This window comes from Mus caroli, unplaced genomic scaffold (genome assembly GCF_978045245.1).
Source record: "Mus caroli unplaced genomic scaffold, Mus_caroli_1 scaffold_2, whole genome shotgun sequence".
Lineage (NCBI taxonomy): Eukaryota > Metazoa > Chordata > Mammalia > Rodentia > Muridae > Mus > Mus caroli.
The window spans coordinates 95232154-95304242 of NW_028227257.1; the positions used below are offsets into that span (position 1 = coordinate 95232154).

The 72089-nt window shown below is 43.7% G+C and overlaps 2 protein-coding genes and 1 pseudogene across 2 annotated transcripts in view; 2 read left to right on the plus strand and 1 right to left on the minus strand.

The window, feature by feature from the left end:
* Lrrc55 (leucine rich repeat containing 55) overlaps positions 1-7233 on the plus strand; it is a 10617-nt gene extending 3384 nt beyond the window's left edge. The window contains exon 3 of the mRNA XM_021156848.3: positions 3146-7233. Coding sequence (XP_021012507.1) covers positions 3146-3381 — 236 coding nt within the window. The 3' untranslated portion in view covers positions 3382-7233. The remainder of the gene's footprint in view (positions 1-3145) is intronic.
* A 28432-nt stretch (positions 7234-35665) lies between these two features.
* Positions 35666-37691, plus strand: LOC110306324 (melanoma inhibitory activity protein 2-like; annotated as a pseudogene).
* A 17870-nt stretch (positions 37692-55561) lies between these two features.
* On the minus strand, positions 55562-59104 carry Aplnr (apelin receptor). Its single transcript, XM_021156736.2, has one exon. The coding sequence runs from the start codon at positions 58871-58873 to the stop codon at positions 57740-57742; it is 1134 nt and encodes a 377-aa protein (XP_021012395.1). The 5' UTR covers positions 58874-59104; the 3' UTR covers positions 55562-57739.
* Positions 59105-72089: the final 12985 nt, after the last annotated feature.

The window sequence follows — 72089 nt, forward strand, 5'->3', positions numbered from 1 at the left end:
GGTCAAAATTACACAGCTACAGGGTGTTGGAGTGAGGATTCAAATCCTGGCAGTCTGGCTGTTCTCTACTCATCCTATCAAGAATCAGATCCTGAACTACGTAAGCCAAACTCTGAGCTGGCCATGCAGCCTTAGCAGAGTCTTCAAGGTTTATGCATGGGTTTGGCATCTGGGGAGAGGGCCTGAAATGAGACAGTTAGACTGGAGAGTCCCAACCAAAGTGGACTGAGTCCTGAAAGAGCCAGTGTAACAGAGGTTTGATGGACCCTGCTCTCACCCAGTGTCACTGAAGCCGATAGGCAAGACAGTTTAGCCATGGCCCCAGCCACCAATTCACTTATGGTTTAGCACCAAGCCTTGGCCCCTGGTGTCAGAACAGTAGGAGTAGCTGGCGTCCCATCCCAGGGATTCCCTAGAACCTAAAGTTCAGCATATTTAGGGGGAGAAAAAGAAATAGTGCTGAATGAGGCAAGAGGGAAAGGACTGAGTGGGGAGTCCAGGACCAAAATAACTTAGGGGGGCTGTGGGTCACGATTTCAGTGTTTCTGCAGAGCTGTGGGAGGAAATTCTCCAGTACCAAAATAGCTGGAGGCTGAGATGGGGTGATGGTGGGGGCTAGGATGGGGAAGCTGCCTAGAGCCATCTCCCTACCAACCCAATGTCTCTGAAAGCTGTGCCTCCCTCCTTCTTGTCACTATCAACACAAAGAGCCTTCTGGGACACTCAACCCTCACTACTGTAGAGATAGATACCTCTTCTGCTGTGATCTGTGATTCCCTGGCTGCCCCCCACAGAAGGCCTGGCTGCCTCAGAGAAGACATTTCCTATAATTGTAGACTTATACATCAGTTCAGGCAAAGGATCTGAGCTCTTTAGCAGAAGAGAGAGAGGCCCCAGTTCCCATACGTGAAGGCTTATCCATCGGTGCAGGCAAGGGACTCAACCCTCCAGGAGACAGGGGAACTGCAAGTCCCATTAGCACAGCCTGAGACATCACTGCAGGTGAGGTACTTAAGCTCCAGAGAACCATGGTGGTCCTCAAGCCCCCATCCTTCTCCACACAGGAATGGTTATGGTTCATTTTAAAAGCCAAAGCTTGCCACAGTAGGTAGAACTGGATGATGTCACCCCTCTAGACAATTTTGTATCACTTCCTTTCTTTGCTCTATGTGAGAGTCTCCTATTATCTATGCTAGGAGGCAGGATTCAAACATAGACTAGAGAGAGCTACTGGGATACAATCTGATTTCAAGATTGGTCTCTGGACTCACCAGAGAACTTTGTCAGCCCATAGCTTCCCATCCTGTGGGGTATCTGTGTGCCCTCAGCCTCCTCTAGCTGGCCTGCATTGTCCCACTGAAACTTTAAAGTATAAACAATCAACTCTGGAAGTTAATTATCTTCTAGTTTCCAGCAGAGAGGTTCCTGTAAGTCAACTCTGGACATGACCAGAACCTAGTCAGAGTCTAGGGTCCCATGCAAACAGACTACTGGGATTGGAAAAGATTGCATCTTTATCCCCAACATAAATGAACACACATACACACATACACACCTACACATACACACATACTTACACACACATACACACAAACACCTTTTAGAATGATAATATTTATGCATATCCATCTGTCAAAAGGATTAAGCCTATCACTTTGTTCTTTGCCCTAAAAAAAATTGCATAATGAAAAGATAGCATTGTATACTCTGTACCCTGTAATTTTAAAGCCTCACATTGACTTGCTTGGAAAATTTGGATTGGATTATTCTCTTCTTATAAAGGTGACACGTGAGAGACAGAAAGGAAAAAGATAAACAGGATTTGCTGAAGGTTAGAGAACAATTCATATTACATTCTTACCAAGGGCATATGGCGTTACTCTGATGCTACTGCCCAGATTTCTAGTTGAAACTGCCCCCAAATGCCATACTTTACTTCCAAGACAGACTATGATTAGACCACTGATAACCATCATGCATTTACTGAAGTAATCATAAAGGACAGTTCCACAATGCTGGGAAAGCCAGGCCACTAAAGGAGCAGCTCCTGTCCACAGATGTCTGTGTATAGAATATGACCCTCCAGTCGACACTTGAGAGACCCAACTATGATTGTTATAAAAGGCACGCATGTCACCTAATGCTTTTTACGCATCAGAAATGATTATGTGCTTTAACTCTCTGAATCCTGATCACAGTACCAGAAGGCAGATATGATTATTGCCACTTGACAGATGAAAACAAGAAACAAAAAGCAAAATACAGAGAGACTAAATATCCACAATCACACAAGTGATAAGAGGCAGGAGAGATTCACACTCAGGTGATATGGCTGCTCTAGAGGCTACACTGTTGATGTTGTAGTCGGTATATCTGGAAAAAAACACAGAGTTAGGTGAAGTGTCTCATTCATTTAAGAAAGATCCACTGAGTGCTTACTATGAAGGGATGCTGTTCTGTTCTGCTACTGTGGAAGAAGCCAATCTTCAAGGGAAGAAAGACAGTAATAAAACTGTCAGGCAAAGACACCATAGGGAAAAATAAAGCAGAGTTGTTTTAATAGGGCCTGTAAGAGAAGCAGGCATGGGGTGCTCCCAAGAAAAGGCATCACTAAGCAGGTTGCATTGGATAAAGTCACAAAGGAAGTGCAAGAGTGGGCTACACAGAGATATAGATTAGAAACTCTATCACAAGGGGCAAATACAGACGTACTCCCTAAGAAGAGACATACGTAGGGCCATGGAGGAATGATAGAGACATGTGTCTCTGGAGCAGAATGAAAAAGCAAAATTAAGGACTGGGAAAGTGTCCTTGTTCCCCTAAAGGGGTTGTTGGCTTGCTCTCTGCACAAAGGAATGTATGGGGCAGAGAGTAAACATATCCAGACTCTAGCCTTCATGTCTCACAAAAGTTCTAGATCCACCACTAGGGGTAACTATAAGACTTCACAAATGCTAAGCTCCATGAGTAGTAAATTTTTACACCTACAAAACTAGGCAAAAAGAGCTTTGAGGCTTATTGATGATATGTATGTTTGAGGCACATAGAAGAGACTCGGCAACTCTCTGGAAGCAGGTTAGTGGGAGGCTTTTCCATCCCGTCCTCTCCCACAGAAGTCTCACCCTAACCCATCTTTGTGTTGCAGATTCTCAGCTGGCTGAGTGTCGGGGACCCCCTGAAGTTGAGGGTGCCCCCCTCTTTTCACTCACTGAAGAGAGCTTCAAGGCCTGCCACCTGACTCTGACCCTGGATGATTACCTCTTCATTGCATTTGTGGGCTTTGTGGTCTCCATCGCTTCTGTAGCCACCAACTTCCTCCTGGGCATCACGGCAAACTGTTGTCACCGTTGGAGCAAGGCCAATGAAGAAGAAGAGATTTGACACAGGTGCCTCTCATCCCTCCATGCTGCTGCCACTGCTGCTGACTGCTGGACACCCTGTATCACAGTGCCCTGGCCATCTCCATCATAGCTCAAACAAGGTTGGAAAGCTAACTTTGTATGAGCATCCATCCACTTTGGGCCAAGCACTGTGCTAGCAACTGGGAATGAAAGACAAATTCAATCCGGTCCTTGCCCTTGAGGTACTTACTTCTAATAAAGGAAAACAATTCTAAAACATCCTCTTATGACAAAATGCAAATACTCTGAGCATAGAGTGAGAGAAGTCAAGTGGAGGGTCCATCATCTGTGCCTCACAAAGTCCAAGAAGAATTGAAGGTAGTAGATCTGCTAAGTAGATAGGGAAGGGTGGACATAGCAAATGATAGGACCTTGTATGCAGGTCGTGTTAAGAGCAGCAGACCTTGTGGCCTAAGTACATAGAAGAGGTATGTGCAAAAGTAAAGCTCTCCCTCTGACACCCAATTTTTCAGTTCCCACTTCTGCCTGCCACTGTCCTCTAGGAGTGAGATAGCCTCCATGCCAGACACCTTGACCTTCTCCCATTAGCAGAAAGGGGAGTGAAAGGACCTTCCAGCGACTTCCCAATTGCAGTCTAGTTGTGAGGCAATCACCCTCAGCGCCCTTCCTCCTATCCCTGTCTCTGCTTCTGACTTAAGCCTTGTCTTCAAAGAAAAGGCAGGAAGCCTCACAAGGAGGCAGCAAAAGTCTTGGCACCCTGGGACCCCAATTTATGTGACTGTTCTTTCCATGGTGCTCACACCAAAGGAACTCACCAGGAAAGTGCACTGTAGGGTGCAGATCCTAGCATGGCAGTAACCCGGGCAGGAGGACAAAGCCACCACATTCATACCCACAGGATGGTATGTCTTCTCTCCTTAGTAACTTGTTCATTGGAGCATAAAGAAAGAATAGCTATTAATTGCTAGTTCTTGCTAGTGTTGGGCAGTATAAGCTCCCTCCTCCGACATTCCTTTCACACATACAACAGCCCTTTTGGGGGATTTATTGTTCCCATTTGGCAGATGAGGTCATCAGGCTCAGAGAAGGTAGCATGCCTGCTATGTCATGTTCAAGATAAAATCAGTATTCTTCATCACAATTCTTTCTAAAGCTATGAAAATTCAAGTTCAAGCCACACTAATGAAGTTGCTGATAAGGACCAGGCACTCCTCTGGGCATGGTTCTATTTGCTGATTCATCTCTTGCTATTCTTTACTGCCAGATAGTCTTTATCATTCCCACTTTCCAGTTGAATTCATTGTGGAGAGCTGGGATGCTTATCCAAATTATCTGCATGAACAAAGAGTATGACAGGTGACTCCTCTGAGGAAATATGAATCTAATCAGTCAGAAGCCAAGGACTCTGTGGGAAACATAATGCTCACCGTCTTTGTCATCATCTTCATTTTCCTCATCCATGTCACCTGCTTCATCATGATCTTCCCTGTCTCCTTGGGCACTGGAAAGTCTAGGATGCTTCTTTTGTATTCTCCTCCTGTGTGGGAACCAAATCAAAATGATGTCCTGGAGAATGGAAAGTAGAGGCTAAAGGTTGGGTATGCCTTCAGCCTAAGACTGGACTCAGTTCTGTCAGGGTTCTCTTTCCAGTGCTTCCTTGGGTACCTGGTGGAAGAGAATGTCCTGGAAGCCTGCATAGCAGGACCCCAGAATTCAGCACTCATTATAACAATAATAATCACAAAAAAAACAATAAAAGGCAGTAAAACCCAGCTGTGCACAGACTATGCTCCCAGTGGGGCAACTCCAGCCTCTGAAACAGAGGCACCACAAGTGACATCTAAACAGAAGACGCCACCTTAACAGTATATGAGCACAGCATTAGAACTGGTGGCTGTGATGTCTTTTTTTTTTTTTAATCAGATCTTTGGAAAACAGGAGACGTACCTCTACTGTGTTGTGTTGCAAGAGAAACTGAAGGATCTGAGAAAATGATAGGTGAGAACCCCTGTACAGGAGATGGGGAGATCCATCTGGGTAGGTCCAGTCCTGTTAGCAAGGCTGGCTTAGGTAAGAAAATTAAACAAGAGCTTTCTATCTTGGCTCCAACCCTAGCAAGCATCCATCATACACCCTACCACCCGGCTGACTTACAATGAATGCATGGGGAAGGGGAACGTGTCATAATCCAACCCATCTGCATTGATCTAATCAGCCAAAAGAGACCCTGGAAGCTTTCCCCCTCACTCTTGCTTTCAATGCCTAGGCCACAGCTCTGCTCCTAGGAAATATGACATAGAACTATGCCCTGCTCTCCCTGACCACTCAACTGTGGCCAACAATGGTAGACTCCAGCTAGTCTCCACAAGCTAAGCTTCTTGCCTAAAGTGTTTTTGGAAAGGAACTTTTAGAAATAGTATTCCTGATTTTAAAAAAAATCATTTAACTTTCCTTAGAAGAACACCATGCTCACTGATAGTAATCTCCTGGACACCACTGTTTACTGAATTATAGTTACCATATTTTAAGATCTACTACTCTGTTTTACATAGAATTAGAACAAGACAAGACACCAAATGCCTCTTGAGATCAAATGTTCTTTTGAGTGGCACAATTTGATCTCCATTAATGGCGAAGACTTCTAAGCAAGCTATATCAAGACAATGTTTCTCCAGCTTCTAAAAGGTCCCCAGTTAACTAAGGCACAAGAAGAGGAACATTCAGCCTCCACACGAACATGGGATTCTAATGCCACCACCACCAGTTCAGGCTTTCAGAATTAAGTGTCTCGAAATAGTCTAATAATCCTTGCGACAAATGTTTACATGTCCTGGTGAGGACAAGCCCATTATGATGTTTCCATGAAGTTTTGTTCAATTTTTTCCACACTGGCTAATGTGGGATCATTTGTTTGTCTATATGTGTATCTATGGTTCATTTATGTTGGTTGTCTACTGACTTGGAGAATATTCCTTTAGAACTTGGGTTCTAATCTCTAACACAGTCCACTCAGTTATCAAGTTGATAAACAAATATGCACCCTGTCCATGTGTCTAGCTGCTCAGGAAATATGAAAAGAGCCAATGCTATAGTGGAAACAATCTAATAAGATCCTGGCTCCTCCCTACTTTCCTCTGTCCTCCTCTATCCTCTAGAGACTTGTACCTATCACAGAAGTTTTCTTTATACTGTGTTTGAAGATATCAGGTCATAAGTAACCAACAAGCTTATGCTGGTCAAGGGCTAGCCAATAAAATTCTTTTCAGAAAAGATCCCACATATGCACCACACCATTCTGGACCATGCCCCTCTGGTTGTCCTCTAGATACCACCTTCTTTTCCATTTTCACCAGGATTTCCATGGAAACTTGAAGAAATACATTGCCCAGAGATGCTATGGAGTTTCATGGTCTCAGTTAGGGGCTTGATGTAATTGTATTTGAAGTGATCAGGACATGAATCTCATCCTAACCTTTGAAAAAGGTCGAGAGCTCCATTTTCTCCACGCACATACTTGCCACCATTCTTTCCAGCTGTAGAAGAGCACAAAAAAATAACTTTGTTCATTCCTCCAAGCTAGGGAACCTTGTCTTGTTTTGTATACTCCAGAAGGAGGCAAAAGGAAGTAAAGGACCTTTTGTAAATCGTGGCACTGGTTGGGAGTTGGGTCCATAGACCTCTCAGTATTCCTAAGCCCTGATGTCTGGTGGTGGGAGGGTTAGGGGAGGAATTGGGACAATGGCAACCTTTGTATGGAAATTATTTTATAACCATGCACTTTTGTAACTGTGAAGAATTTTTCATAAACGCACATTAATAATAAAAAAGTGTATAGTTTAACGAATTTTTCTAAAGAGTTGTGAAGAGGATGGGGGGAGCAGAAAAGGAGAGATAGAAGGGAGCTAGGCAGAATCAAAAGAATGTGTGCCAAAATATACACACAAAAGGTCTATGGGGAGGTAGTCGATGGGACTAATTAGGAGATGTGCCAGGCGTGGAGGGGCATGTGTGGGAGGAGAAGACACATCGCAGAGGCCTATTTCTACCAAGCAAAAAAAGTACATGTATTTCTTTATGCACATACCCCTGTGTGTAGGCATATTTTGGTATCTGAAATTAAACAAAGCAGGCAGCATATGTTTTAGATATGTTGGTGTTTGCAGTTTGGGTCATCCATAAAACATGCCAAGGCAAGTCGGAGTACTTGCCTAATTAGCATCACTGAAAAGCATGTGCTAGGGAAATGGCCCATGCCAACAACATGGATAAAAAAGATAGGAACTTGGATATACAGGTAAATTTACTATATGACAGCTGTTGTGCAAAGCACTATATGTGGATTCATCCATTCTCAAAAACCTAAGATAAAAGCTAAGTGCAGGGGTACACACCTATAATCTCAGCACTCACAGTCATGAGTTCAAAGATAGCTACGTAATGAGATCCTAAAAAAAAAAAAAAAAAAAATGAGAATGGGTGGGTAGGGAAGTGGTGGGGGGAGGGTATGGGGGACTTTTGGGATAGCATTGGAAATGTAATTAAGGAAAATACGTAATAAAAAATAATTAAAAAAAAGAAAAGAAAAAGCTAAGTTCTATTATCTTAACAACACTATATATAAGGAGACTGAGATGTAGCAAATGAATAATCACATAGCATATGTAACTAGCATGAGTAGATATGGGTTTAGAAAGTGACATATTGCATGTGACTACTGACTTCCTAGGATAAGAAAAACAAGAATTTTAAGGAGTTGCAGTCTTAGTCAGAAGTAAGCTTTCACTCACAAAAGTCCCCTATTATTGTTCTCCCCTCAGTATGCATCAAGGATCATTTCCAAGATGCCCCCTCTTGCATAACAAATTCCATGGTTACTGAATCCCTTATATATATCCTTCCTTTATATCTTAAGTCATCTTTAGATTATCTGTAAAGCCTAATACAGTATAAACTCTGCATAAATAGTCACTATGATGTATTGTTCATAGAATGATAGGAAAAATCTATACAGTATTCAGTACAGAAGCAACTAAGTTTTTAATATCTTTGATCCTTAGTTGGTCAAGTCTGTAGATGAGAAACATGGTTCTAGAGAACACCAACTCTACAGGGTGGAAGAAAATTGAAAAGCATAGACTGACTTAGCAGGTACAGGTGCTTGTCACAAAGAGTGAGGATCTAAGTTTGATCCCTAAGAACCCACATAATGGTGGAAAGAGAGAACTGACTTCTACAAATTATTCTTTGACTTCCATATGCATTTGTGTGTGTGTGTGTGTGTGTAGACAGACAGATAGATACAAATAAAGAAATGGATAGATGATAGATAGATAGATAGATAGATAGATAGATAGATAGATAGATACTAGGTAGATAGATAGATGATAGATAGATAGATAGATAGATAGATAGATAGATAGATAGATAGATACTAGGTAGATAGATAGATGATAGATAGATAGATAGATAGATAGATAGATAGATAGATAGATAGATACTAGGTAGATAGATGATAGATAGATAGATAGATAGATAGATAGATAGATAGATAGATAGATAGATAATAGGTAGATAGATAAATAGATAGATAGATAATAGGTAGATAGATAAATAGATATATAGATAGATAATAGATAGATAGATAGATAGATAGATAATAGGTAGATAGATAGATAGATAGATAGATAGATAGATAGATAGATAGATAGATGATAGATAGATAGATAGATGATAGGTAGATAGATAGATGATAGATAGATAGATAGATAGATAGATAGATAGATAGATAGATAGATAGATAGATCATAGACAGATAGAATATTAAGTATGATGAATAAAACAACTAATGTCCTATGTTTTAATAAATGTATTTTTCCAGGCAGGTTTTATAACCCAAAAATCTCAACAGAATAAACCTTTGTTTAGTAGAGCATTTAACACAGTAGACACATTTCTTACTCATGGTATTTCAATGCATGTCAAAGTCTCTGTTCCACATAGTCCATGCAGAGACCCAGAATCCTTTCCTCTTGTGGGTCTCCCATTTTTGATGCTTTTACCAGAACCTCTGCATTATGGAGGATCTCCAGGGAAATGTGGAAGGTCAGAACTGAAAGTACTAACAATAATTCCAACCACTGTTAGTCATCCAAAGTCAGTCCATTGACTCCTTACTTCAAGGATATGAACTTTTATACATCTAAAAGGCAAAGAAAAGACTTTGGTCAGTATTGCCAGTTTCTAACATGGTCTGCAGTCACCAAATGACTGTTTCAATGTCTTCTACACAATATACCCAACTGAAAGCAGATCAACAATGATCTTTTTCTCTCCACCATGCGTCCTGATTATCCAGTGATCTGTGAACAACAAAGAACAGTTATTTGTCCCGCCCAGGCCCTCCCATTTACATATCCAACACACAGTAGCAACATAGGAACAGAGTATCTACAAATTAAAACCAGAGTTGGAACACAGGAGCCACACAGCATCTTTAGGTCTGTTGTAATTGGGGGATTCTCCTGGGGAAGCAGCTTAAAGGTCTGAGGTCACTCCATTTACAGCCAGCCTCCTGCTGGTACAAAGCATTTCAGTCAGAGATTCATTTTTAGGCCTTCATAGTTAAAATATTTCTGAAGCCAGGTTTATGCTTCCTTAACAATTTACTTCTCTTAAAATGTTAGTAAATTTTGTTCTGCTTATTTTTTCCTTTTAAGTTCTATGTTTCAACACACGCATAAAGGTTTTTACACAAGGTGTTTTTAGGCCCACCTGGATGTTCTTGTCCTTTACTGTATCCTTCCTCTAACTGCCAACATGACAATTATCTGAAGCAATAAAGCACTCCCTATTTTCAGTCCTTTCCAAATGGCTAACTTGTTCTGAGTATCTGTTAGTTTTGATCTTGTAGAGTTCTAGAAACAGCCAAATTTTCTGCATTTCCAATGCCTTGGGTTTTTTTTGTTTGTTTGTTTGGTTGGTTTGGTTTGTTTGGGTTTTTGTTTTGTTTTGTTTTGTTTTGCGAGTTTTTGTTTGTTTGTTTGGGGTGTTTTGTTTTGTTTTGTTTTACTTTCTCACACTTATCTCTCCATTTTATTCAGAACATTTATTTGTGTATTTTAAGCTTATTGAAAACTAATTAAACCATTTTTTTAAAACCTAATCTGGATCCATTTGATCTGAATCCACATGAAGTTGCACAATATGGAACTCTATGATGATGACAAACACCTTGTTGAACACAGTCATGATGAGAAGTATGAAAGTAAGAAAGGAGGACTACCAAGCTACAGGGTGAGCCTGTGCCATTGAGATGGAAGGACTACCAAGCTACAAGGTGAGCCTGTGCCATTGAGTTTGCAGAAAGTATACCAGAGGGCTGAAAACTGGCTCAGAGGGTATAATGATGCTCATCACAGAGCCTGATAACCTGAGTTTAGGGATAACCCACATGATGAAATAAAGGAACCAATTCATACACATACACTAATGTGAGAGAGTGTGGCAGGGAAGAAGGGAGGAAGATAGGAGGGAGAGAGAGAGAGAGAGAGAGAGAGAGAGAGAGAGAGAGAGAGAGAGAGAGAGAGAGAGAGATCCACCACAGACCACAGGGATAAATCTGCACTGGAGTAACTAACAATGGGTGGAGAGTAGAAGCTGACTGGCATGCTGGGTGTGGTGGAGCACCCCTTTAATCCCAGCACTCGGGAGGCAGAGGCAGGCAGATTTCTGAGTTCGAGGCCAGCCTGGTCTACAAAGTGAGTTCCAGGACAGCCAGGGCTACACAGAGAAACCCTGTCTCCAAAAAGAAAGAAAGAAAGAAAGAGAGAGAGAGAGAGAGAGAGAGAGAGAGAGAGAGAGAGAGAGAGAGAGAGAGAGAAAGAAAGAAAGAAAGAAAGAAAGAAAGAAAGAAAGAAAGAAAGAAAGAAAGAAAGAAAGAAAGAAAGAAAGGCTGGCTGGTTTATGGGGAGAATTATTGCTGACCCTTACTTTCAGCTCACTAGACAACTCAACTTAGATAGCAAAGATCAGAAATAGATTTTGCTATGTAGACCAAACTAGCATCAAAAATCATTCCAATCTCACATGTCAGGTGCTGCAGAAGAGGGGAAAGTGTTGGGGTGAGTTTGAAGGAGAAGGTCTTCTTTGACCTTTCAGTGATCTTCCTGCCTCTGCCTCTCAAATGCTGGAATTATGGGTGTGTGTTACTATGTCAGGAAGTAAAGAGATTTTTTTTTTAATGAATGCCAGTGTGACGGGGTTGCAAGAAAAAGAATACCAGCATGAGTCTCTCCCACTTTACATTTAGTTCATAGAAACATTCAAGAGGACACAACATGAAGTCCTACAAATATATATACCAATGTGGCTGATATTTGTGATATTAAGGATTCTGCTTCTATACTAAAGCCAACATATCTCTATATGTAAATTAAAACCCAAAGCAATTTAAAGACTTGACATAGCAAAACTAAATCTTGCCAAGGGCTTAATTCCCCTTAATATGTTGCTTTCATTCATCCAAGTAAATTGTTTGTAGCCTCCATATGCCAGGGTAGGGTTTCTGGTGATCAACATGATAATCTCACTGTTCTTCCACACTGGCTCTATACCAGACTGGGATAAGAGAGTGAGTAATGAGGGTGGATCAGAAAATAAACAAAAATCATTCCAATCTCACATGTCAGGTGCTGCAGAAGAGGGGAAAGTGTTGGGGTGAGTTTGAAGGAGAAGGTCTTCTTTGAGTAGGACAGTGTAAGCTCTAGGCTGGCATATTTTGCGTAAATCTAATGGAAACCACTGCAAGTTTTTCAGCATGATCATGTTTTTGTTTGGTTTGGTTTGGTTTGTTCTGCTTTGTTTTCATTGACCATTCTGGATGCTTCACAGAAAATATTCAAAAGGTGAGGAGAAATGTAAGCTGAAATGCCAGGGGGAACCTTCAGTGTGAGTCCAGGGGGAATGTTTTCTGAAGGGACACAGGGGTCAATGTGAATGGGGGACTTTGGGGATAGATTTCGAAGGGAAAACAATGGGATTTTGAGGCACCAGATATTGAGAGAGCGAGCACAAGCAAATAATCAAAAATACCTCCCATGTTTCTTTGCCTTCAATCAGCTACAATCATACTCAGCAAGAACCAAATAATGAAAAAATAGCTTAATTCTATTTTTAAAAATGGGACCAGTCGATAGTCAACAATCCCAGTGAGTAAGATGGCAGTGGGGGAAAGGAAGCAGATATACAAACAAATGCATAATGTCAGGAAACAGCCCAAACCTGCGCACTCAGAGATTGGAGTTGGGAAAAAAAATGAAACTTGCAGCCTTGGTTTAAATAGAGTGCAATTTCATTCTGGTGTCCCAGTGGACATTAACTCAACACTACAGCTCCAGGGACGGGCATTTATAACAAAAAGCAACAGTGATGTGCCAGGGGCAGAATATCAGCCCAAAGCTGATTTGTGAAGGAAAATGTAACATCCTTCAGCTGTAGACAAGGAAGAACACCCAGGAAATACACAAGAACTGAAATAGGTCCAGTTGTGTTTGAACTAGAAACATCATATTGAACCACATAAAGAAAAATGGGAACAAATTTCCTGTCCTCATGACTGTTGAGGAGTGACAGGCATTTTGGTGAGCTGGTCCTCTTGGGATGATAACATTGCAGATACACAAAACCATGATAATTTTTGTAGCACACTGAACACTAAGTACTTTACTTACAATACGTCATTGCTGTTTTACAGCCATCATAGGGGACAGGTACTACTGATCAATGCAGAGTTTAATTAAGGGTAAGCACTACGCCATACTGCCTGGGTTCAAGTTCCAGCACGGCCACTTGCCAGAAATGTGACTTTGAGCAGGAAATGTCATCTTTATGTGCCTGAGTTTGACCGCTTGTAAATTTAATAGGATATGGTAAAAAACTTCATAGTTCTTCTGGGAAGTGTACATGAGGCTCGGAATGGCAAGAGCAAAGAACAATGCCTAGCACAAAGTGATATTCAATGAACAACAGTGGCTGTTAGAATCCTCCCTCTTGCCAGGCGTGGTGGCACCCACCTTTAATCCCAGCACTCAGGAGGCAGAGGCAGGTGGATTTCTGAGTTTGAGGCCAGCCTGGTCTACAAAGTGAGTTCCAGGACAGCCAGGGCTATACAGAGAAACCCTGTCTCGAAAAAGCAAAAAAAAAAAAAAAAAAAAAAAAAAAAAAAAAAAAAAAAAAAAAACCAAAAAGAATCCTCCCTCTTTTCCTAGGAAATGATTAGAAGCTGAGAGATGTATAACTTGCCCAACTCCAAAGAGCTGACATGTGTGAAATCCAGAGCTTGAGCCTCATCTGCCATTCATATCCAGTGCCCTAAAATACTTTCCTATTCCAGATAGGTGACCTATCCCCAACCTGGGATTTAATAGTTGTGCTTCAAGTATTCATGTCAACTGTATTGGGCTGGCCCTGTAGATTAACTTAAACTAAAGGAGAGAAAGGACAGCGACAGTTCTAGACCTGGTTCAAAGCAGGGATGGCAGCTTCTGCTGTGTGCTCTTGAGAGCCCCAATCTATCTTATCTATCACATAGTTTCCCTCTCCCCCTCCCTCTCCCTCTCCCCTTCCCTCTCCCTCTCCCCCTCCCTCTCCCTCTCCCCCCTCCCTCTCCCTCTCCCTCTCCCCCCTCTCCCTCTCCCTTTCCCCCCCCCTCCCCCTCTCCCTACCTCTTTCTCCTGTCTGTCTCTCTTCTCCCTTCCTCTCTCCTACAAGGATATCTGGTGTGTGTGCATGCCTGCATGTGTATACACACACACACACACAAGTGAACCTGTGTGCATATGTATGTGAAGGCTGGAGAACAACTCTAAGTGCTGTTCTTTGGAAAATGCCTACCTTTGTTTTGGAGGTAAGGTCTCTTACTGTCCAAGAGCTCATCAGTTAGGCACGGCTAACTAGCCAGTGAGCCCCAGAGATCTGCCTTTCTCTGTCACCTCAATTCTGTAATCAAACCCAGGTCCACATCCTTATGCAACCACCCTTTACAAACTGAGTCATCTCCCCAGCCCACCTCTGATACAGTAAGTTTTGTTCACATTAAAGTCCACCTAGGTGATCCACATGGAGAGGGAAAAAGTCTCAGCCCTTCAAATGTGTCAGCTAAGACTAACTTTCTCCCAACCACCTGAAGACACCAGATACATTCATAGATACAGCTGGAACATTCTAGACCCAGCCACCCTCTGACCTCATCTAACAGAAAACACTAATGGTGATCAGTCAAAGAACTGTTCACTAAAGCTACAGTGACAATCCTTTCTTCATTGCTTAATTAAACCTCTGTGGTTTTGGCAATTTGTTCGGCTGCAATATAAAATTTAAAATACTAAGAAAGAAAAAGACTTCATGGGAACAGTATGCAGCAACAAAAAATTAAAATCCAGAATGACTATCCCATTCTAGACACAAGCTCTGTAATATAACCACACAGGTTTAAGTCCACCACCTACCTACCACTAATAAGTATATTATTTGGTGCCACAATGCCAGGAAGACATGACCTACCTGATAGCATTATGGCAGCAAAACAAGAAAGAATCCACATTGATGGGCTTAGAATGGTGCCTGACACCTAGTAAGAATTCAATGCAAGACTAGCTTCCACTTTTATTATGATTCAGAATTATGAACTAGTGTCAAGTTGGTCTGTGCAGGGAAATGGTGTGAGCCTATGTCCTGCTTCTGCCTTCCAAGGGCTGCTGCTGGGAATCTGTCTCATTTTCCTTTGCCTTAAGACATTCCCAGGCAAAACATTGCAACAATTGTTAAAAGACCTTGCTTGGCAAGGATAACAAAATTAACAAAGATGAAAGAATGACAGCTCTCCTCACACTAGTCTTGAAGAGTGCTGGCATCTCCAGCAACTGTGCAAAATGGCATTGTAACAGAAATGGATCACACAGGCATTTTTTCCCAGAGGAAAAGTCATTTTTGATTTGGGCCCAGAGTAATATGTGACTTCTTCCATGAAATGAAGTTTAAAACCCTCTCTCACCCTCACAACAGTGGAAGCTATTGAGCTGCCAGAGATTATAAACTCCTGGACAAAAGGCAGCAGCCCATGGAGGGAGACATAAGGACAATACTGAGCCAGTAAGTTACATACAGAAGACTGTAATAGAACTACCCAGCCACAGCCTTGATGGACAGAAAAGAAATAAAGTCCTTCCTTAGAATAAAAGGACTAGCTAAAGTTTCCTTTAAGCAGTTGGTCAATCAATAATAAAGACCTTCAGAGAAAGGAAATACATGGGTAAACCAGATCTCAGAGCGTAAGAGCAACAACGACACCAGTCTGGACAGAATGGAATCACTAGCCACCAACTTGAACATTCTCACTAGACCTTTGGTGAGATAGAAGTGGGCACTACCTTTTTGTTTTGTGTGTGTGTGTGTGTGTGTGTGTGTGTGTGTATGTGTTTACCTGTTGTATGTCCCATACTGTTGCATCCAAGATGTACAGTCCATGCATGCACTGGAGATATAGCTCAGTTAATAAATCCTGAAGTCCTAGGTTCATTTCCAGCACTGCATGAAAGTAGGCACAGCAGCACATGCCTATAATACTTAGCACTCAGAAAGTAGAGACAGGAGAATCAGAACGTCAAAGGCACCCTTAGCTACATAGAGAATTTGAGGCCAAAAAAGTTCCTCTTGTACCATGTATGACAGACAGATTACAATTGTATGAGCCCTACTTCATTGAGTCTTGGGATTCTGCTGCCATAGATTGGCACAAAATGAGGACACAGTCTACTCTTTCTGAAACTACTTTGTGATACTGAAGGATGCTGGTAGCTACAGGAGCCATCTACAGTGCTGTAGATGAAGCCCTGGGTCATAATTCAAAAGATTTATTCATTCAACAAATGTTTGCTGAGAGACTGGTGGGAAGCAAGCCTATGTTTAGTCAGTTTAATTACTGAAGACCAAAGAAATTTGAAGTTCCGACTTTGAACTGTATCCACAGTGCCGAATCCATAGTTTTCTACAAGTGTCTAATAAACAGCATGGACCTTGCCACTAACTAATTCACAAGTTAGTTTACCACTCTGGAGGTTTTAGGTGTACCCACTAATTTAAGAAAATAATTTAAGTGGATCACAGCAGAATCTCTCAAACTTCTACAAGTAAAGTAACTGCTTGGGAATCTTGTTACAGTGTGTGCTGAAGCAGAAGGCCAGGAAACACCTGGAAGTTGCACTCTTGACAAACCTCCAGCATCACTGGTACACGGAGCATAGTCAAAGAAGAAATTAGCTATCTCTCAGGAAGAAAGGCTGGATACAGCCAATGGACCCTCCAACTCTTGTGTTTTACATTATACGTGATGGTAGAGACTACAAAACGGAGGAGAAAATCTGAGAAGGGGATGGGTGTGACACCTGGTATGAATCCAGGAGGTCGATAGAGGTTTCTCCCTGGAGCCAGCAGGAAAAGCCCACTCCTTTGTCATACTGTATAAACAAAGCTTTTGGTGTCTGTAAAAGGAATCAGAAATAATTTTGCTGGCTCTGAAGTCCCTGTCTCTTAATGATTCTTCCTGTTTTTCTCAGCCTGATCCAAGAGAATGAGAAAACAGACCTAGTGAAGGTCAGTTGAGGTCATAAGACATCACTGGAGAAGGATGCTGTCACCCTACACAGAAATAAAGAAGGCAAATGAAGATTCAGTCCCTCATCCCTGTTTCTTCTATACTGATTTCTTAAAGAATTCAACTCAATACCAGATTTTTATTCTCCACACCAAGTCCATACCATCTGATTCCAACAATGTGCATTATAATTGCCAGGTGCTGGTTTGCTATGTGCCCCAGATGATGGCAAGATAAGGTAAGGTCAGGACCATCTAATTGCTCATGATCTACTACCAAAGGAAAGAAACATGGTCACAGAACACAGGTCATAATGAAGAAACAATAAAGGCATAAGAAATAGATCCATGTGTCTTAAAATTTTACAAACTATTAAAAGGATGGACCATCTAGAGACTGCCATACCCAGGGATCCATCCCATAATCAGCTTCCAAACACTGACACCATTGCATACACTAGCAAGATTTTGCTGAAAGGACCCTGATATAGCTGTCTCTTGTGAGGCAATGCCCGGGGCCTAGCAAACACAGAAGTGGATGCTCACAGTCAGCTATTGGATGAATCACAGGGCCCCCAATGGAGGAGCTAGAGAAAGTACCCAAGGAGCTGGGGGATCTGCAACCCTATAGGTGGAACAACAATATGAACTAACCAGTACCCCCCGGAGCTCTTGACTCTAGCTGCATATGTAGCAGAAGATGGCCTAGTCGGCCATCAGTGGAAAGATCCAGGGCTACACAAAGAAACCCTGTCTTGAAAAACAAAAACAAAACCAAACAAATCATACCTTCAGAAATGGTACCATGATTATACACAGCAATTTATTTGTTCAGCATGTTTATAATGAGGCACATTAGACTGCTACACCAGGCAGGAGGAATAGAGCAGGGGTCACACCACAAAGCTCCAGAGAGCCAATGTCTTGATCCATTTTGTGCTGTTGATATAGAAAAACTAAGACTAGGTAATTTATAATAAACAAAAAAGTGTTTTCTGTACATTTAAAGGCAAGGGAGTAAAAGAAGCAGAGCTCACCATTTGGTAAGGGATTCCTCACCGAGTCATCAAATGCAGAAATGCAAAGATGAGAGGCCAAGAGAGCCATATGAAAGAGTGAACAAGGAAGGAAACTTATCTTGTTTATTCATTTAATTTTTCCATTAATTTATTTATTTATTCACTTTACATCCTGTCTTAGTCAGGGTTTCTACTCCTGCACAAACATCATGACCAAGAAGCAAGTTGGGGAGGAAAGGGTTTATTCAGCTTACACTTCCATACTGCTGTTCATCGCCAAGGAAGTCAGGACTGGAACTCAGGCAGGTCAGGAAACAGGAGCTGATGCAGAGCCATGGAGGGATGTTCCTTACTGGCTTGCTTCCCCTGGCTTGCTCAGCCTGCTCTCTTATAGAACCAAAGACTACCAGCCCAGGGATGGTCCCACCCACAAGGGGCCCTTCCCCCTTGATCACTAATTGAGAAAATGCCCCACAGCTGGATCTCATGGAGGCATTTCCCCCAACTGAAGCTCCTTTCTCTGTGATAAATCCAGCTTGTGTCAAGTTGACAAAAACTAGCCAGTACACATCCCAATCACTGCCCCTACCTCCCTGCCCCACCTCCCAAAGTCCCTCCCTCATACACCTTCTCCTATTCCTCTGAGAAGGTACCCACCTCGACCTCGACCCAGGTACATCAAGTCTCTGCAGGGCTAGGCACATCCTCTCCCACTGAGACCAGACAAGGCAGCCTAGTTAGGGGGATGTATTCCACAGACAGGCAATAGCTCCAGTTGTTGGGAGACCCACATAAAGACCAAGCTGCATGTCTGCTACATATATTAGTGGGGCTAGGTCCAGCCTGTGTATGTTCTTTGGTTGGTAGTTCAGTCTCTGAGAACCCAAAGGGTCCAAATTAGTTGAATCTGTTGGTCTTCCTGTTAAGTACTTTCCCCCTTGGGTTCCTCAGTCCTTCCCCCAGGTCTTCCACAAGATCTTCCCAAGCTGTGGTTCTCTGCATCTGTTTCAGTCTGCTGCTGGGTGGAGCCTATCAGAGGATAGTTATGATAGGCTCTGCTAATCCTTGACAATTTTGTGGTATATATTCTGCATACTCACCCCATCCTCTCTTATCTCCTTCCCAGTCTTTTTATCCATCCCTTCCTCCTACAGAACCTTTCCTACATTCACAGCCTCCTATTTTTTTTTCAGAATTTCCTATATGAACACAATGCATCATATTGAAGAGTGGTGTTATCTGGCCATTCAGGATATCTCCTATCTAGCTAATCTTTAGTTTATATGCATTTTTATTTTATTACAAAGTAGTGGATTTCCATATGGCATTTCCATATGTCTTTCCTTTTGGCTAACTTTCTTTCTCTCCACTCTGCCCTCCTATCCTTTAGTCCCCATCCCTGCTTGAACTTTTCCACGTATGATGCTCTCCCTCTGTGTTCATGTCACTACCTACATTCAGTCAACTTCCTTCCCTTAGGATAACCCCTCCTTCCAATACCCTTCTAGAATTCTTTTTTTTTTAAGAATTATTTGTTGTATGTATATAAGGACATTGTAGCTGTATTCAGACACACCAGAAAAGGGCAGCTGATCTCTTTACAGATAGTTGTGAGCCACCATGTGGTTTCTGGGAATTGAACTCAGGACCTCTAGAAGAACAGTGTTCCTAACCACTGAGCCATCCAGCCCACCTCTAGAATTCTTAAAGGTCTTAATCCTTGACATTTCTGCACTGGAGATTGTTACTAACCCATAAGTTACTAACTTTTTTATACTTGTGCCCTATTATTTTTTATTAATGTGTTTATTCATTTTACATCTCAATATCAGCCCACCCTTTCCTCCCAGTCCTCATCTTACACAGGTCCTCCCCTAAGACCCCCCTCTCTTCTCCTCTGAGAAGGGAGAACCCTCACCACCACCACCACCCTATTGCACCCCTAGCCCATCAAGTCACTGCAGGACCAGGAGCATCCTCTCCCACAGAGCAGCCCAGTTAGGGGACTGGGCTCCACCGTCAGGCACAGATTCAGGGACAGCCCCCACTCCAGTTGTTGAAGACCAAGCTGCACATCTGCTACACATGAGCAGGGGCAGGAGGTAGGTCCATGCTGTGCTCATTCTTTGGTTGGTGGTTCAGTCTCTGGGAGCCCCCAAGGGTCCAAGTTAGTTGTCTCTGATGGTCTTCCTGTGGAGTCCTAGAGGGACACATTTAAACCTAAACCATAGCATGTGAATGAACAGTGTGTGTGTGTGTGTGTGTGTGTGTGTGTGTGTGTGTATGTGTGTGTGAGAGAGAGAGAGAAAGAGAGAGAGAGAGAGAGAGAGAGAGAGAGAGAGAGAGAAGAAATAAGAAAGAGAAAGTTTAGGATGCAAACACTAGCTGCATTCTGGAATAAAATTTCATGATTTCTTCCTACCCCACCCCCAGCTTTACCTCCTTGATGAGGATAATTACACATATTCCATGGGGCTGCTGTAGGAATTATCCTTTGGGGAAAGATTTTCATAGTTTGTTGGGCACACTGTAGACATTCATTACCCATTTTGATCTTTATTCAGCCATAAAGAGAAGTTACCAGAATAACCAAACTACAGGGTCCCTTTTAGCTCTGTTCTGCTTGGACAGTTCTAAGACTCCTCGGCACCTGTAACTGTGCCCACTGACCAGGGTCCTGGCTCATCCCAATGAGTGAGGCTCAGTGAGGCTCCATCTGTCCCTGAGCAAGAGTCTTCTCCAGGGTGACCTGAAATGAAGCCAATGGGATCAGGCAGGCATTAATCAGACACTGCTCTGGTTGTGGCGCCAGCAGGGCCAGGCGGTGTTCTGGCTATTTAGTTTCCCCTATCAACTTCCACACCGTTCTACCAACCCGTTGCCATGACAGTGAACCCCCAAGAGGCACCTAGAAGTAGCCAGAGCTAAAGAGGAAAGTTCCATTGATCTCAATCAATCTGATTCAGTCTTGGTTGATTTGAGAGTCCTGGAGTAAGAGATAATACCAATTTAAATTTGCTGAACAATTTTTGTTTCTAAGCTAGACAAGATGCTAGGTGCTTTGTTTCAATTGTCTCGCTTCATATTCACATTGGTACCATGAAATTGAAATCCTCATTCCCACTCAACAACAATAACAACAACAACAAAAGACTGATTTTTCAGAGAGTTCACCATTGTCACACAGATACGAAGTGGTAAAGTCAGGACACAGATGTGCGCCTTTCAGAGACAGCATGATTTCAAAGACTCCATACCCTTCTTTCAAACCACCTGAGCCACCTCAAAAGCTAGTACCTTCTTCCCCATTCCTGAATATTCTTGAGAGGTCAAAAGGCCAGCTCTTAGGAAATTTGAATCTGCAAGTGGACAAAGCCAGGCCATGAAAAATATATATTTAAATTTTTTCTAACACAGTCCTAATTTCAAGTATTCTGCCTGTTTTTCTCCAAAGAAAGAAAGGAAGAAAGAGAGACCAAAAATTCTAGCATGTTGGTCTGCAAACTATCACCTTCCCAAGGGATTATTCACATCTGCAAACAATACAATATTTAATAACATCTGTCAGACCCTGTCACAACATTTAACTCTAAAGAATGCTATCCCTGTATTTAACACAAGATAACAACTGGTAAGTCCTGGCTTTAGCTGCAGGGCTCTGTACAAGTGAGAAGGATTCTAAAGGAAAGAAACCTTCTCAATAGTAAACTCAAGTAACCAAAGAACTCACCAAAAGAGCAAGCTGACATTCCTTCCTGGCTACCCACACCCCTTACAACATCACTGTTGATCTACAGAGGCCAAGCACTGGGAATCCATGGCTGGGAAAATCCATCTGGCTTTTGTGGCCCCAGACATCTGGATTCCCTAACCCCAGGCAACAGGCCCAGAAAGAAGTTATCCAGCCAGCCAGTGTATTGATGCTTGGGAAACCATTTGGAGGGACCTCTGCCAAGTTATCTCCCTCCTGAGCAAACAACATGTCTCACTATCTAAGGGTCAACACAGCCGTGTTTATATATACTTAAACTATACCTCTCATTAATTAATTAACTCCCTGGGTGGCCTTTGGCCAGACTGCTCAAGCTTTTCCCTTCAGTTTCCTTATCTATAAAATAATGTAGGAATTAAGCTGGGTGGTTTCTAAAGTCACTTCCTTCTCTTGCTCTTATGACCGTAGGATCCTACTGTAAAGGAACAGGATGGACACAAGAAGACTTGGCTTTCATACTGCCCTTGCTCTGCCAGCATGGGAAAGTCCCTCTTTATTTCTGGGTCTCGTTCTCCTTGTAGAGTTAGATGTGTAGGAGGGAGGAATAGATGATCTCTGAGACCTCTACAGAAATCAGGAAATATCCTTGGCACACTCTCTCCCTTATCTCCTGTGGGCACTCTATGGCCAAATCTTCTCCTTTAAAACATGGCCCCATCTCAGCATCTACAGCACCACCTGTTAGTTAAATCCATGTTGGTCTCCCTCCTGAGTGATAACAGTTGCCTCCTAATATGTCCATCAATGTACATTATCTCCTGCCCCATCCATTAACCCAGAGGTACCCAAGGTATTGGTTGTTTTGTTTCAAAACATATTCTGGGGCTAGGAGAGAGTTCAGTCAGTAAAGGGTTTACTCTATAAGCATGAGGGCCTAGGTTCAATTCCCCAGAACCCACATTTTTAAAAAGGCAGGAGCCAGCAGCATAGTTCTGTGACAGTTCTGGGGTAAAGGTACTTACTGCCTAACCTGATGACCAGAGTTCCATCCCTGGGACCATGAGCATGATGGAAAGAAAACTGACTCCCTGAAGTTGTTCTTTGACTTCTACACTCACACTATGACATGTTTTATGCATACACATACATGTATGCAAGCAAACATGCACAGAAAAAAAGAGAAAGAAATAAACAAGGAAGGAAAGAAAGAAAGAGAGAGAGGGAAAGAGAAAGAAGGAAAGAGGGAGGGAGGGAGGGAGAGGGGAGGGGAGAGAAAGAAAGAAAGAAAGAAAGAAAGAAAGAAAGAAAGAAAGAAAGAAAGAAAGAAAGAAAGAAAGAAAGAAAGAAGGAAAGAAAGAAAAGGGAGGGAGGGAGGGAGGGAGGGAGGGAGGGAGGGAGGGAGGGAGGGAGGGAGGGAGGGAGGAAAGGAGGAAGGAAGGAAGGAAGGAAGGAAGGAAGGAAGGAAGGAAGGAAGGAAGGAAGGAAGGAAGGAGGAGAAAAAGAAAATATATAATTTGAAAATAAAAGCTAGGTATGTGTGTACTTTTAACCTCATCACTAGGCATGTGGAGACACAGAAAGATCACTGGGGCTCACTGGACAACCAATCTAACCTAATAAATGAGTTCCCAGTCAGTGACCACCCCTGTCTGTCTCAAAAACCAAGACTGACAGCTTCTGAGGAATAGAGAGGCTCTGTCTCAACAAACAAGATTGATAGCACCTGAAGAATGACACCTCGGGATGTCCCCTGGCCTCCATACAGTGTTCACACACAAGTGCATGAACATCCTCCATACATGTATGTGTACCTGCCACACAAACATAAATACAGAGAGAAAAAAAATACATATAAGGAGGACTTATATGTATTCATAAGTTCTGCTCATTAGCCTGCTGCTGGTGTAGGTTCTCATTTTGTTTAGGGTTACGAACCCTGCCCTGCGTCTCACACCCCACCCTCCATGTCTGCACACAGCCACCTGGCTTTCTTTTCATAAGTCTGGTACACTGATCTGCGTTCTCTCTCTCTCTCTCTCTCTCTCTCTCTCTCTCTCTCTCTCTCTCTCTCTCTCTCTCTCTCTCTCTCTCTCTCTCTCCCATCCCATTCTTAACCGAGCACACTTCTTCCCTTCCCTGGTCTTGCCTCCTACATCCCTCCTCAAAAACTCCTCTGTGGAATGTGCCCAGCTAGCTGAGATCCCTGGCACTCTGCAGCAAGACTTTTGTTTCTTCTGCAGAGCACTGCTGCTCTGCTCCTGTCTGATGTGCACTCTGTGAGGAGAGTACTATTTTTTTTTCTGCTGCTCCAGCTCACCTTGCCATCTACCCTCTGTCAATGCTTCCAAGATGAACAGGTGGACATGGATGCTTTGCCCTTAGGAAGCCCCTAGGGTGAGTACAGCATCTCCTAAAATGAAGTCTGACAGACATGGAGGCTCAGAACACTCTCATCTATGCCTTTGAGGCATCCCAAAGGAAGTCCTGATGAATGCTGGAGAAATCTGCCCGGAGCAAGCTTGAGATACAAAGTCAACTGTGGGCTGTCCTCAAGGTTCATTCCAGCAGATAATACATAGACATTCAACCTGACATCTTGGGGGGTTGGCTGCCCTCCCAGCTAGTGGGTAGCACAGAGCAATGGCTCCATAGCATCAGACTGGAGATTGAGATGAGACTACATTTATTCATGGAAAGACAAGATGATGGGAAAGATATGAACCCACCCCAACCACTGAATTCACTGATGGCTGAAGAAAAATTAGCAGCCTCCTCCTCCAGGAAGCATACCTGCACCTCCTTAGCCATACTTAAGGCTCTGTCTTTGTGCCTCCACATCCCCACCCCAAGTACCCCGTAGCACTGTGTTTAGTACAAATCACTAAGTGTTTATCTTTCTAAATCTGTCTCCCCTACCAGGCTATAGGCTGCTCAACCAAAGTGACCTAGTTTTACATCTCAGGTAGTGGGTAGTGTGTGTGTGTGTGTGTGTGTGTGTGTGTGTGTGTGTGTGTGTGTGTGTGTGTACAATCATACATGTGCATTGGTGAGCCAGAGGTCAATATTTGGGTGTCCTCCTCAATTGCTCTCTACCTTACTCTTTTGAGACAGACCTCTATCCTATCACTGAACCTGCAACTCACGAACTCAGCTAATCCCTACTGGCCAGCAATCTTTCTGTCTCCACCTCTCCAGCACTGGAATTAGGAGTTGTGAGCCACCAGGCCCTGTTTGATTGACTCATTGATTCATTCATTCATTCATTCATTCATTCATTGACTGATGAATCAATTTTTATACATGTACTGCAGATAGGACTCATGTTCTCATGTTTGCATAGTAAGTGGTTTACTGACTGAACCATCTCCCCAGACCCTTACCCTCTATCATGAGTATCCAATGCCTCGAAAACAACAGTCATTTGGGAAAGCTCATTTCAGAAGTAAGAAGACTAAATTCCACAGAGGAGAAATGACATATTCCCCCAAGATCACAGACACATCGTTCACTGACAAAACCAGAAATTTAACCCAGTCAACATCTTTCCTCTGCTTTCAAGGGATGGGCCCCATAATGACTCTCAGGACCAGGACCTCCAAAGGCCTATGGGAACATTAATCACCTCTTTAAGGAGACTCCTAAAAATAAGATTCCTGGATGCTCCCAGAGAAAAGAAGATATTGCTTGTTATGTCCTCTGCCTATCAGCTGTAAGGTTGATCCCATACCGCAGCAACATTGATGAGAAATTCATTATGGTACTTCTCCCGATGCCTCATTCCACCTAAGCACTTTCTAAGAGTCAAGCATCCTGTCAACTATGCAACCATTCAGTCTGTCAACCTCACACAATAAGCTTTTTATAGGTAGTGAAAGGGTTTTTAGGATTTGTCTGCTTCCATGTTTTCTGAAAACCTGATTTCCAGAGGGCAGAAGTGACTTCCCAGATCACCATGTGGCCCTTGGAATTCTCTGGGGCTTGGGGACAGAGAAGGTCCTTGTGGAGGTTTATAGAAGAAAGGAAGCAAGCCAAGATTTAAACCACAGATTGGGCTGTGTTGTTTTTCTGATTAAAGGCCTTCAGTGCCTGCACTCTACCCTTGAGATAAGTGCATCCTTCTGGGTGTGTTCTCCAAAGCCCCAGGCGCTGACTTCCTCTGCAGACACAGACCACAGAGTCTTAACACATTCCAACTCTAACCACACTCTTACCACCTCTCATCCCAAAGATGGTCCCTACCTCCTCAGCTAGTCAACTTCTGCTTATCCTTCCACTGTGATTATCCATCTTCCTCTTCTATGAAGTCTTCCCTGCTAATCTTCCTGTCTCATACAACCTCTAATACATGCTGGGCTCCACTAAGCTCACCATTCCTCCAGCCCAGCCCACCCAACTATGAACTCCCCTGGGCAAGAACTTCCTCTCTTCTTTATCACTGTGTTTCTACAGGCAAGCTCTGCCATCAGCAATCAGGGAACCTTTAGCCACACTGTGGATAGAGCATTGATTCGCAGGTATGGACCACCCTTCTACTTCTTGACTCCATAGCATCAGAGGCTGATGAACATCTGCCCAGCAGACACCTGTACTCAAAGCAGGGCAAGTGGTTGTAGGGGCAGCTCATGAAGAAGGCTGTAAGATGCAAGGCTGCCCAGACTCTGCCTCACTGTCAGTCTGGGATCCCTGTGGAGAGGAAGTCTTCATCTCCCTCTGATTCCTGGCAACTACTTCATGAGGTTCATAGACTAGGAGGTAGATGGGCAGGAAGCTGTGCAGTAGGGCTGCCACATGCTCCCACCCTCAACATATATCCTGTTGCTGCCTCTGACAGGATGCTATGGCAGACTCTATGGCTTATTGTCAGGAGATGGGCTTTCCTGAGCTCATTAAAGGAATTCTGTCCTTTCTCCCGGACCAACCCCCCTTTTCCTCTGTCCCTAATAACATTGAGAGAAAGGAGACCTGGAACTCCTCCAGGTGAATGAAAACAGTTTTCCCTTCAACCTTAGGCTTTTACACTTTCCAGGCTGGCTGACAATTGTGATCATAGATGGCTCCCATTTGAATGCCTCTGTGTATCTGGGCACTGACAGCCCTTGGCTAAACTCAACCATCAAAGCCATCATGTAAGGTCGGACTCATTATTTTTCTTACTTCTGCAGTAGAGCAAGCTGAGATTTAGGGAGGTGAAAATATAGACCCTAGTAGCTGAGCTGGGTAGTATACACATGTAATCCCAGCACTCAGGAAGCTGAGAAAAGAGGATTGTGAGTTTAAGACCAGCCTAGGACACAGCAAGGTCCTGTCTCAAAACAAAATAATAAAAATAAATTTTCTTAAATGTGCCTAACGTCACATATCCCAAAGAAAACAGAAAAGTGATTCGCATGCATGTCTGCCTGACTCCAGTATTCCGTCCATGCAGCATCTCCCTTGCTGCCTCCCTCATCCATGAGCTTGCTCTCCTCCAATGCTGGTAGAGAAATGCAGTGAACTAAGAAGGAAAAAGACTTCCCAGGAGCCAGAATCTCCCTAAAGGGAATCTAGAGGTCACAGGCTCTTCTCTCAACCCTGGGAAATAATTAGAACTAGATGAGAGGTGAAATAGCAACTGTCTTGTGTTTGTTCAAGCCTTAACCAACTCCCAGGACTTCCACTCATGTAGAAAGAAGCAGTCCATCCCCTGTCACTCATGGAACAAGGCAGGTAAAGAGTGAGGATAGTCAAAACTAGAAATAACAGGTTGAAGTTCTCAGGAGATGTTCTACCAGGCAGAGAAGAAAGGTAAGGCTCAAACAACAATGGGTTGGGGCTGGAGAGATGGCTTAGCACTTAAGAGCGCTGGGGGATCTTGCAGAGGACCCAAGTTCAGTTTCCAGCACCCACATTGTAGCCCCCAACCATCCATACTCCCATTCCAAGCGATCTGATGCTTTCTTCTGACCTTTGTGGGTCCCATTGCACAAACACACATGCTGGGAAAACACAAATACATGTAAAATTAAAGAAATTTAAGATGTTTAACACACCAAGCTTCTCCAACATCTCACTCAAATCTTACAGCTTGGTCCCCTGATATCCTCCAAGGGCCTGAAATCTAATTGTTTGCATCTTAGGGGAATTGCCTTATTCAGTGAAGCATACCAGGAATCCTGCTTCTAGTTTGCTTGCCTGCTTTGTTTATGTAACAACCTAGGGTGGCATAGGTGGCATAGGTCTTAGGGCCTGAACCCAAGGTTCAAACCTCAAGTTTTAGTAATAATTACTGCTTATAAGACCACAGGTGGGTATATATTGTAACAAATCTGAGATTATTTTTGGAGTGATTGGAGCAAGGTTTCTCTCTGGAACTCGGTAGACCAGGCCAGCCTTGAATTCACATAGAGTTGTGTGCCTATAAGCACATTAAATGTGTGCAGCACCACTGCTCAGCAACTCTGAACTTCTATTAGTTTGTATTTCTTGATAGAGAAAGAGGGAGAAGAAAAGGACTAGCATCTGCCTCGTTGGTTTGCTGAGACGATTAAGCAAATAGGTATGTGAAGCACTTAGCATGCACGGTGCCTGTAGTTCACTGTCAGATTGGCAGCTGAACTATTGCCATTTCTACAACTGTCCTTTAATGCTTTTACTGAAGCTGTGTGTGCAGCCCTATAACACATTAGAATGAGACACAGTAGCTGCTGCGTCCCTCTGATCCACAGACCCTCATACAGCCAGCATCTAGACCCACACTGCCTGAGGAGCAGAAGCTATCTATCTGGATCTCAGAAGAAAGCACAAGCAGATGAACAGATAAAAGTGTCTCAGGATAAAGTCATGGTAAGATGTAGATTCCCATGCAGTAGTTCTATTTTTGCCTGTTTTCTTTGCAAACTTATCACATACTTACCTGGTGCCTACAGAACCATATAGAATTCTTTACCTATGTTGTCCCAATCAGTCTCTACAACATGCATTATATGTAGGAACTGTTATAATCCCCCTTTTATAAGTGAGGTCTACTGTAAGAGGTTTTAGTAAGATGACTCAGAAGGGACAGGCACTTGCCAACAAGCCTAGTGACCTGAGTTCAATCCTCAAAACCCACATGGTGGAAGAAGAGAACTGACTCAAGTTGTCCTCTTATGTTTACACGCATGTGCTCACACACATACATGGTAAATAAATCAATTAAATCAAGAATTTTTAATATAAGAAGTTTGGAAGCTTGTCCAAAGTCACACACTTAATGGTTTGAAGTGAACACAGCAACTAAAAACCCAAGCCAAAGACCAAAGCCAACGCTCATACTCAAGTAGATGGGAATAGGCAATCACTCTACTTTTTGTTGAATTTTTGTCTTCCTAAGTTACAACACAAAATAAAGCTTACCTTCTAAGAATGTTGTAGTCTCTGCAACCTTTTGGCATGGCCCTAACACAACCCCTAAGCCATTAGGTAGCTGGTTCTCTTATCTGTAGTGAACATCTATTTTTCTCAAACCTACTTGACCATAAGGATTATGTACGTTGAGCTTTAAAAAGTTTCCTGACATCTGCCCCAGATTTGCTGAATCCTAATTCTTAGAGAAAGCTCATGGCAAGCAGTCCTTTAGAAGGAGCACATAATATAATATGATAAATTACAACTCAGTGGAACAGTGCTGGCTACTCGTGAGAATCTCCTGGGTGAACTTTCAAATAATTCTAATGCCAGTCTCTACCATCAGAACCATGAATTTGGAGTCTTATGGATGAACCCATCCAGTAATCAGAATTTTATATAAGTTCCTAGATGACTCCAATATGCAACCTCTTCCCTCAAGCCAAATGTGTACCAAAAGAATGTTCTAGAATCCTAATGGTCAAGTAGGTTCAGGAAAACTAGGTTTAGGAATGCCCTATATCAACATTGTTCAATGTGGTGGGCCCTAGCCACTTACAGCCAATGGAGCTGAAGAACTGCAATGCTTATTCCCATTGAAACAATATGCTTGTAGCTTTATGTGTCCATGTGTGATGAGTAACCAGCACAGCCTACCTCAAAGTTTGTGTGGATAACAAACAGAAGAACAAAAACAAGAGGGCCAGATGCTAGGGAGATGGCTGGCTGAGTGAAGTGCTTTCTACAGAAGCCTGAGGATCTGAGTCCAAATCTCCAGACCCTACATAAAACCCAGATATGGAAGCATACAGCTGTAACCCCAACACTCTAATGACAAGATGGGAGGCAAGTCCATGAGAATCTGCAGGAGTTCATGGGCCAGCTAACCTATCATGAACAACAAAAGCTGTGTCTCAAACAATAACAAAGGTGATAGCCAACATCAAGGATGTCCTCCAAACATTTTCAGTGGCACTCACACACACGTGCACAAGCACACACACACCAATCACAGAAAGAAAAAAAAATAAGAAAGCAAGAGACCTTCCTTCATAAAAGGGGATAATCTCTCTGAACCACATCCTAGGACCTCAGAATGTTTTCATGGGATCTAAGACAACTGCGGCCAGTGGTGTGCTCCATTTGGTAGAGCTCCCACCTGGCCTCTTTCTTGGCTCATCTGAAGAAGGAAAACACAGCTCCAGACTTCCAACAAGAGCCTTGAAGTGGCAGGAAAAGCCAGAGGGGCAGGCCAAAGTGGCCAGTTTCTATTTAAAAGATGACTTCCTATTCAAAATAAGCTCTATCCTCCAACTGTACAGACAGGGCAGAGGTTATGACAGACATTGTGTTACTGGACATTAAACTGCCTCAGAGGTCACTAGGCACCTGGTAGACACGTCCTGACAGAAGGTTCTTAATCAAACTCACCCTTGCCCCCTGAAAACCTGGAAGCCCTGGGAGGGGAGGAGAGGGGAGGGGAGGGGAGGGGAGGGACCAGGGAAGCCAGCTGTCCCAGTAGCTAGGGATTTTCCCCTCCCCCTCCACATTCCCTGGCTTCTCCACATTGCCCATCCCGGTGTAGGATGTTTGTTAGTTAAACAGACAGGCAGTCTTGCCTGGAACAGACCACCCTGACAATAACACAGGAAGCTCTGTCTATTGGGTTTCATCTCCCTGATGCGAGTTCGCTTTTGGATGACAAGCTGTGATGTACAACCAACTGTTTCCTTATAGTCACCAGTGCTATTGTTTTTCTTTCCCCCAGGACCACTCAGCAGGACTGTCAAAGGTCATCTAACTTCAGCTCCTTTAGGGCAATGGGACCTCAGAGGCTGTTCCAAGAACAGAAAGGAAAAACAGAGCCACTGAGATGAGAGAAGGTCCTGGGTCTTGGCAAGGCAAATCTTTAAGCCTCATGACTTCACCCTTAAAATGTGGTACCCATCTGATATGGTGGGTGTGAAAACGAAGCCAGAGAGAGATTGCTAAGCAAAGGCCTCCAACAGGCAAAAGATGCCCAAGCTTAGGCTTCCCTATATGCAATCTCTAAAATTATTTATGTGTGTGTAAAAACATGCATATGTGCACATGAATGTGTCTGCAGGAAGAAGGCCAGAGAGTGACATCTGGTATCTTCCTCAATTTCTTGTCTCTGAGCGTGGATCTTTCATAGATCCTAGAACTCACCAGTTCAGTGAGGTTGACCAGCCAATGATCTTTAGAAGTGCTCCTAGCTCTGCCTCCACAGCTCTGAGATTACCAGCACAGGCGCTAGGATTTTACATCGGTGTTGGGGATCCAAATTCAAGTCCTCGTGCTTGTATGGCAAGCACTTTTACCAATTGATCCATCTCCCTAGCTTCCTCTCCCTGAAGTTTCTGAAGATTTCATATATCCTTTTCCTAAATTTCTCTTAATAATTGAAACATCTTAGTCTGTGACAACTGACTTCTGGATTTGTTGCCTAAGAAAATCCCTCCAAATACACGAAAGATCATAATGGGCCTTACACCTATATCTGGACTCAAGTAATGTGAGGTTTCTGGCTTCATGAATTGAGATTCGTGAGTACATCTATGTGACACAAATAAGGGTGTAAAACATCTGTCTGCAGTCAAAGAACAGTGACAATAACTCACATTACTCTGACCCAGGTTTCAAAGCATTGTTCAGACAAATAGTGCTTATGATCTTTAAAACAAGCAGATGAGGAGACTATTATGATGTTTATGATTCTTATTTCCATGTGAGGAAACTGGAATTCAGAGAGTTGAAATGTCTTGATCAAGTTCACAAGCAATAGACACAGAGCCAAGCCACAGAACCAGATTATATTTTGTTTCAAATGATACCTTGCATGCAAACACTCATAATAGGATCTGAATTACTGATGAGTCTTATTGTTTACCAAAGCTGTGTGCCCTTTCCAGGAGGATGGAAAAAGCATGTATTTTACAAACAAAAAGACCATGATTAACTACAGACACAGATGTTCAGAGAAACCAGATATTATGTACTTGCAAGCCAGGAAAATATATTTATCCTTTGAAGATCTTAGCAATGAGTGTGACCTGGGTAAACATCATAGTATCTTCAGTCTATAACTGAAAAAGGATACAACCCATACGGAAAGTGAAGTCACAGGGCTGTAGGGACTGAGTGTGCAGTAGGGATTGAGTTGTATGTACTAGAGTCAGGATACACACTTGTCCAATGTATACAGCTCAACCATTGGAGATGCTAACTAAATAAGGTAGCTGCCCTGGAGCAACTTAGAGAAACAAGACTGGCAGTCTCCTGCAGGGCTGGCTGTCAGGGAGAAAATCCAGGAGCAGGGTCTGTTTGGGGGCCTTGAGTGGCAGTCGTGGGTGAGGTGACTGTACAGGCAATGACTCTAGGAAAGAATAAACTCTTTCTTTCATTTTTGTCTTGGTCCTTCAGCCTTCCCCTCTATTCCCTGAGACTTTATTATTTAGTAATCAATTCAGTAAGCCAGGGAAAAGGCTGATAAATCTCTTCCTTGGTGACACTTCTCCTGCCCCTCCCCCAAGACTTTGTTCTGCCTCTTTGTGGGAATTGAAGACTCCCACCACCTCCTCCCAGGAAGGCTGCTGCTTCCAGCTCTCTCTCTCTCCTGACCTCTTCTCCCTCCCACTTCCAGGGGGCCTTATGGTTTCCATGGGAACCAGAAGACTTAGCAGCCAGAGGTCTCTCACAGCAACATTGTGCTACTATATGAGATGGAAGAGACTGTATGAAAGTGAGAAAATGGCTGAAGAATGTCTTGACCCTCATGCCTAGATCTGTTTTAGGGGAAGGATGAGCTGAGTTTTCTGATTTCCACTTCTAAAGAGCTGTGCAGAGTTAAGCCACATATGACCTAGCAGCCATAAAAGGAACACACAAAAAAAATCCCATGCTCACATTACATACTCATATAAGCACATACAAAAGCAGTCGTGCATACACGTTCACACACATTTACACTTATTCCTTCATATGTAACATGTATGCCTACACAGAAACATATGCATATCTATTACACATGTAGAGTCATACATAGTCTCTCTCTCTCACACACACACACACACACACAAGCTTCCAAGCCCCATCTTCCCTGGTGCAGCTGGGAACCATCCATTATGAAAGCTACTCTTCTGTAACAAACATGATCCTGCACTTACAACAGCCCCTGATAGTTCTCAGAGTACAAATACCCTTCTGACCTTTGAGAGCTGATGCCCCTCAGCAACCTGCTTCCCCACCCCCCAACACCTTGTCTCTCCAACCTCTTGTCTCAAGAATAACATTAAAAACTTGCCTCTCACCTCTATAACACTTGGTGACAGCAGAGTTACAAATGCTGCAGGCTGGAAGGCCTTCCCCAGGAGACCACAGCAGAAGCCATCAATCCTGTGTGAAGACAGAGGGCAGGTGATAAGTGAGGAACTGCAAGAGACACCCCATCCCCCGATTTGATGAGTCCCAGCTTAAAGACATAAACCCTCAGCAGTGGATTCAGTTGGAGAAAAGTTCTCCAAGTTCTAGTAATATTTCAAAAAGTTCTCACAGGTGAACGTAGGAAGGCAGCCTTTCTTGCAGAGCAAGGCACAAGCCTTCCAGGTGGCTCCTGTCAGCCATTGCAGAGAGCCTAGAAAGTTTGTGGGCAATTCTGTGGTTTCAGCCTAATGTTGTAACAAATAAAGTAAGCTAGGGATTAGTTCACAATCCGCATAGTCTGCTTGGTAGACCTAATAAGACCAGCTATTCCTAAGGTCTTTGGTGGGTAAACATAGAGGCTCATCAGCTCAAGCCATTGAATCAGTGCCTTCCAGATCCCTAGAAAGTCTAAGTTCTTGTTTACCTCCAATAAGAAATAAGGAGACTGTGCACTTCTCCCACCAAATCTCACCCCTGCAAGGGGAACACAGTGAAAACCTGCTTCTTCCTTTATTCTCTTATCCTCCCTGAAAGTTAACCTGGCCTAGGGGTCTCAGGTTGTAACTCTCCAACTGCCTAATCTGACATCCAATGACATCAACTCTAAATTCAGTGTGTTATGTGGTCATCATAAAACATAATATATAATGATATCCCCCAAGGTAACTGCAGTGACTGCGAGACAGTAAATACTATACCACCTGACACAAACTGGTTCAATCTTGCAGGTCTCTTTAGTGTGCTGGATAAAGGTAAAATGATCTGTTTCACCACATCTTGTCATATTTTGTAGGGCAAGAAAGGTATAGAGCATATGTGTGTATATTCATGCCAAGAGTCTGCAACCAATTTCTATATGTTCGTCAAAATTATTTTTTAACCAATCAGTTGAATACTGAATACATACATATTCTCAGCTGTAAGCCAAACCAAGGCTAACAAATGAAAAACAAACAGAAAAGCAGACACTCTGGGGATGGGGAGATGACCCAGTTGGTCTTGTTGTGTGACTCCCGACAGTGGGAGTGTGGGTGTCTCTGACTCTTTTGCCAGCCTTTGGGACCTTTTTCTCCTACTGGGTTGCCTCATCTAGCTTTGATATGAGAGTCAGTCCCTAGTCTTATTGTAACTTATTATACCATATTTGGCTGATATCCCTGGGAGGCCTGCTTTTTTTTCTCAAGGGAAATAGAGGAGGGATGGATCTCAGGGAGAAGGAAAGAGACTGGAGGAGAGGGCAGATGAGAAACTGCAGTTGGTATATAATATGTGAGAAAAGAATAAATAAGTTAATTACAAAATAGGTGGAGAGGAAGATGCTAGACATCCATCTCTGGACTCCACAAATCTACGCTCACAAATACACATACTCACAAATACGTCCACACAGAATTCCACAGTTATATAAAAAGAAAAGTCTGCTGAGCATCTGGACCCTCTTATATCAGTCTTGCAGACAACAAAGACAAGAAGAAAGCCCCGTTACTGCCATCCAGCTATGAAGAAACCAGAGGTCATGGGTCCCATCTACCCACATTTAAATCCTAACCATTCCCTTCAAGCGACGGCTTATTTGTCATTCATCTTTCTGATCTTCCATCTCTTCATCCATGAGATGGAGCTGATCACAATAGTACCTACATAGGTAAAGCCAATGAAGTAATCTGAGCTAAGAAGTATCTATCTTAGTCAGCAGTTAGCTACCACTGGGGCTTGTGTTGCTATTAGCAACCCCATCTGAGTCTAAAGTAAATGGATCATAAAAGAACATCAGAGAGCAAAGAAAGGTAAATTGAAAAAAAAAATGGCACCGGGCCTGCTGCTGGCTACCTGGCCATCTTCAAAACCTCTGCCTGTGGGCACAGAGATGGCATGTCCCAGGGTGGTGGCACAAGGTGGGTTCTGGAGCAGCTGCCCAGGGAATAACAAATAAATGCTTTTAACTGCTGAGCCATCTCACCAGCCTCTCCTTCTGTTTTTGATGACTAATTTCAATTTATTGTAATTGGAGATTACATACTTCTCAAGACTTCATATGGTCTGTGTATTGAATCTTGAGTATTTCTCACTTTGGGGCTAATATCCTCTTACCAGTTGCGACAGCATTGCCTGAAGCTATGAGAGCAGACTTTAATCCCAATGGGTTTTCACTGGAATTGGCAATATGTGTGCTCACCATTGGACTGCTTGCCATTGTCTTGTTTCTGTGGAGAGGCTTCTGATCAATTTGAAGCCAATTTTATGTGGGAAGAGGAAAAAAAACTTGCTCTTGAGCTTTCTGCACTAATTGAAAATTGTAAACTAACTTGAAAAAGTCAGCTTTGTTCCAAAGGAATTTGAAGGCTTAGAGTCATCTTTAAAAGGAGGCCAGCTTTGAGAAGGAGTCAACAGAAGCACAAAGTTTGGAGGCAACCTATGAAAATCTGAAAAGATCCAAATCTAAACTTGAAGATGAATACTCCTAGAGAAAAACAAGAAGAGAGAGCTAAACATTCTGAACAAGATGAGTTGGTGGCTGATATTTCAAAAAGGATACAGTCCCTAGAAGATGAATCAAAATCTCCCAAATCACAAGTAGCTAAAACCAAAACAACCTTTAGAATATTTGGAATCAATGAAGAGCGACTCAAGGGAGCAATAAAAGATGCCTGGAATGAAAATTCTCAACTTTGGGAAAGCCAGAAACAGCTTTTACAGGAAACTGAAATAATGAAAGAACAAGTGAGTGATCTCAATAAACAGAAAGTGGCATTGGAAGAGTCCAGAGCACAGGCAGAACAAGCTCTGAGTGAGAAGGAAACTCATATTGAATCTCTGATCAAGAGCCTGCTAAAGATGAAAGATGGGCTGCTGTGCCTGGAGAAGACATAGCAGATGATGGGAATCTGGACTTGGACATGAAGAGTGGCCTAGAAAACACTGCTGCCTTAGGTAATTAGCCAAAGGGAGCTTTGAAGAAGCTGATTTATGCAGCTAAGTTAAATGCTTCTTTAAAAGCCTTGGAAGGAGAACGAAATCAAATTTATACTCAATTACCTGAAGTGGATCAAATAGAAGAAGACCTTACAGAGCCTATCAAAAGTCTTGAGTCTAAACAAGCATCCTTGCAGTCAGAAAAGGCACAGTGTGAAAGTGAGAGCTAGAAACTTCACCAGAAACTGAAAGTAATAACTGACCTGTACCAAGAAAATGAAATGAAACTTCACAGGAAACTAACAGGAGAAGAAAATTACCGACTAGAGAAAGAAGAAAAACTTTCCAAAGTAGATGAGAAAATCACCCACGAGACCGAGGAGCTGGAGACCTGCAGACAGCGTGCCAAGGATCTTGAAGAAGAGCTGGAGAGAACAATTCATTCTTACCAGGGGCAGGTTATTTCTCATAGGGAAAAAAAAAAAAAAGGGCACATGATAATTGGCTGGCAGCTCGGACTCTTGAAAGAAATCTCAAGAATTTAAGAAAAGAAAACGCCCACAACGAGCACAAATTAACGGAAACCGAGTTTAAAGTTGAACTTTTAGAAAAACCTCCTTATTCCAAATAAGGCATTTGGCAGAGAGCACTCCCCATAGGGTCTCTCACCATTGGGCCAACCTCCATCTGAAACCAGAGCTTTTCTCTCTCCTCCAACTCTCACTTTTGCTTCCCGGGAAAGGAGGAAGACACTCACGAGGCCCTGAGAACCTTGTGGACCATCAGATGAACACTGAAAGAGGAAACTCAAACTATGACAGGTTATCTGATGCTCCTAGAGCACCTTCCCTTCCGACAGGTCTCTGCCACCTTTGTGGGAACAAGATCGCAGGATTACAGCCCATCCACCACCAGGCCAACCATATTTTGATCCAGCTCTACTAATTCTGGTAGGCTCTCTGAACCAGAAGAACTCAGAAGTTATAATATGCCTTCTTTGGATAAAGTGGATAGGCCAGTATCCTCAGAAATGGAATCCAATAGAAACCATACCAAAGATAATCTCAGTAACATGTGACTGATTCTCCTCTCCCTGCTGATCGCAAAGCAGCTGCCCATGGCTTCCTCCCTCCACCATTTCCCCCAGTCAGACCCATAGTTTCTAGTGAATCCAAGTGGCACACGCCTTTAATCTCAGCACTTGGGAGGCAGAGGCAGGCAGATTTCTGAGTTCGAGGCCAGCCTGGTCTACAGAGTGAGTTCCAGGACAGCCAGGGCTATACAGAGAAACTCTATTTCGGAGGGGAAAAAAACAATCTAGTGAATCCAAGGAGCCAGTTCATGAGAAGGGTCCCTACCTCATCCAGGAAACATTTATATAACTCCCCGAGATTTTTTTTTCCACCAAGGGACTTCCCTGGCCCACCACTTCCTCTCTTCCCTCGCTTTCCACATTGCCCTTCCTTAAGAGCTGGGTTCTTCCTCCCACCCCATCATCCTGAAAGTAGAAGTGAACTCCCCACAGATTTGATTCTGCCTTCAAAAGAGCCTGCAGCTGACCCTCCAGAAAAACAGAATTGACGGCATTTGGTCTCGTTGGCAGTCATTTCCTTCTCATTTTAAGTTTAAGTAACTGCTGTTACTTATGTGGTTATATTTTTGCTCAAATTGAAGAAGTATAATTCTCAGGATAGTATTTTGTAAATAGAAATGATCTAAATATGAAAAAAAAATGCTGGTCCTGAGAAACCAACTTGCTGTTTTTGAGGGGTTTGCTGCATAAAGTAAAATGGAGACACTCAAAGATCCTTCTTTACTCAATGACTTCAAGTTGCATGCAAGAATAGAGGGTCAGGGGGCTGGAGAGATGGTTCAGTAGTTAAGAGCACTGACTGTTTATTCTTCCAGAGGTCTTGAGTTCAATTTCCAGCAACCACATGGAGGTTCACAACCATCTGTAATGGGATCTGATGCCCTCTTCTGGTGTCTGAAGATAAATAGCTACAGAATATTTGCATACATAAAGTAAATAAATAAATAGTTCTTTAAATAAAAAAATAAAATGAAATAAAGGCAGAGGGTCCTGAGCACCCAAAAAGGCACTGAACTGAGCAGCAAACACCACCAAGAGCCCTCACCTTGGTTCCCTGAATGCCATTTTTTTTTCTGGAAAATTCGAATTGCTTCTCCTCTCCTTCCTCCCACCTTCCTCCTCCCAGGGAAACAGAAGTTCCTGAAGACCAGAGAAAAGGTCAGAGGACTGCACCGGCCTGGCCAGGAGCCACCAACAGCTTCCTGCCAGGAGGTCCCTGTGAGCTGACTCCTACCCCCAAGAAACCCAAATAAAGCTGTCACCCCTGTGGAGAGCGGTTTTTTTCCTTTTACGGGATGTATTAAGAAAGATTTCATATTCACCTTTTCCAGACGCAGCATGGTCAGTCAACCCTTACCTTCCTGTAGCTGCTATGGTGGATAGACTTGGCCCCACCTAAAATGTACAAAGTCACTGACCTTTACTTCTGATAAGTCCTTTTCATTCTTTTTCCCTTCTAATCTACACTCACTCCAGAGCACATTATTAGGCCATGGACAGTGTCCTTATGATTTAAGTCCATGTATCTTCTAAAAAATAGCTATCAAGGCTTAATTCATTTTCACCCCCAGGAAATACAAGTTTAAAGAGAAGCATCCATGTGCCCAATACTTTACACATACTTCATTTTACCCTCACACAAGCTTGTGTGAGTATAACCGTGACTTCTTGGCCAACAATAGGAGCTCAGAGGCATGTGACAGTTCACCAAACGTTCCAAGCACCGGTGAGAACAGCCTAACATCTCAACTGAGTTGATCTGAATCCAACACTGTATGTGTCCCAGCACACTTCCATATGTACAATAGATCAGAGACAGAGAATTTTGGAATATCTGGGATATTGAAGAGATCTTTAGTAAGAGACCGGAGTCTGAAAACTTCCTCTTGTGTCTTTTAAGTCAGCTGCCCAGCTTCCTTCTTCTGGAAGGAGTCTATCTTCTGAGTCCCAGGCTGAGAGGGTATCTGTTGTTCTCTGTGCATGACTGAGGTTTGCTAACAGAACTTCTCACCCAAAACCACTTTTGATGGCAATAATTCAGCTTCCCATTCAGGAAGAATGACCTGGGTCTGACAGAGGTTTGGAGAAAGGAAGACAAGAGGTTCCTAGATGCTAGAAAGTGTTCTGGCATGCTATCCGATAGACGTATGGATACACAAACAAGGACAATGGTCGGGAGCTGTAATTGCTAGTACTTATTGTCAACAGGATCTAGAATCACCCAAAGGCATGTCTTAGAGGAAGTTTCTATATTTGGGTTTAGGAAGTGAGAAGACAGAGTCTAGATGTGGTAGGTACCATTCTAACATTTGGAGTTCCAGACTGAAAAGGACAAAGTTAGCTGAATACTAGCATTCTTTACTCTCTGTTTCGTTTCTGGATTGCAGACATAATGTAATCAGCTACTTTGTGGTGTTGCAGCCAGGATTCCCCCACCATGATGGACTGGCTGTACTTTTGAACCGTGAGCCTACATAAATCCTTCCATCCTCCAATTGTTTTTGTCAGGTACTTTATCAAAGCAAGAAGGTAAGTAACTAATGTATCTACATAGTAATATATTAATACAGATTAGATAGATAGATAGATAGATAGATAGATAGATAGATAGATAGATAGATAGAAGATATAGAGAGATAACAGATTTATAGTTGATAGATGATATAGATAGATAATATATCATACATAAATGATTTGAGATTCAGAGAAAGATATACAGAGATTTATGAATAGAGGGTTTTCATGGTCCAAGTTGCAAGTAAATTAGAGATAATCCACTGAGACACAGCAATGTGGCATGTGCAATCAACATAGATTTTACAACAAGGACAGTGACTTTGTGTCCAAGGCCAGATAATGGCTCATTAGTTCAAACAATATTTCTAACATTTGGGGAGCTTCTGTTTTGCCTTCAAAACGATTTTTCTTTAACATTATTCAGAGGGCTTGGGGCTGGCAGTGTGTAAAAAAAAAAAAAAAAAAAAAAGCAGATGTTCAACAGATGGAATTACTATGGCTTTTATTTAAAATAGTAATGGTGTTAAGTTTCGCTACATATCTAACTATGTATATCCTCAGGCTGAATGTAGGAGAAGCAGCAGTTCACTCTTCCATCTTTTCTCTTAAAGAATACTTGTAGGGAACTCCAAAGTCCAGAGCAGTCCTAGCTCAAAAACTTCCCATCAGTCAAAAAGCAACTGCTTTGATATTTCCAGAATAACCACTATTCTAAAACACTTCATCAGCCACCCAGCCTTAGAGGGAATGTAGGGTTCAGAGCTTGAGTGTAGTTCATGAAACCCTTCAGTTCTTTTCCAACATTGCACCCTGACAGCTTCCTCTCCCCTGCTTTCACATCTCCAATCAGAGGCTCACTCAAAAGGCACAACATTCCATAGTTTTAATGAACTTGTTTCTAACCCCTGAGGCATCCTCTTTTACCTCCTTCACCTGACATGTCTGTCACCTAGAAGAATTGTCCACAGCCCACTTTACAGTGAGTGTCGGACAAGGAGTATGTGGTGTCAGGAACACAGCTCTTGTGGAATAGCATGCCACTGGTGCTCTAGTTACCCGCCGGACCACTGCTTCATACTGACCTCCTCAAACTGCCACATGAGCTTTCTTATGATCCCCATTTTACTAAAGAGAAAGCCCGTTCACAATGCCTAAGACATGATCATAGGGTTTTTAAATTCTACGGTCCTTTCCCCCTGCTCCCTGTACTCCACTGACAAACATGGACGCATATCTCTCACTGAGATGCTTGTGGACAAAGTTTATAGTTTAGTCATCTGCTAAATCCCATTGCCCCCTAAATCCAAGGCTCAAATCTAGCCCTCAACACCTAGTAAGCCCTCGATGACTGCTTCCCCTCACACAGAGGACCACTGGAGCTTCTTTCTGTGTATTGCCTAGACTGAAAGGAAAGGCTTCTGGATCACAGAAGACTAGCATTGGCAATGTTTTCACTTTCATCATAGACATGCATGCTCTAGGAAGAACTTTGATCTTGAAAGGCATCTGCCTCTAGGTACCCATAAGAAATAACTTTCCGTGTCACTTTAAAGCATCCATTTGTAAAGCCTAAGTATGCTGTGATCTCTTAAGTTGAGATAATGCTTTATGAAAATATTTCACTAGATCAGAAAGGACCCTAACCCACTCACAACTACACTACAAGAAGCAGCTTCCTCCAACCTGTAGGCATAAGAGTCTGGAAAAGAGCCGTGAGATGGCTTAGAAGGTAAAGGCACTTGCTGCCAAACCTGGCAACCTGAATTTGGTCCCCAGGACCCACATAGTGGAAGGAGAGAGCTAACTCCTGCAACTTGTTATCTGACCTCCATGCTTGTGCTGTGGCCCTTGTATGTTATAAATGTGTGTGACCATACACACACACACACATACACATGCATATACAATAAATAAATGAAATAGGAAATATTTTATTTAATTCTTAAAGCATCTTGGCTGGTCTGGAATTTGCTTTGGAAAGTAAGGTGGCTTCAAATTCCCAGAGATCCACCTGCCCCTGCCTCAGGAGTGCTGGGATTAAAGACATGTGCCACTTCCCACTACATAAGCACAGCCTCTCAAGTTACACTATGGGACAGCCTTTCTCATCCTCCCATTGAGAGACTCATCTCTGTCATTCATGCACACATGAGAATTCACTTTGAAAGAAAACATCCACAACTGGAGGACAGAGGAACTGTGTAGGGTCTGCTTTCTGGCCGAGGAGAGAACACTGACTTTCTCAAGTCTCAGAGAGAGCATTGGTGGCAGTTCTGGGGAGCCCATGCCAGCCAGGACTTCACAAGGCAGATGTCTCTATTCCAGCCAGATCATTCAAGAATTACTCTAGAGACTCCGTGAGCTACCGAACTTTCTCTATCACACTCATTTTCTGAATAAATAGCTTGGGGAGGTTCTGTTGATTTCATTTAAAATGCCAGAAGGAGGTAAATCTGCTTGCTATCGTAGCAAAAATAAACTTGATCAGACTAAACTCACAGGAACATCTCATCCCCTCCCCCACCCCACCCCCAGCAGAGTGGGTCTTCATAGGCCTGGGACACATTGAGTAGGATATTTCTTGCAGTAAGGCCACTGGTGTCTGTTTCCCTGGTTACACTCTGTGCTTTTGTGACCTAGCACTGGAGAAAGAGATGCTTCCCACCCCTGCATCCGATAAGTCTTGACAGTGCAAGTAGGCTGTCCTGGTGACTCAGAAGCTGGCTTCAAAGATCAGTTCTCTGAAGGAGTTTCCAGAAATGGCTGGGACAATGGCAGCATCACTAGAAAGAAGTCTGTCACCTCCCACAGAAGTGACTTTGAGGGACAACATATTTTTGAATTTGTAATTTTGGAAACTTTGCCAGAACACCACTTCCAGTATAGGGGGGCAACCAAAAGCACCACCGAGTCAGGAAAGCAGGAATTAGCAGCAAAGCTGACACCAGCCCCCTACGCATTTGAGTTATTTTCCCTCCTCTGGGCCTCAGTTTCCCTGTCTATAAAGATGGCCTCTAAAGACATTGATATGATATTTCTGCTATGCTTCAGCCAAAAGCTACTTAAACTAAAGAGTAAAGTCAAACCCAGCCTATGACTTCCATATTGCCTGTTTTTTTTGGGGAAATTGAGAGGACCTGTTTCTGCCAAGAGGAAGGCAATTGGGGCCTGATTTACAATAGACCAACCACATTCCTAGTCACAGCTGTTGTCTACCCAACTCCTTGCTGGAAGCATTTGCCCCACCCCATCATCCCTACTGCTCTGAAGACCTTAGCCCCTGGTTATAGTCATATCTGCTGCCCATTTCTAGTAGTAACTCAAAACCTCAATATCTGTGTGTTCGACTCATCCAGCCACACAGTCTGGTCCCTTGATGTCTCCCATGCGGCTACCTCTTTCCTCAGACTAATACAGTCACCTACTCAGCAGTACCAGTACAGACTACAACATGACCAGAATCCCTCTTCCTTTGTCCTTGTCTTTGTCCTCCACTCTTGGTCCTTCCCCCCCCCCCACATTTCTATCCCTTATCTTGACCACCCACTGATCCTATCACACACTGACCTTCTGTCTTCCGCTTCCTTCCTCACACACATTGCAAAACTTTTTAATGACGTTTTGCAAGCTGCCTCAACACTCTCTCCTCTCTTTCCTCTGCCACAATCACCTTGAAAATTCCAGCATTTGCACCATCTCTGGGCCTATCACACTACAGCTAAAGGCTGCCAGAGAAAACTCGCACAACCTGGCTAAGTGATTTCATTTTTTAACTCGTGGACACCAATCTCATGTGGGAAAATCGGCACTTGGAAATTATGTTGTTTTTCATTGCCCGGGATAGAATTTATTCCCAAAAGCTTCCTGCATGCTTCTCACTCTGCCATGTTCAGGGCTGGTATCATATCATAACTTATTTAAGAATTATAAGTCATGAGCAAGGTGGTGGTGGTGCACACCTTTAATGCCAGCATTCAGGAGGCAGAAGTAGTTGGATTTCGGAGTTTCAGGCCAGCCTGATCTAAAGAGCAAGTTCCAGGACAGCCAAGGCTACCCTGTCTCAAACAATCAAAGCCAGAAATTCCTCTTTGTCCTACCACCAAAGTTTACTTATATATTTTTTCTTTTTCTTTTCTTTTTTCTTTCTTTTTTTTTTTTTTTTTTTTGTATTGACCTTCTAGGTTTTCTCACATACATTAATCACACAAATACTGGGTTTCCTTAAGATACTTTCATATGTATATGTATATTTCTATTACATCACCCAATAACCTTTCTTTGTTCCCTATCCCTTCTTCACTAGCAAATGCCCCCTCTGCTGCTCTTCTCTTTACCAGCAGCCATTAACAATGCCTACATCCTCACAGCGGCCCTGTGATCCATGGCTATTGACGAAGCGCACATTGACTTACACTCTTTCCTCCAATTATCTCTTTTCCATCACCCTCAATAATCCTGTTCCTCTCACCCTGGCTTGTAGGATGTGCCTTTCTCAGGTCACTTCTAGTACAGAGTCTGCCTTTGCATATCTAGTTTTTTAAGTTTTCCCTTTTTCACACATACTTTTCTGCCTACTGCTAATTTCTCTATTTATCCTTCCTGCTATTTTAAAGCTTCCATAAGCATTCTCTCACACTCCTCTCTACCCCTCAACACCATTTTATGTGACTTCTAACAATACAATCCTGTAACTACTCTGACCCAGATTAGCAAGGACGTCCGTGGCACAGTCCCAGGAACAGTTTTCTGGTTTCTTTTCAAATAACCCAACAGTAGCATTTTTCACTACCCTATCTCCATGATGCTCAGATTTTTTTATTACAAGTCCAGACACCCTTCAGGATGCTTCTCCCCACCCCCATGTCTCCCTCTCACTGTCTTTGACTCTCACCTCCACTTCCTACTCTTCCTCCACGCCCATGGATACCACCTTGGATACCATCTTGAGTTACTCAAGCCTAAGACTTTGGATAAATCTCACGTGTGTCTGCATCCCGGCCATCAGAAGTAACTACATGTTCTGCACCAAAAAAGTTGACTCAAATCTGTCTCTCTCTGGGTCTCTATAGAGACCTGTTATATGACCCACCTTCAAGCTCATCCTGGCCTCTGAAGTAGCAACCACCTGGTACTTCTGCTTTCCTCCTACTTCGTTTCCATTCCATCTCTTTACAACAGTCTGTGAGATAGCTTCTCATTTCCCTTAGAATAAACTTCCCCTCTTGCTATGGCCTTCAAAGTTCCCTGTGATCCTGCCCTTACCTGTCTCTCTAACTTTGTTTCATGCCATGCTCCCCTTGGCTTCCTATCCATTAACTTTGCAGTTGTTCTCACCTTAGAATGTACTAACATCTTTTCTGTTCAGTGCCTGCATTTGATGATCCTAGAACTCTCTTAGGGCAGCATGTCAGATAGCAGGCCCACTCTAATCTAAGGTCATATCCCAAGATGTTCTTGCAGGACTACATAATCTGAAGGCACCCTCAATGTTATATTCCACCCTCAATGTTATATTCTACCCTCAATGTTATATGAAAGAATATTATTTCTTTCATAGCATTTTCAAAACAGGATGTCCAATTTCCTCATTTATGCATGTGCCTATCATCTAGGAAAATGCTAGGTTTCATACAAGGGCCAGGTCTATCTTATCCTCCATTATAATCTCAGTAGCTAGTGAGTGACATAAAGTGATTTCTCAGAATAATTTCATAGATTAATGAATGAACTATTACAACGGTCACAACCTAATGTTCTTACAGGTATGTCTTTTTTTTTTAATTTTTAATATTTTTATTACATATTTTCCTCAATTACATTTCCAATGCTATCCCAAAAGTCCCCCATAGCGCCCCCCACTTCCCTACCCACCCATTCCCATTCTTTTGGCCCTGGCATTCCCCTATATTGGGGCATATAAAGTTTGCAAGTCCAATGGGCCTCTCTTTCCATTGATGGCCGAATAGGCCATCTTTCCATACATATGCCGCTAGAGACAAGAGCTCCGGGGTTCTGGTTAGTACATCATGTTGTTCCAACATAGGGTTGCAGATCCCTTTAGCTCCTTGGTTACTTTCTCTAGCTTCTCCATTGGGAGCCCTGTGATACATCCAGTAGCTGACTGTGAACATCCACTCCTGTGTTTGCTAGGCCCCGGCATCATCTCACAAGAGACAGCTATATTTGGGTCCTTTCAGCAAAATCTTGCTAGTGTATGCAATGGTGTCAGCGTTTAGAAGCTGATTATGGGATGGATCCCTGGATACAGCAGTCTCTAAATGGTCCATCCTTTCATCACAGCTACGAACTTTGTCTCTGTAACTCCTTCCCTGGGTGTTTTGTTCCCAATTCTAAGAAGGTGCACAGTGTTACAGGTATGTCTTAAGTACAAACTATCCTATTCTTCACATTCCCTGTGTCCTTTCCAACTCTCTTGCCTTTCTTCACATTATCTCATCAGTCTGGATGCCTCCTACCACCCAGGTCTTCATTCAACTTGCCACAATCCTGGTCATCATTCAAGAGACACCATCAATTCTAATGTCTGAGATTTCATCATTAAAGATTATCTATACCACAGAATGGCAGTCCATAAGAGTGGTCATTCAGAATGACATTTACCAGTTCAGTTGCCCAGAGTGCAGCTCTCTGGAAGATACTCATGTCTAGAGCTATCATCAAAGGCCATCTCACTTGCTGGAGTTTGGATCTTGAATATCTCCCTATTGCCCATGTATTAAAAGTTTGATCACCCAGGTGGCACTGTTGGGGATAGTGTAACACTTGGAAAGGGGAATTTAAATCACTGGGGGGTGGCCTTGAAGGGGCGTATGGAACCTTAATTCCTGACCATAATTTAAGTGGTTTCTCTCTACCACATGTTCCCTCCACCATACCCTGCCCAGAGAAGATAGCACAATCAGTCACAGGCTAGAACCTTCAAAATGCTGGCTAAAGAGACCTGCTGTGTTGATAAGTTAATAGGAAGTGGTAGCTCTCCAATCTTGTGCAATCTCTTCATGTTATACATGGGAAACTGAGACAGATCCTGTCTTAGGGTTTTACTGCTGTGAACAGACACCATGACCAAGGCAAGTCTTATAGAAAAACAACATCTACTTGAGGCTGGCTTACAGGTTCAGAGGTTCAGTCCATTATCATCAAGGTGAGAGCATGGCAGTATCCAGGCAAGCATGGCACAGGCAGAGCTGAGAGTTCCATGTCTTCATCCAAAGGCTGCTAGTGGAAGACTGACTTCCAGGCAACTAGGGTGAGGATCTTATACCCACACCCACAGTGACACACCCATTCCAACCAGGTCACACCTATTCCAACAAGGCCACACCTTCAGATGATGCCACTCCCTGGTCCAAGGATATGCAAACCATCACAGATCCCATAGCTTTCCAGGAGACAATTAAAGCAGTGCTGAGGAAGGAATTTTCTCTCTAGACTTTCAGTTTGGAATTATTTCAAACATTTTTTTCCTACCCCGCCTCCCTGAATCAGTGAAGCTAAGACCCACACAAATCTGAAAGGCTATGAATTTTTAACATCTAAAACTGTTTATGTAGCACACTATTTTTGATCTTTTTTTTTCAACAAACTTCTGACCAGATTAATTTATATGCAAACTTCTGTCAAATGTTTCGAGCTTTATTTTGTTGTTATCACCACAATAAAAGAATTATTTTAAATTCAAGAAGTCTCAAAAAACAATGTCACATTTTCCAAGCTGAGCATTCCTTTCTGCCACATGCCCTTTTTTCCAACACAGAGGTCTTCCGAGCCCTCTGCAGTGCAAAGGAGTACATCAAGTCACTTTCCCTTGTAACAAGAGAGGCAAAGGGAGAACAGCAGAAGAAAATTAAAACCTATTGATTGCCCCTAATGTGATGGAGACTGCTTGCCACTGCAAACATTACCTAGTGTGACCTTCATAACAATCCTGTGAGGTAACTACTTTTACTACTCTATTTGACAGGAGATATTGAGCGTTGGGCTCTGATTCTTTGATCTTTTGAATGTTGTCCAAGGACTAATAGCTTCTACCATGGATAAAATTTCTTTAGAAACAAGATTTTCAAGGGCTAAAGATGTGGCTCAGTGGCTTAAGCGTTTGTCATGTAACCATGAGACTAGAATTCTGGATCTCTGGAGATTCACATAATGCAGAGTAAGTGTGGCAACCCACCGCCTGTTATTCTAGCCTTGGAAGGTAGAACAAAGGGTCCCCAGAGCTAGCTGGCTAGCAAGTCTAGTCATATTGTCAATCGGGCTCTGGGTTTAACTAAAAGATCCTACCTCCATAAATATGGTTGAAATGTGATCCATGATAATTCTTGACAACAACTTCAGGCCTCCAAGTACATGAGCAACTACACACATGCATAGCTGTAGACCATACAAAGGAAAATGGAAGGGGGTGTTCCAGATCCTCTCCACACCTATTGGGGTGTGTTCTGTATTTTAATAACACTTGCTGATGATTCTTCTGCATACACAAAACTAGAAATCAATGATCTAGATGGTACAGCCCAGTAAAAGCTGAACTGAGATTCAAGTTTAATCTCTCTTAATACAATGAACAAGAGACACACAAATTTCATGGTTTTTAATAAGACAACTTAAGTTGTTCCAATACAAACTGTAAGCATCAAAACCATGTTGGCCACCTATCTTGGAGTATTTCTTCCAAAGCAGCCTATTTCACAGAAAAGAGGCAACCTGATGTCATGAAAAGCGTTCAGGTCGACTTCAGAATCAGAAGAATCAATGAGCCCACACACTTCTTAGCAGTATCATTCATCAAATGGTTGTCCTGCCAGGGCTTCACTGTTTCCTCTAGTGAGATGGGAGTCTTGGAGCGATCTCTTCCAGCCCCATAATGCTGTGGTTTCAGCTCATTGTTCTCTCATCACTCCTGGCATGGTCATAGCTGAAACAACTTCCTTTCCTAGCCTGTACCATCCCTTTGGTAATTGCTGTGTGGCTTTTCTCAAGCATAAAAATAACTTGTTATTATCACAGCAAACAATCACCATCTTCCAGGGTCCCTGAAAGCCTGACAGCACCCACAATACACAGCTCACTGCCAGCTGGATCCCAGCAATGCTTGAGGGCTTCCAGGTCTCCAGCCGGAAACCAACCAGCCACCATATTAGTGTGTCCATTTTCCTAAGAGCAAAGGTTACTTCCGGGTTCTTCAATTGTAGGACCTTGGGATATCAATCTCCAGACTCTAGGTCATTGAGTCCTGGTACTAAAGTCCTCAGTCAACCAGAGACCAGATTGAAGCAACTAAAGCAAAGCCTCAATCCGTGTCATTGGCTGAGGTTGTTCATCCCCATCACACAGGAAGACCTTTTGAACTTATAGATATACTTCTGAGTCAGAAGAAAGATTGCCAAATTTTCTTGGATGGCCTTAACCCTGACACAGATTTTTCAGGGACGGGAAGAGAAGGTTTTCCTTGAGTGTTTTGTCGAGGAGGAAGTCCAAGATTTTGTTTTACATTCAATCAGTACATCCGTTCCATCAGAGCAGTTCTTCCTCTATGAACAGTAGGTGGCTATACATGGATTCCCAGCAGCCTGGCTGACTCAGTACCGGCCCCAGCTGGCACTGATACCTTTCCCAGGAAGCCAGCCAGCCTTGCAATCACTCGTCCAACTAAATAGACTTGAAAACACAATCTTCAGCATTAACAATGAACTGATCACTATGAAGCCATGATGTGTAGAGTTCAGAAGTAAGCATACAGAAAGATGTTCAACTTCAATAGCCATCAAAGAACTGGAAACCAAAGCTAACTGAAATAGTCAAAATGATAGTCACTAAGGAAAGTAATAACAAATGTTGTTGAGAACAGAGACAAAAATGAACCCTCATATACTGTTAGTGAGAATGTAAACTAGTCCAACCACTATAGAATATAGATACTGTGGCGATTTCTCTAAAAACAGCTTGTCCTGTGGGTTACAGAAACACTTACACATCGAGGTTATTACAGCACTACATGCAATAGCTAAACTATGGAACCAGCAACTGAAGAATGAATAGGAAAGTGTGGCATAGGCACACAAAAGGATTATTTTCAGCCACAAAGAAGAAGGAAGTTATGTTGATTGCAAGAAAATAGCTACTGATGGTAATCATACTTAGGGAATTAAACCAGAAAGGCAAAGATCATATTTTCCCTAATTTGTATATCCTAGATTTTATATACACATAAGATCATGTATGAACACATGACATAAAATAAAAGTAAACCTTTCTAGGGATCAGAAAAGACTAGTAGGGGGCAATAAAAGGAAGGATGGAGGGACAAGGGGGAATATGCTCAATGCACAATGTATATGTATGCATGTATTTATGGATGTACATATGCATGTTTATATGAGTGGAAACCTTAAATAATTGATTAAGAGTAAATTACCAGAAGTGCCCCAGTCCCATGACCCAACTTTGTTCTAACCATCTGTTCCTCAGGAGCAGCTGTGAGACACAAAACCATTTGGTTTAATTAGGTCCATACTTTCCAATTCCCCTGCTTCTCTCCTGGCTCCTGATTTACCTCATTTCCCTGGCTTCTTTGAAAAGAAATCGACTTGTTTGCTGTAAATAAAAAAAGCAATTCTTCTTACCTCTCATTCCATCAGTTCACTTGTTTAAGCAGATTGCCTATGGGTGCCTACTACATCCCAGACAGTGGGAAAACAAAAATCTCTAAACAGGGTCCTGCTCCAGAGCAGGGAGCTTAGGAGCTTTATAAAAGCAGGCCTCTCCTAGAGACACCTTCCTAATACCCAGGGCTTGTAGGCTGAGAAGTACCAAGGTGCTTGAATGGGATGTGTCAACTATTTTTCTTTGATATTCAATCATTCTGTTTTGTATACCTATGAATACTTAAACCTTAATAAAAGAAGATTATACAAGCAAAAAAAAAAAAAAAAAAAGAAATCCATCCATGTTACATCTAAAAGCAGCTTCAGGTAGACACACAATTAAGAGGTGTGTCACACACTTGAGTGACACATAGGGTGAGGTGCCCATCAAATACTAGTATTCTTTCATCTCCTACACTCCTGCCACTCCTGCTTGCATTTATTCAGGCAACTAAGGTGGTGACCTGGAGGAGAAAGAACGCCAGACACTTAAACCCTAGTGTAGGTGAGTGTGGACCCACATTTCAGCCAGCATGTTAGCTCTAACTTGTGAGTCCTCCATGAGAGAGAGAGAAGGCATGTTTGCCTCGACAACATCCTGTGTTTTGCCTGCAGTGTCATTGAATGCCCTGTATTATTCTTTGCTAAACAATGAGAAGAGCATGAATGGCCTGAGTATTATTTAGTGTTTTTCACTCATCACCTAGCATATGCCTAGCAAATGGAGATTATAAAAAGACATTTGCTTTACAAAGAGACATGGAACAGAATGTCTGACCAGTATTTCTTAAAAGCCTCAAATACAGTATCCGAGAAGCTTCCAGAGAGATGCAAGAAGCCTAAGCAATGTGATGACTGAATTGTGACAACAGATTCTGGAACTGGAAAAAAAGCACATTAAGGTTGAGTTGGGTTTTTGCTCTTTTTCCCCCCTTCTTTTTTCTTTTTTTAAGTAAAGAAACCTAAGTGAAAAATGAGCATTAATTAACAGTAATGTACCAACATGGTTCATTAACTATGACAAGTGTATCATGCTAATGTAAGACATTAATTATAAAGGAAATTGGGTGTGTAATGTAAAAGAGCGCTGTGTACTGAATCAGCAGTGATCCTGTGAATCTGAAGCTCCTTCTCAAACAAAAGACTTAACAAAACTTCAGATAATCAGCTATCATCTTGCCCTTCCCAGGCAGGAGTTCATCTTTGGATTGACTTCATTTGCTTTATTTATTGCCACAAAAAGATCTCCTTCACAAGCCTGAACATGTTCTTGCCTAAAAGCAGAAAACCTGAGTTCTAGTCTCAGCCTTGCCACTTTCCCACTGTGTGACCATGTGTAAATTATTCTCCTTTCCTTCTAGATGGGCCTTAGGTCACCTCTCTGTTAATAAAGAAAATTAAGGTAGACAGCCTTTCAAATGGTTTCACAAATCAGGGTGATGCCTGGTTGACCAGTTATCCCAATCTCCTAAGATAGTCCTGGGTAAAGAGTACATAGTGAGTAAAGATGTCTTGAATGAATGTGGCATGGTAGGGTTTTACTTGATTCCTGGCTAAACTTACCTTGAGGCTTAGTTACTCAGTACGGCAGCAATAGGAGATAAGATCTTTGCGAAGTTCATAGAGATGTTACCATCATAAATGGTTTAGTGTCTTTTTCAAGTGACTAGGTAAGATCCCTTGAGACTGGACTAGGTTTTCTGGGAGCAACTTCTATCATGTAGGATTAGACTGGTTACTGGGAAAGTGGGTTGACCTTTCTTAATATGCCATATCCCCCTTCCACTTCTTCACCATGAACTGATGAAGCAATTCACAAAAATACCAAAAAGACAAGCAAATGCCAGCATCGTGCTTTTGGGCCTCCACAACCATGATCTGTCTATTCAAGTCTATTTCCTTTACAAATTAATCAGTTTAGAGTGTTTTACTATAGCAATACAGAATGAACTGAAAATATGTTATCTATTTATACATACTATACATGTGTGCATTTATTTATACATATATACATGTTTTCAGTCTATTCTGTGTTGCCATAGTATAATATATATAGATATAGATATAGATATAGATATAGATATAGATATAGATATAGATATATACACATGTATATACATACACATATGTGTGTGTGTGTATTGTCATTTTTTTAAGACAAGGTCTCACTATTTAGCCCTGGGTTGGCCTAAAACTCACTACGTAGACAAGAATGATCTTCACCAACATCCACCTGCTTCTGCCTCCCAAGTGCAGGCATAAAAGGCATATGCTACCACATCTAGCTAAGCTCTAACATTTTAACACTCTAACTTTACATGGAAATCATCAGATTCTACTCAACATTTCAAACTCCTCTTTGAAAAACTATACCTTCTGGATCAAGCCCTGCAAGCTGTCAACTCACTAACACTTGGATAGAGCAGCCACCTAATCTATATCTTTATGGGGGATTTCACCCTGGCTTCTGAAGGTGAGGTGTTTTTGTTTTTGTTTTTGTTTTTGTTTTTGTTTAACAAAGCCATCTATCTGCCTCTTCTTAGAATCTTTTTCCAGAGTAAGAGGGTCCAGAATTCCTCAGTACTTAGTTAGTGTACCCTGATACACTGGAGGAAGACAGCTCATAGCTATAAGGACAGACAAAGTCTCAAGTCACTAAAATAAAAACTTTTACATGTCTTTTCTCCATCCTCAATTTATATAATGACTAGTATCTTAGCTCCCAATCTTCCTGGCATCCATGCTTTGAAAATCAGACAAGTTTTTCTCTGTGACTGGCCAACCCACCTCTCAGACTTGGAGTTGGTCATGCATGAAGCTAAGACACAGGCCTCAACCCACCTCTCAGACTTGAGTTGGTCATGCATGAAGCTAAGACACAGGCCTCTTTCCAGCTCTTTAGAGGGTCTGTGCTCTACACCATCCCTGAGAATTTCTTCTGCCCAAATATTCCATCATTAACAACTCACCATCCACACTCCAAAAACCAGGTTCCCAGCATATTCTGAGATCTCCCATTCTGCAGCCCCAAGGTAGACTCCTGGAACACGGCATGCCTTCCCTCTCCCAAAGCTGAGGCTCTGGCTGTCATCTTTCCTGGCACTGTCTCCAGCAGCAACCTATGAGCCCCAGCAGTCTGCCCCCTGATCCTATCCAGCACTTGGTATGTAAACGAAGTAAGGGTGAACAACTAAACCATTAAATACTCTATAATTTTATAATATTCTGGGCAACTTAACTCGAATTTCTCAGGAAATTTTTTAATAGCATCAATATGGGGAAAAAAAGCCCAGTTCCTGGTTATAGTTACAAATTCCTGATGGCTTTTCCCTTTTAATAAGAAAAGGGGATCCTTATTCTCATTGTACCCCTGCACCTACTTCCTTATGCCTTCTTCTCCCTGTGGCCTCTCTGTCCTTCTCCTCCCTTATATTCTCTCTCTCTCTCTCTCTCTCTCTCTCTCTCTCTCTCTCTCTCTCTCTCTCTCTCTCTCTCATGTATTCTCTCTTTGTTCTGTCTGTTACCATCTCTTTTGCATATCCTGCCTCTGTCTCTCTATCTCTCCCCATCTGTCTCTCCCAAGCATCCCCATCCTTCCCTGGCACTTCCTGTCCTGCCTGGTCTCCATGTGTGCCTGGCATCTTGCAGATGAGATTACATTTTCCTTCTCAACCATCTGGTGCCGCCTCATCTGCACTTTGGGGAAAGCAGCAACATTCCATGGTCAAGAGTGTGGGCTTTGGAGTTAGATTCATGACACTAGGCCTGGCTCTTTCTCATAGTAGTCTGTGGTCAGGAGATACTGCTAATCTCTGTGTCTCAGATTTCTTATCAGCAAAGTGAGGCACAAGTGCTCCTCTCAGAGGAAGGTTGCAAGATAATGCCTGGAAAATTTCTAGCACACTTTTAAAACTGGATAAATATGAGTTCCTGATACAATCAGTCCCCCCCCCCCGGCCAAACCTCCCCTCTCCAGTGACTGTTTTTGTGTCATCTGAAAAATTATTGGCTCCAGGGAGGCCTTCTTTGAAGAGCATCCAAATAGATTGTCATCCAGAGCCCAGTTTTCTTGATCCCAATTGTCTTGTCTGTGTGCCTGCTTCAGTTCAGGAAGACTGTATCTGGATGAGGTATCCATAAGCCTGACCTTCCCCTAGAAACCACCTGGGCTGTTTTTAGCACCTGTAAACACCTAGAGTGGATCTAAGAAACTCTGACTCCATAGGTCTGGAGTGACATCACCAACAAGCATTTTCAAGATTATCAGAGTGGCTCTCATTGGAGAACAGAGCGTCAACAGAGTCTGACTTAAACTGTGGTGGTGAATGAAGCAATCAATGAGAACGTGATATCGAATTAGCAGAGGTGAATGGTTGATTCAGTAGGAGACAGTGATAAAGGGAGGTGGGGAGGGATCGATGAATTAGCAGAGGTGAATGGTTGATTCAGTAGGAGACAGTGATAAAGGGAGGTGGGGAGGGATCGATGAGTTAATGGATAGAGAGAAGTAGGTGACTGATGATATTTTCCCCCAGATATACATGTGCTGGAATCTCCATAATGTGTGCCCATTATTCTGTGGTTTCCAGAGCAGGAGGCTTAGCTATGTCCATCCATTCCCAGCCCCAACTTTACACTTGCCTGGTACCTGTTTTTCCATCTCCTTCCAGCCCTTTTCAGCTTTCCAGGAGATTCCCCCTCTTTGGCTTGCACTGATTCCCCCCTCCAGTATACCCTCTCACCTCTACCGAAATAGCTGCAACTGCGGGTTCTTACACTTCTCTCAAGGTACTTTCAAATGAGGAGGCTTTGGACACAACAGCTACACAAAACAATTTTATTTGATGAACCACAGTGAGTAACAAGATCATTTTTAAAAAAAAGCGCATCCTGAAGAAGGGGTGGGGGTGAGGAAAAGCTGCCTCTGCTGCTATCTGTCCCATGCTGTGGTTGAGTTTGCTGTCTCCCAGAAGCCTCCTGCAGCTCGAACTGGCTGCTTTGAGAATGGCCTGGCAGAGAAAGTAGCTGTGTGAAAGTTTCTGGCCTGAGATATGCAGAGCTCAGCTAAGAGGAGCTGCTTTCTCCATCCCCCACCACCACAACCCCCTTTCCTACTCTAGGAGCAGGATCTCTGCCAGAGATGGTCCAACTGCATCAAGCCGAGCTCTTCCTGTTTCCATGGAATATGTCTTGTCCTTGATTTCCAGAACCCTCCAAGAACAAAACCCGGAATATGCACACCCATGTCCAGCTCACAAAGGCCCCACTATTAAGTTTGTCCTGGAGATCCCCACAGAGGCTTCAGTCACTCTTTCCCAACCTTACTCCCCCCTAAAGGAGAAAGAGGAGCCAGGAGAGCCAAGAGGCTCAGTCCTGATGGAGAGGATCACAAAAGCTCACCCTGTATTCATCATCCTGTGGCAAAAAAGTGGCCTCCTTAAGAAGAGGACCACAGACCCCTAAAGAGAGTGAGAGGAGTGAGAAAAAAGTCAGAGGCAGGGAGAGACAGAGGAGAAGGGCCCTGCTATATATAGTCTGTAAGTCTCTTCTTGCTACTGTGGAACTGGGAGAGGAACTGGGGCCCAGCTCCAGACTTCTCCAGCCTTAAGACTAGATGCCACTGAGAAAACAGCTCCCTACAGAAAGCCTAGCACAAACATAGACTTCTTTCCTAGATACGGACCAGCCGTCGGAGTTCCCCAAATCCAGTGGGGGTGGATCCACAATGGATCTATTCTACCTCCATAGGTCCATTCTTCCCCAAGTGGACTCTGAGACCTACAGAGGCACAGGGGAAAGTGAGTGGGGTTTCACCCTAGTCCTTCATCGATAAAGTTTATTCGATACTTGTGTATGTGTGTGTGTGTACACACACGTGCATGTGCACGTTGATATACATTTATATACACCCATATAGACAAAAAGCAAATAGCCTTACCTAACCAAGTGAGTGACTCTTGGTGCCAAGTAGCACCAAAACCTATAGAGATGGTGGGGTGGGGGAGGAGACAGGAGAAAGATCAGCTCTACAGTTCACAGTTCTGTAGGAGGTGGAGGGATGAGGATTGGGGGAGGGGAGGCAAGCAGCATACAAACTAAATACAGACTCCCCTCTAATCCTTTCTCTGTTGTCCCTTCCCAACTCCCCCCTTCAGAGGGACGGGACAATCCACAGCTTCTTCAGTCCTGTTGCCTTGACATTCTCACAGACAGTTTTTTTTTTTAAAATGATGGGGAGGATGCTGGGTTATTGGTAGGATGCACTATTCACTAAGCATCACAGAGATTCTGCCAAAGAGAAATTGCTATTCAAAAATTCATCTAGCCCTGGTGCTTGGACCAACAATGATCCAACTTTTGTGAAAGATACAGAGCTCCTGGCTCTGGGGACTAGAGCACTAATTCTTTGCCTACATACAGCCACCTGCTGGCTCGCAGAAAACAGGACAAGAACTCAAAGGATAAGTTACTCTTCAAGTTTCAGGGTACTTAACCCTTAAGAGGCCAGCAGGGAAGAAGGCGCTGGGGTACAGACAGGAAGGTTTGAGGGGAAGGAACCCACTAGAAGAGAAAGAGTTAGATCTAGCAAGTGAGTAGTTGACAGAAATAATTTCCCCAGCAGAGAAAACACAAAGGGGTGCTAGAGAGCTGAGGGGGGAAAAAACGGCAGAAAGAAGCAAATTAGATCAGGACTCACACTTCAACATTTTAGGGTCCATATAACCTTACCCCATTTATTATAAACAAAGAAACTGAAGTTTAAGGAAGTTAAGAGACTTGTGCAAGGTCAACCTCAGAAATGTTGAACAGCTGGGCTGTTTGCAGGCTCCATCCCTTTCCACTAAACCACAAACATCTGAGAGGGGCAAGGCAGAACTCGGTGAGCAAGAGAACGGAGTGAGGAATCCGGGAGAAAGTACAGCCATGCTACCTGATTCTCAGAGCGTGAGGATAAAGTTTGGGTCAGACCCGCTGCACCAGGCTTCCCTCTGGTCCCAGCCCTAGTCCACAAGGGTTTCTTGACTATAGGGAATCGATTTCTCATGCATCTGCTCTCCTCCCTTTCCCATGTTGGGGCCAGGGCCCTGGCTGTGACCGGAAGAATAACTGGCTGACTTCTCGGCACTACTGCTGTGAGGGGTGCCTTTACACCCGCTCTGATCACAGCAGAGCATGGAGGTGCAGGCTTGGCGAAATCGGGGGTCAAAGAAGGCATAGAGGAAGGGGTTGAGGCAGCTGTTGACATAACTGATGCAGGTGCAGTAGGGAAAGACATTCATGAGGAAGCTGTCAAAGTCACAGGGCCAGTGCAGCAAATTGCCCAGCATGTAGAGAGTCTTCACCAGGTGGTAAGGCATCCAGCACAGGGCAAAGGTCACCACCAGCACCACGATAATGCTGAGCAGCCGGCGCCTCTTCCGCAGGCCCTCAATGCGCTCCTTTCGGAAATGGCCAGCGATGGTTTGGGCAATGAAGAAGTAACATGTCAGCATGATGGTGAAGGGCACCACAAAGCCCACGGCAGTGGAGGACACCCCAAGGCCCACCTCCCAGGCCCACTCTGAGTTTGAAGTGGCCACCATAGAGTAGTCCATGTAGCACTGGATCTTGGTGCCATTTTCTGGGGCTTCTGTGGAACGGAACACCATGACAGGCACAGCTAGAAGGGCAGCCAGCACCCATAAGACTGCTGTGGCCACGGCCCCGCTGACTCGCAGCCTTAGTCGAGCATTGGCCACCGGCCTGACAATGGCCAGGTATCGGTCAAAGCTGAGGCCGGTGAGGCAAAAGACACTGGCGTACATGTTGACAAAGATGAGGTAGCTGCTGAGCTTGCAAGAGAAGGTTCCAAAAGGCCAGTCAAACTCCCGGTAGGTATAAGTAGCCCACAGTGGCAAAGTCACCACAAAAGTCAAGTCAGCCACTGCCAGGCTGGCAATGAAGATGTCAGCTGAGCGTCTCTTTTCGCGGCTGGTTCGAAACACGGTCCAGAGCACCAGGCCATTGCCTGTGGTGCCTAGAAGGAAAACCAGCATGTAGATGGCAGGAATGAGCGCTCCAGAGGGCGTCCAGTCTGCGTAGTCACATTCAGACTGGTTGTCAGCCCCATAGTAGTTGTAACCATCATCTTCCATGGTGCTGAATGAAGTGAAGCTGGGCAGTGAGTCCCAGGGACACCAGTTCCAGAGTTAGGTCACCAACTCAGCAAGCACCCTGAAGGATTGGCTTGAGCCTCAGAGTAAAAGGTCTGAGGGTGCTTAGAGTCCTTCCAGGCATGCGGAACCGCCCCTCTGGGAGCTCAGACCCAACGGGATGAGCGGGATGAGCGGGATGAGCGGTTCAGGCAGCTTCAGTCTACCTTCCCGTCCCAGCCCAGCTCAACTAAGACACTTCCTTGCACCCTCCAGAGTCTGTCTCCTCCTAAACTCTGCACTCCCTCCTCCCACTCCCAGGCTAACCCCTCCCTCTCTAGTGAGTCTTAAGATCTTTAAGTCACAGCCCACTTTTTTTTTCTTCTTGCCACTGGGTAAGTAGACTAAATTGCCCCCTACAGTGCTGGGCTGACAATTATCCTGTGCTTTTCAAGCCTGCTGCCCCTCCTGGTCCCACCTCCTCTCTCTAGCTGCTACCAGCCTTCATTCCAGCCTCTTCACTCTGGTTTCCTCTGGCCACTACTTCATGCCTGCCTTTGGGATGGGGGGAGTATCTATCCCCCCTCCTCAGTCTTCACCCTCCTGTTCTCACCCTCTCCCAACCCTTCTAAATGGGACAAATTATGCAGATTGAAATCCAGTTTGACCTGAATCCAGCACAAAAACAGGGCAGAGAGGGTGTGATATTTCACAGGGGTGTCCCAGCATCTGGATGGTCCCTGCTGACCCTGCACTCCCACCCCACCCCCACCCCGATGAGGCACTGGGATTCCCTGCATTTCTGCATTTCGTTCATTCTTCTCTACACATTGGCTTTAACCCTGTTTCTGAGAACTGTGGGATTTTGCAGACAAAAGCATAATGAAATTTCTTTACAATTCATAAGCTGCTGGCAGACCAGAGTTTGTAGTTTGCAGGTAGAGGGGTTAGAAAGTTGGTTGGCAGAGTCACAGGATGAAGGAAACCCAGAAAAAAAATGGCTCCTAGCCACATCATTAAATCTATGGGGAAACTGAGGCTTAAGGTAAGTGATTTAAGACAAAGATTACAGGGTAAATTTTGTGATGTCTGGTTGTTTACTTTTCTTCTAAGCACGTATAGAATACAGTTCTAGTATGTCTTCGGGGATCTCTGATTGTTGAGTGAATAAGGAAATGGACAAATTAGGAAAGGAGTAAGACAAGGAAAAGAATAAATGTATGAATTACTATGTGGTAAGAACATGAACTCAGTTCCTCGGGTTCTTACCAATATCCATGGGCCAAGAGGTTTCATAAGACCACATAGGGTCAGGAAGTTGAGTTAGAAGAGGCAGAAAAAGAAGCAGCCCTGAGCAGATGTAGTCACCCTCCCATCTGGCCTCCTTCCCTTCCCCAGCCTCTGCAGGAAGAGGAAGGATGCACAAGATAAGATTTTATTTTTCTAAGTGCATCCTTTCTATTTCACCTCCCAAAAAGTGAGGGAAACTACCTGAATTTGGGCAGGAAGATGACAAGCTTTGCTTAATAGTAGATTGTGAAGCCCTGGATTCCACGCCTCCCCACTGGGGGTTGGGGTTGGAAGATAGAAAGGAGGAAAGGAAGGGAGAGAGAAGGAGTGGCAGAGAGGGAGGGGAAAAGTTGGGGCAGAATGAAATGGGCACAAATTAGGTAAGCCTTAGTCATACATGGCAAGGTTTACAGAGCTGAAAGGCACTTCCTGGAAGGAGGGTTTGTCAGTAAGGTTCCCCAGGAATCTCCAAGTAGACAAATTCAGATACCTGCATGGATAAGTTAAGCATGTATTCAGGCAAAGCAGCCAGCTTGTGATAACAGGGAGTCAGAGACTGTAGCTAAGTAGAGTTTGTCTGCCAAAGGACACTGGGCAGGCACTGTACCAGCTACTTTAAAGACTGAGGTTGGAGAATCACTTGCATCTAAAAGTTTGGGGACAACCTAGGCAACACAATGAGACTTTGTCTCAAATAAGACAGAAGGTCTCCTCAGTTCTGGTCTCTGGTTGCTATGCAGAAATGTGGACCAGTGTTCCCATACGTCAAGATTTTTCAAGACAATGTCTAATTCTGAATGCTTGTGGGAAAGCATCAGATTGATTCACATGGGAAAATAATTTCATTTTTAAAAGGAATGTATTCTAGGTGCCAGGCAAGGTAGTGCATGCCTATAATCCCAACAACTGTGAGGCAGAAACTGAAGTTTGAGCAGAAATGAGTTCATGGCATTAACGCCCATATCAAAATATAAAACAAGGTAAGTAGAACAGCTTGTATCATCTCCAGTCAGAGGGTTTGAACAGGAAGAGCTTTCTGAGGATAGGAGAAAGAAGAAACAGAGAGGAAACACAGACAAGGAAGCCAGAAAATGCAAAGAATGAAAAATAAAAACAACCATGGCCAAAGTCTTAGGATGCAAGGGGGAAATGCAGGAAAGATGGGTAGAGAGAAAGATAAGAAAGGTCCTAAGGGCCACTGTCTGGGTCTCCTAAGCACTGTATATTGTTCACATACTGACTGTCAGGCATCCTTCTGTACGTTTTATTGTCTCTTTTAATCAGTAAAACAATGAGAGGAATGGGCAAGGAGATGGCATGGGGCCTGAGTTCATATCCCCAGCACACACATAAAAGCAGGAAAGATGCCATGCATCTGTAATCCAGTATTAGATAGAGTAGAGACAGCAGCCAGCTTAGCTAAGGCAGTCAGGTCTAAGTTCAATGACAGACCCTAAACAAAAAATAGCAAAACTGTTGAGACTATCATTCTAATAGCAGACTCTGGCTTCCATATGTACAGGTGAGTACACCTGCACACACATGAGAGAGAGAGAGAGAGAGAGAGAGAGAGAGAGAGAGAGAGAGAGAGAGAGAGAGAGAGAGAGAGAGAACTTAGAAGAACAGAACTTAGAACTTTTATTTGGCCTCAGCAGAAAGATGAGTGAGGAAACAGAGACACAGAGAGGTAAAGTAACTTGTTCTCTCGGGCACTAAATAAAGTCCTTCGACCCTTTTAAAATTGGAGCTGTCACGTGTTAAGCATGATATGGAAGGACGCTAAGATAGCTGTGAATTATATATCTACCATTGCCAGAGAGAGCACCTGGTTGGCTGTGCTAATTGAAAAGGTAACATGGCTCTGCCTCTAGAACTCTGTGCTTCTACAGAACAGTAGTCATCCTACTCAATTCTGCCAGGACCTGGGGCTTCAGCAACCAGGGAGTATGCAAGCCCAGTTGCTTCTTCTGAACAGGTGACAGAACGACGGTGTGGCCGAGTAGAAATGGTTAACCGTCAGCCACTTCAGATCTTGTTGCCTATCAGGAGGGACCACATAGCTGGGCAGGAGGCAATTTTCTCCAGATGAGGAGAGAGAGTAAACACTTGTGCTGTAGCCATTCTGGGACAGAGACTGATGCTGACATCACACGTGTTTCTTTTTTTTTTTTTTTTTTTTTTTTTTTTTTTTTTTTTGCTTCCAGAAAGATCCAGGAGCAACCCTGGGTCACTGAGGACACAGAAAGAGAGGAACATGAAAGCTTCAATAGCCTTGAAACCAACTTCCTCTCTATCTCTCCCAGCTGTCCTGCCTAGATTCCAAGCCAGATGCAAACCCAGAGTTCTCCATGGGAGAAAATATGAATGTACTTCGTTAATTCTCTGTCTCAATGGAAAGGGAAGGGAATTCGGAGCCTGGGATGGTACGGGGTCAATGATCTGTGCCTGGAATGGTGGGATGCTGATAAGACCCAGACTCCAACCTAGAGCAAGCTGGAGCCAGATGGCCTGAGTGATCCCGACACTGACAGCCAGGCTCACTCCTCACCCAACATGGTACTGATCCATCCCTGTCTCCCACCACACTATCCATCACAGAAGTTGTAAGATTGGTAAACAGAACTGAAGTTGCAGGCCAGACTGATGTGCCCCAAGACTCAGAGGCTACACATACCCCAGCCCTAGGACTGATATCTGTCTGGCATCCAACCTCTCTGTTTAGCCCCTAAAATGTTTGTTAAATTAAAGCTTTAGAGGTATGCTTAGAGGACTGGTGATAACGTGGGTCTTTACCTCAGGATCATTCTACTGTAATAGCAAAGGCAGCTTTTGGCAAAACTGATTCTAAGTTATCTACTTGCAGCCATGTGGTAAAGCAGTAGCTAAGGCAGGGTTGTTAGCCAGAGTCCCCAGGGCTAGTTGACCTAGGAGAGGAACAAGAAGGTTTCCTAGGGGACTTCTCTCCCCTAGGTGATTTCAGTTAGGTATTGTGACAAGTCAGAGATAAACAGTTCCTGGCAGAAAAATGTCTTGGCCCTGTTTCATGAGAAGGGCCAAAATTGCTAGCAGAGTGAAAATTCTAGAGTTGGGTTCAGAAGTCTTCCCCAACCTTCCCCACAAGCTGACTCCTCACCTAGAGAACAAAGACGGCCTTGGCTGTGATGGACATTGTCATGTGCACTTAGTGAGTGCAAGTTTTATATATGATGTAAGGCTACTTGGATATGACATCTAGGGATACTTGTGAACAGACTGCAGATAAGTATATAAATGCATGTGTGTGTGAGGGTATGCCTTGCTTTCATGTGCAATACATGGGTATACATGTTTATGTGTGTAGGGGAATGTGCTTTCTTATATACAGTGGGGGTAGGAGTGTGCCCTGAACTCACACAGCTATGTCATAGTTTCAGAGGACTAGATAAACATCCTGCCTAAAGGACAGGAAAGTGTGGCTAATTGGCTCTCTCTAAAGCTTTGAGTTGAAGAGGAAAGCTAAAGCCATCTGCTGGGACCCCACCCAGACCTGGCTCAAGCTCTGTGCTGGGACATCAAAGTAGAAGTGTAGCCTTTCTCTACCCCTCACTGACTTCTCACCCCCTCCCTTTCAGCGCTCTGCTCTGCCCCTGACTTCACAGGTCTGCTTTGAACTCCACAGCTTGGGAACTCACCCGGGCAACAGTTTCTCTCTCTCTCTCTCTCTCTCTCTCTCTCTCTCTCTCTCTCTCTCTCTCTCTCTCTCTCTCTCCCTCCCTCCCTCCCCCCTTCTCTCTCTCTCTCCCTCCCTCCCTCCCCTTTCTCTCTCTCTCTCTCCCTCCCTCCCTCCCTCCCTCCCTCCCTCCCTCCCTCCCTCCCCCCTTCTCTCTCTCTCTCTCTCTCTCTCTCTCTCTCTCTCTCTCTCTCTCTCTCTCTCTCTCTCTCTCTCTCCCCAAGAGGCAGCCACAGCTGTGTCCCTAACAGCTGGTTTGTTATCTGAGGAAGCTTGGGGTGGAAGGGAGATGGGGAGGAACAGGGAGGTAGATATAGCTGAAATTTAGCTACCTGCCTCATTCCAGTAGCGCTGCTATTGTCTTCAGCCACAACACTGCAGTACCACCCCAGCCCTACTCCTTATCTGACCAAAACCAAATGGTCATCTTTAACAATTAAAGATAAATCTCCCCCTGACATCCACCCACCCCCTCTGATATCCCTGCCACCACCCCTGCTCTAACTCATTCCACCATTTGGTAATACTTCCAGCTTCTTCTTTTTTTTTTTTTTTTTTTTAAGATTTATTTATTTATTATATGTAAGTACACTGTGGCTGTCTTCAGACACTCCAGAAGAGGGCGCCAGATCTCGTTACGGATGGTTGTGAGCCACCATGTGGTTGCTGGGATTTGAACTCTGGACCTTTGGAAGAGCAGTCGGGTGCTCTTACCCACTGAGCCATCTCACCAGCCCCCTACTTCCAGCTTCTTGACCCTATTTCAAATTCTCTAGGCTCCCTGAGCACCCTGGACAGGAAAGACAGAAATAATGCAGCAGCCTGAGACCCAAGGATATGAGTTCCAATCCCTTCCTACCTATTCGTCCATTCACTCAACTCAACAGGTGTTTGTTGAACAGCTAGTGTGTGACAGACTGGGGCAGGGGAGGGGGGTGGGGGGCTCTGAACATATCACAGAATAATTCAGGCTTAGTCTCTGATCCCCTGTACTTGCTAGGGGTGAGGAAGTGACTGGTGAGGAAGGCAGAGCACTGGGGCCCTGATAAACACCACAAAGGGAGTTAAGCCAGGATAATGGTGCAGAGAATAAACGAAAGCTGATAGTTTGAGCAAGCATTGTCTGTGGAGGCCTCATGGGGGTCTCTGGCATCCTAACTAAAGCTTGAATGATGACCTTGCTGTGTCTGAAGCTTGAATGATCAGCTGGCTTTGTAGCCCAACCAAGCCCCCAACCACACACACCCCCAACAAGTTTCTCTATCTGTATGTGAAGACACTGGACCAGTCAGGTCTATTTTTTCTATGATTCTGGGGACTGTGGCAGCAGCTCCAACAGTGGCTCGGCAAGTGGCTTTCTTTCCAGTGAGGTCAAAAGGGAACAGTGAAGGGAAGGACCTCTCATTCACTAAATGCAGGGTCAGATTACAATCAAGGCCCCAAGCCCTGTCTGATGGATTAGAATGGGATCAGCAGGAATTTGAAGGTCTCTCCTGATCTCTCTTACTAACACACCCTCCTTTGCCCACACACACACACACACAGAACCCCATCCATGGTAACTCTAACAAACCCATGTGAATACCACCATACCACCACCATGTGTATAACTTCAGAAGGGACCGGGGGCCCTTCTCAGGATGGTGTGGATAGAGATTGAGCTTGTGGAACCTGGAACAGGAAAGATTTCTAATTCATCAAGACCTTTGGTTCCTAAGTTGAGGCCGCAGGCCATAGAAGAGAGTAACAGGGGAAAGGGTGGTAGCGTGGGGTCAGCACCAGCATTGCATAAAATCTTTCGGAAATGGCATGGTCCCCTTTCCCTTCACAAGGATAAACCTCTAAATGCCACGCAGCAGTGGCTCAAGCCCGGGTTTGAGCAAATCCATGTGGTGGCTCTGGTTCCTCCTGTGCTGCTCAGCAGGCCTTTGTTGAATAAAAACTGAGAAGGTAGAATCATTATTATTTAATAAATGGTGTGGGTTGGACAAACAGAATCCTTCCCTGAAGGGAGCTCACCGGGGAAGAACAGGAAAGCAAGCAAAGTGGCCTTTGATGGTAAAAGGTTGAGGCTACTAAGCTATTCCACACATTGGGTTTCACTGGGGAGGAAGGCAAGGGAAGGAAAGGGTTTTGCCCAGTTGTCCCTGGGCCACCCAGTTGGCCCCTCCCAGGCCCCCAAGAACTCCTGCAGAGGAAGCCTTCTCCCCACAGCTCCCTGGCCTTTGTCTAGCTGTGATGAGGGACTCCCGGCAAGAGGCAGAGGGCAGGAAACAACAGAAGCAGGAAGGAGGTCAGGAAGAGGCAGACGAGACCCCAGCCAGCTCACACTCAGCCCTACCAACCTTCAGGACAGCAAAGCAATGCTTCCAAAAATATTTACACTAGTCTAAATTAATGAGGAACTATATCAGCTCTGACAATGGGAGGATGTGGGGCTGGCCCTCCAGGGGAGAAGACCAACGCAATCAGGCTGCAGACACTGTTCAAGGGGACCGGGTCTAGGGGAAGGCTAGCCTTGTAGCTCTAAAGGAGGAAATCCCAGCCTGCCAGCACTGGTGACAACAGTATCTGTCTGTCTCCCTGAGGAAAAGAGAGCATGCTGCATTCTCAGAACTATACAAAGTGTCTTCACCCTGCCTTCCCCGCTTCCACGGAATGCAGAAATCTCCTCTACTTTACCCTGAAGGGCACCTTAGGACCACTGTGTACCTCCATTGACCAGATGTTCACTCTTGGCCTTGACAGCCCATTCTCATTCTAGTCTGGGCAGCCCACCACTTCCCACAGGGTCACCATCAATAAAGCAGGGTTCAAAGGAAAGAGGTTGGAGCCTGTGCTGCTACTTGAAGTCTTAAAAATCTAACCATTGCAAGACTCAGTTTCCTCGTCTATAAGGTGGGAGTGATTTGAGAGACTACGTGTCTATCTTTATCACCTGGGACTGGAGATCAGAGTTGATAAGAATGTGAGGGTAAAGTATTATCACGTTCTGAAAATGCTGAGGGCCTTGTGGGCCAAGTTATGGGGCCACAGAAAAAAGAGCTTAAAATGTCAAGACCATGTTGCCAAACTCAAAATCGCCAAGGTATAGAGACGGTCAGGTGCCCAGCAATGACTCATGAGTAGATAAAGAAATATGGTATATATCCACAGTGAAATTTTATTCAACCATAAAGAATAAAATGATGTCCTTTGAAGCTAAATGGGTGGAACTTGACGTCATCCTATCGAGAATAATAAGCCGGTTTCATGAAGACAGACATGGTGTTTTCTCCCACGTGAGAGATTTAAGTGAGGGGCAGGGCTTGGAAAAGAGAGAAAAAAAACATTAGGGATGTGAAAGCGAAAAAGATGAGGAACCCAGAGGATGAGAAAGACCAAAGAGGGGTGATTGTGATCAAAGTACGTTAGGAAACTGTATGCACATACAGAAATATCACTGTGACATTCCTTACTTATACCTTATAAAGTTTTATAATCTATATATATGCTAATGAATATGGGAATAAAGTTAGATAAGGCTGCAAAGTTGATCTTTTCATCCCAAATAAGATGCAGCTTATCCCTGCACTGTCGCCCTCACTGCACAGAGAAACGAGCATGGAAATCTGGCCTACCAAACAGTCAGAGTTGTGAGGGTAAAATACACGCTAAGTGTCAAGGATGCCAAGTAAGAAAAAGAAGTGATCATGCCTCATCAGAAAGGTTCACACAGAGACTCTGCCAGTGCCTGACAGATACAGGAGTGGATGCTCACAGGCACCCATTGGACAGAGCACAGGGTCTCCAATGGAGGAGCTAGAGAAAGGACACAAAGAGCTGAAGGGGTTTGCAGCCCCATAGGAAGAACAGCAATAGGAACCAACCAGTACCCCCAGAGCTCCCAGGGACTAAACCACCAACCAAAGAAATCACATGGTGGGACTCATGGCTCTAGTTGTATATGTAGCAGAGGATGGCCTAGTCAGTCATCAATGGGAGGAGAGGCCCTTGGTCCTGTGAAGGTTCTATGCCCCAGCATAGGGGAATGCCAGGGCCAGGAAGCAGGAGTGGGTGGGTTGATGAGCAGGGGGAGGGGAGAGGGAAGAGGGGGTTTTCAGATGGGAGACCAGGAAAGGGGATAACATTTGAAATGTAAATTTAAAAATCTAATAAAAAGAAATAAAAAATAATTTAAAAAAAAGAAAGAGAAATAGAAAAAGAAAAAGAAAGGTTCACACAGGTTCCTTGTAAAAATAATAATAATCTGGATAGGCTAGGACAAATAAAAATAAGGTTCACTTTTTTTTCTACTTTCCTCATCAACTGCTTACACATGCAAAATCAGTTATGTGGCCTGTGTAGTACTCCTATTGGACAGTTATATGGCCTGTGTAATACTCGTATTGGACAAAGCTGAGACAAAGGTCAGACACCAGCTTCAGTCTCTGGTAGTAGCTTAGAATGAGGGGGCTCGTAACAATCAGGTACAGTTTTCCAGATTGAGACCAATATTTAGGAGAGGATGCAGTTTGGATCTTGGAATCATGGATAATTTGTCATGAAGCTGAATCAGAGAGAAGTGATTTCTTCCCTCTCTAAGCCAGAGTGCCGCTACTGGTGACAGCCAAGTCTTACATCCTGATACACTAAGTTTATTATCAGTCACTTATTTTTTTTTTCAGTCTAATTTGTTTTGTGTTGTGTGGGGGTGTGTGGGTGCATATATGTGTGTGCATGTAGCTGCATATGTGGGTTCACATGCATGTGTGTGCAAATGTACATGAAAGCCAGATGTCAAACCTTGAGGTTCAAGATATTACCCATCTTGCACGTGCCTTTTTAAAAAAAAAAAAAAAAACAGTATCTGTCACTAGCCTAGGCCTTACTTATTCAGCTAAGCTGGCTAAGGAGCCTCAAAGATCCACCTGTCTCTCTACCTTCCCAGCAGGCATGCAGCACCATGTCTGGAATATCTGACATGTGCTCTCACATCAAACTCGGGTCTTCACGCTTACCCAGTGAGCACATACCAACTGAACTAGCTCCCAACCAAGTCTATCTTTTAAATAATACAAAGTGAAGCTGGGGAGATGGCTAAGCTGTTAAGAGCACTGGCTGTTCTTCCAGAGAACTGGGTTGGATTCTCACACCCATATGGTGGCTCACAAGTATCTATAACGATAGTCCCAAGGTCCTGACTCCCTCCTCTTGCTCACAGCATGCCCATGGTGTACGCACATATGTGCAGGCAAAACACATACCTACATATATAAAATACAGTAAAACTTAAATAACTGTTAAATGCTATCAAGTTACATGTACTTTACAGGTTGGTAAACTGAGATGCAGAGGGCTACATCACTGGTTCAGGATCATGTGGCTTCTGAGTAGTGGAAAGTCCTTGACTTCAGGGGACTAGAAAGATGGTTCAGTGGCTAAGAGTACTTACTGCTCTTGCAGAGGACATGAGTTCAGTTCCCAGCACCCATGTAAGGTGGCTCACAACATGCTAAGATTCCAGCTCCATGGGAATTTAACACCTCCTGCCTCTGTGGGGCATCTGCGCTCACATGTACATAGCCACATGCAGGCACCTACACATAATTTTTAAAATAATTTTTTTAAAGATAAAGATCTTGACTTTGACTCCAGCAACCTGAGTGTTATGTTTCCAAGGAAGTATATTTTTTCAACCCAGCATGCTGCTTGGGCACCCAGAAGTGAGGGGCTACGGCTTTACTGAAGAAGATCTGCAAGGAAGTCTCAGAGAGGGGCTGGAGAGCACTGACTGCACTTCCAGAGGTCCTGAGTTCAATTCCCAGCAACCACATGGTGGCTCACAACCATCTGTAATGGGATCTGGCGCCCTCTTCTGGTGTGGCTGAAGAGAGTGACAGTGTACTCATACATAAATAAATGAATTTTTCCCGATTAGTCAGGGAAATGTGAATTAAATCTACTTTAAGGTACCCTAGGCATAATGACTATTAACAAGAAAGCTAACAGTAGGTATTGGGGAGGCTATGGAGAAAGAACACTTATTCACTGGGGTAGCCATTGTGGGTACTAGTGCAGAAGGTTCCTCAAAGTGCTAGAGTTAGAACTACCACATGACCCAAATATTCCATTCCTGGGCATAGCCCACCTCAGAGACACTTAATTGTCTGTGCCTAGTTACTATTGTTCGAAAATGGAGTCCGCCTAGGTTCCATCCACTAGGGTACAGATACACAACAGAATTGAATTCAACTATAAAGAAAATGAAATTTCTCGGGGAATCACTGGATGGTATACTGGAAAGTATAATATTAAGTGAGATTATTCGTGTTATTTTTTTAGACAGTATCTGCCACTGAACCTGGAGCTTGCCATTTTGACTAAGCTGTCTGGCTTGAAAGCACCTGGGTCCACATGTCTCTGCCCCCATCAGCCCTGCAGTACCAGGCATACACCCACAATCCTGGTTTTTCCATGAGCTCAGGGGTCGCAACCCAAGTCCTCGGGCTGGTACAGCAACCGCGTTACCTACTGGGTCATCTCCCCAGCCCACTGTTGAATGTTTGTTCAATGAAAATAGGGTAATAATTAAAACAGCTAAGCTGATTCCGGATAGGAAATCGACTAGCTCATACCCAGGTGTGTTGATGTAGCCACACCTCAGTTTAAGCAGCTGCAAAATGGAACGCACTGGTTGTCAGAATTATGAAATGCTAAAAATGAGGGCTTAAGGGCTGAAGAAATGACTCAGCGGTTAAGAGCACTGACTGCTCTTCCAGAGGTCCTGAGTTCAATTCTCACATGGTGGTTCACAACCATCTGTAATGGGGATCTAATGCCCAATTCTAGTGTGTCTGAAGACAGCGACAGTGTACTCACATACACGAAATAAATAAATAAATCTTTTTAAAAATGAGAGCTAGGTCTTCTACCTTCGCAGAGTGAGCACACGGTAAACACTTCCTGCTACAGTGCTGTTACTTCATCCTCACAGCGACCCTATGGGAGAGTCAGGAATGATTCTGAAATGACGGTCTTCCCAAGTTATAATTTCACAAACTGGGGAACAGAGATGAAGACGCGTACTTAAGTCCCTCCACTTCCAAGTACTAGAATGGGATTCAAATTGGAGACTGTTTGTCCCAAGGTCTACAGTCATAACCATCAAGCAGTATCATTCATGGTCATAAGCAACTCACAAAGCCACAGTATTTTTAAATCCTGCTTTTCTTTTCTTAATGACACTTCCCATCCTAATTTCCTTCTGCACAAAATATTTAGCCCTTAGTCAGGCATGGTAGCACATGCCTACAACCCAGCACTTGGAAGGTAGAGGCAGTAAGATGAAGAGTTCAAGCCCAGCCTGGGCTACATGAGAACCTGTCTCAAAAATAAAATAAAATAAAATAAAATAAAATAAAATAAAATAAAATAAAAACAAAGAGGTATCGTCTGTCTTCCCATGGCTGTTTCTGTTGTTGCTTCATTGCTTGCTTGCTGTTTATTTGTTTGTTCATTTGTTTGTTTGTGGCAAGCTCATTACATAGCCAAGGTTAGCCTTGGATCTGAAGTGATCCTTTTGCCTCAACCTCCAGAGTCCTGGGATTGCAAGTATGCAATACTTTACCCAGCTCTGCCCAGTATGCTGACGCATCACTCTGTGCCAATTGCCCCTGCATATCTGAAGGCTCCACTTGTGAGTTGTCCATCATCAATTCCCAGGCACTTCCAAGATCACAGGTACACAATTTTAATGTATCTTGTCAAAAAGACAGGATACTGGTGCTACATTATGCCCAGCTTGCAGCTCCTCTTGCAGCTCCTCTGGGCTGCTGTGGTTGGTCAGATAGAATAAGGCACTGGATATAGATGAACTCTGCTAGAACACCCTGCAGAGCCTGGGGGGGCATCTTCAGTGCCTATGACTGCTTGGTGATGCTGACCTCTAGTGGCCATGTCCTGGTACTCAGCCTCATCCTTTCTCCAGTGCAAGTTTGCAGCACTGCCTTGTAAACCTGCCTCAGGGACTCAGACCTGTCAGGATAAGGCCCAGAAGACCCTGCTATGACTGACATCTTCCCTTCTTCAAGGACCTCAGGTTTCGGGAACTGCTAACCCCAGTATCTTGTAGCTTTGAAACTGGGTGAGCCCTTTAAAAAGGAGATTTGCCAACAAGCAAATTAGCTGATGGTTTTGAGGATGCACAGGATCCAGATCCCAGCATAGATCCCCAGTGAC

Bases quoted from the DNA above. Each gene is read 5' to 3' on its own strand.
- Aplnr (XM_021156736.2), bottom strand. From the start codon at position 58,873: ATGGAAGATGATGGTTACAACTACTATGGGGCTGACAACCAGTCTGAA.